The 54167-nt window shown below is 40.6% G+C and overlaps 2 long non-coding RNA genes across 2 annotated transcripts; both read right to left on the bottom strand.

Moving 5' to 3' along the window:
- Positions 1-580: 580 nt before the first annotated feature.
- On the bottom strand, positions 581-19936 carry LOC124175614. Its single transcript, XR_006869204.1, has 3 exons — positions 19908-19936; positions 12629-12634; positions 581-734 (listed from the first exon to the last, which is right to left on the bottom strand). It is a non-coding gene; the product is annotated as an uncharacterized LOC124175614 (long non-coding RNA).
- LOC124175615 lies at positions 12026-12582 on the bottom strand. Its single transcript, XR_006869205.1, has 2 exons — positions 12488-12582; positions 12026-12124 (listed from the first exon to the last, which is right to left on the bottom strand). It is a non-coding gene; the product is annotated as an uncharacterized LOC124175615 (long non-coding RNA).
- Positions 19937-54167: the final 34231 nt, after the last annotated feature.

Genomic DNA, 54167 nt, shown 5'->3' on the forward strand with positions numbered 1-54167 from the left:
AACATCCATTTCATTTGGTTAATTACAGACCATGACCTTTATTAGGATCATTAGCTGTAATAATTCTACTTTTAGGTTCTATTAAATGATTCAATTTCAAATTAAAAAATATATTAATATTAGGGATTCTAATCACCATTTTAATTATAATTCAATGATGACGAGACATCATTCGAGAAAGAACCTATCAAGGATTACATACATCAAATGTAATAACAGGGATAAAATTAGGAATAATTTTATTCATTGTTTCGGAAATTTTTTTCTTTTTATCTTTTTTTTGAGCTTTTTTTCATAGATCCCTCTCACCTTCAATTGAAATTGGAAGAATATGACCTCCAAAAAATATTACACCATTTAACCCTTATGATATTCCTTTATTAAATACAATTATTTTAGTTTCTTCAGGGGCTACAATTACATGAGCCCATCATAGATTAATAAATAATATAAAAAAAGAAACACTAAAAAGAATATTATTAACAATCATTCTAGGTATTACTTTCTCAATACTACAATGATATGAATATTTAGAAGCACCATTTACAATAGCAGATTCAGTATATGGATCAACTTTTTTTATTGCTACAGGATTCCATGGAATTCATGTCCTAATTGGTACAACATTTATTACAATTAACTTATTTCGAGTATACTTAAATCATTATTCTAATTTTTATCACTTTGGGTTTGAAGCAGCCGCATGATACTGACATTTCGTAGATGTAATTTGACTTTTCCTTTATATTTCTATTTACTGATGAAGAACATACTAATATATTTATATAATATAACTTAAGTATAATTGATTTCCAATCAATAAGTCTAACAAAATTTAGTATAAATAATTAAATTAATACTTAATACCTTAATAATAATTATAATAATTACTATTATTATATTAACTATTTCAATAATCTTATCAAAAAAAACATTTTATGAATTAGAAAAAAATTCACCATTTGAATGTGGATTTGATCCAAAAGGATACCCACGTATATCATTTTCTATTCGTTTTTTTCTAATTGCAGTTATTTTTTTAATTTTCGATGTAGAAGTAACATTAATATTACCAATAATTATAACCTTAACAATTTCAAATATAAAAATTTGACTATTTATAGTATCATACTTTATTTTAATTTTATTACTAGGATTATATTATGAATGAAAATTTGGGGCACTAAACTGAATTTAAACCTACAAAGTTGAAATAAAATTTATATTCAGTTTCGGCCTGAAATTATAGTTATTTTTTAATAACTCTACTTTATAGGATAATAGTTAAATATAACATTTGATCTGCATTCAAAAATTATTAATATAAATTAATTTATCTTAAATAATTTATATTAAAATTAATTGAAGCCAAAAAGAGGCTTATTATTGTTAATAATAAAAATGAATAAAAATTCCAATTAAATAGAAATATAAAATAAAAAAGCTTCTAACTTTTTATTAAATGATTAAAATTCATTTATATTTCTAATTTATATAGTTTATAAAAACATTACATTTTCATTGTAAAAATAAATTATTTAATTTTATAAATTAAATGTTTAAAGATTTAAATAAATCATCATATTATCTTCAATAATATACTTTAAATTTTAAGCTATTTAAACATTTATAATATAAAAAAATAATAAAAAAATAAAAAAGCAAATAATAAAAATAAATTTAAAACATTATTAAAATGAAAAATTAATAAATCTATAAATATATAAAAATTTTTTATAAAAATTATAATTATTCTTCTTTTATAAAATTCTAATCAATTTTGGTTAAAATTTAAAGTTAATTCTTTGTTTATAAATATAATTCCTTTTTTTTTGACCAAAAAATTTTTCGTCTCAGAATTGATTCCTATGACGCTTGCCCGACCAATTGGACCCCAAGGAACTCAGAAAACGCAGCGAAAAGAGCGTGGGATCAACAGCAGAGAAATGGCGAAGGAAAAAGCACCTGCTGAAAAATGTCGAAAATTCAGGTTTTCGTTTTTAGGCCGTAACTTTCGATGCGTTGATCGCAGCGTATTGGGACTGTGCCCAATCGATTTTTCTCGCAAAATTACGTCGGAATAGAGCCTGAAAGAATTGATTACAGCACTTTTCAAAATCGCGAAAATTTTCGCCAAAAATACAAAGGGGTTAACCTTCCTTTTTTTTTGACCAAAAAATTTTTCGTCTCAGAATTGATTCCTATGACGCTTGCCCGACCAATTGGACCCCAAGGAACTCAGAAAACGCAGCGAAAAGAGCGTGGGATCAACAGCAGAGAAATGGCGAAGGAAAAAGCACCTGCTGAAAAATGTCGAAAATTCAGGTTTTCGTTTTTAGGCCGTAACTTTCGATGCGTTGATCGCAGCGTATTGGGACTGTGCCCAATCGATTTTTCTCGCAAAATTACGTCGGAATAGAGCCTGAAAGAATTGATTACAGCACTTTTCAAAATCGCGAAAATTTTCGCCAAAAATACAAAGGGGTTAACCTTCCTTTTTTTTGACCAAAAAATTTTTCGTCTCAGAATTGATTCCTATGACGCTTGCCCGACCAATTGGACCCCAAGGAACTCAGAAAACGCAGCGAAAAGAGCGTGGGATCAACAGCAGAGAAATGGCGAAGGAAAAAGCACCTGCTGAAAAATGTCGAAAATTCAGGTTTTCGTTTTTAGGCCGTAACTTTCGATGCGTTGATCGCAGCGTATTGGGACTGTGCCTAATCGATGTTTCTCGCAAAATTACGTCGGAATAGAGCCTGAAAGAATTGATTACAGCACTTTTCAAAATCGCGAAAATTTTCGCCAAAAATACAAAGGGGTTAACCTTCCTTTTTTTTTGACTAAAAAATTTTTCGTCTCAGAATTGATACCTATGACGCTTGCCCGACCAATTGGACCCCAAGGAACTCAGAAAACGCAGCGAAAAGAGCGTGGGATCAACAGCAGAGAAATGGCGAAGGAAAAAGCACCTGCTGAAAAATGTCGAAAATTCAGGTTTTCGTTTTTAGGCCGTAACTTTCGATGCGTTGATCGCAGCGTATTGGGACTGTGCCTAATCGATTTTTCTCGCAAAATTACGTCGGAATAGAGCCTGAAAGAATTGATTACAGCACTTTTCAAAATCGCGAAAATTTTCGCCAAAAATACAAAGGGGTTAACCTTCCTTTTTTTTTGACCAAAAAATTTTTCGTCTCAGAATTGATTCCCATGACGCTTGCCCGACCAATTGGACCCCAAGGAACTCAGAAAACGCAGCGAAAAGAGCGTGGGATCAACAGCAGAGAAATGGCGAAGGAAAAAGCACCTGCTGAAAAATGTCGAAAATTCAGGTTTTCGTTTTTAGGCCGTAACTTTCGATGCGTTGATCGCAGCGTATTGGGACTGTGCCCAATCGATTTTTCTCGCAAAATTACGTCGGAATAGAGCCTGAAAGAATTGATTACAGCACTTTTTAAAATCGCGAAAATTTTCGTTAAAAATACAAAGGGGTTAACCTTCCTTTTTTTTGACTAAAAAATTTTTCGTCTCAGAATTGATTCCTATGACGCTTGCCCGACCAATTGGACCCCAAGGAACTCGGAAAACGCAGCGAAAAGAGCGTGGGATCAACAGCAGAGAAATGGCGAAGGAAAAAGCACCTGCTGAAAAATGTCGAAAATTCAGGTTTTCGTTTTTAGGCCGTAACTTTCGATGCGTTGATCGCAGCGTATTGGGACTGTGCCCAATCGATTTTTCTCGCAAAATTACGTCGGAATAGAGCCTGAAAGAATTGATTACAGCACTTTTCAAAATCGCGAAAATTTTCGCCAAAAATACAAAGGGGTTAACCTTCCTTTTTTTTGACCAAAAAATTTTTCGTCTCAGAATTGATTCCTATGACGCTTGCCCGACCAATTGGACCCCAAGGAACTCAGAAAACGCAGCGAAAAGAGCGTGGGATCAACAGCAGAGAAATGGCGAAGGAAAAAGCACCTGCTGAAAAATGTCGAAAATTCAGGTTTTCGTTTTTAGGCCGTAACTTTCGATGCGTTGATCGCAGCGTATTGGGACTGTGCCTAATCGATTTTTCTCGCAAAATTACGTCGGAATAGAGCCTGAAAGAATTGATTACAGCACTCTTCAAAATCGCGAAAATTTTCGCCAAAAATACAAAGGGGTTAACCTTCCTTTTTTTTTGACTAAAAAATTTTTCGTCTCAGAATTGATTCCTATGACGCTTGCCTGACCAATTGGACCCCAAGGAACTCAGAAAACGCAGCGAAAAGAGCGTGGGATCAACAGCAGAGAAATGGCGAAGGAAAAAGCACCTGCTGAAAAATGTCGAAAATTCAGGTTTTCGTTTTTAGGCCGTAACTTTCGATGCGTTGATCGCATCGTATTGGGACTGTGCCCAATCGATTTTTCTCGCAAAATTACGTCGGAATAGAGCCTGAAAGAATTGATTACAGCACTTTTCAAAATCGCGAAAATTTTCGCCAAAAATACAAAGGGGTTAACCTTCCTTTTTTTTGACCAAAAAATTTTTCGTCTCAGAATTGATTCCTATGACGCTTGCCCGACCAATTGGACCCCAAGGAACTCAGAAAACGCAGCGAAAAGAGCGTGGGATCAACAGCAGAGAAATGGCGAAGGAAAAAGCACCTGCTGAAAAATGTCGAAAATTCAGGTTTTCGTTTTTAGGCCGTAACTTTCGATGCGTTGATCGCAGCGTATTGGGACTGTGCCCAATCGATTTTTCTCGCAAAATTACGTCGGAATAGAGCCTGAAAGAATTGATTACAGCACTTTTCAAAATCGCGAAAATTTTCGCCAAAAATACAAAGGGGTTAACCTTCCTTTTTTTTGACCAAAAAATTTTTCGTCTCAGAATTGATTCCTATGACGCTTGCCCGACCAATTGGACCCCAAGGAACTCAGAAAACGCAGCGAAAAGAGCGTGGGATCAACAGCAGAGAAATGGCGAAGGAAAAAGCACCTGCTGAAAAATGTCGAAAATTCAGGTTTTCGTTTTTAGGCCGTAACTTTCGATGCGTTGATCGCAGCGTATTGGGACTGTGCCCAATCGATTTTTCTCGCAAAATTACGTCGGAATAGAGCCTGAAAGAATTGATTACAGCACTTTTCAAAATCGCGAAAATTTTCGCCAAAAATACAAAGGGGTTAACCTTCCTTTTTTCTGACCAAAAAATTTTTCGTCTCAGAATTGATTCCTATGACGCTTGCCCGACCAATTGGACCCCAAGGAACTCAGAAAACGCAGCGAAAAGAGCGTGGGATCAACAGCAGAGAAATGGCGAAGGAAAAAGCACCTGCTGAAAAATGTCGAAAATTCAGGTTTTCGTTTTTAGGCCGTAACTTTCGATGCGTTGATCGCATCGTATTGGGACTGTGCCCAATCGATTTTTCTCGCAAAATTACGTCGGAATAGAGCCTGAAAGAATTGATTACAGCACTTTTCAAAATCGCGAAAATTTTCGCCAAAAATACAAAGGGGTTAACCTTCCTTTTTTTTGACCAAAAAATTTTTCGTCTCAGAATTGATTCCTATGACGCTTGCCCGACCAATTGGACCCCAAGGAACTCAGAAAACGCAGCGAAAAGAGCGTGGGATCAACAGCAGAGAAATGGCGAAGGAAAAAGCACCTGCTGAAAAATGTCGAAAATTCAGGTTTTCGTTTTTAGGCCGTAACTTTCGATGCGTTGATCGCAGCGTATTGGGACTGTGCCCAATCGATTTTTCTCGCAAAATTACGTCGGAATAGAGCCTGAAAGAATTGATTACAGCACTTTTCAAAATCGCGAAAATTTTCGCCAAAAATACAAAGGGGTTAACCTTCCTTTTTTTTGACCAAAAAATTTTTCGTCTCAGAATTGATTCCTATGACGCTTGCCCGACCAATTGGACCCCAAGGAACTCAGAAAACGCAGCGAAAAGAGCGTGGGATCAACAGCAGAGAAATGGCGAAGGAAAAAGCACCTGCTGAAAAATGTCGAAAATTCAGGTTTTCGTTTTTAGGCCGTAACTTTCGATGCGTTGATCGCAGCGTATTGGGACTACACCCAATCGATTTCTCTCGCAAAATCACGTCGGAATAGCGCATGAAAGGATTCATTCCGACACTTTTCAGAATTGGCAAAATTTTCGCAAATAATGCAAAGGGGTTCAATGGTGTAATGGTTTATTTTACATCTTTTTCATGGCAATGTTGGAAAACATTATTGCAACATTCAAAATAAACAAAGTCTCAATTCCTTAACCTTAGCCTAGTTCTCTATTACTATTTAAGAGCTAGGGATAAAAAATTAGAACAGAGAATAGAAAAGAGAAAGACGGCGACGACAATGTCAGAAAAAAAGTGAAAAAGAAAAGAAAGACAAGAAAGCAGAATAAAGCCGAAAGCAGAAGTGGAGAAGACTGATTGACGAGTCACCATCAAGAGCGGGTCTCTTCCGTCCGGAAGAGATGCTGAAATAGATCGCGTCTAAAAACAGCAAGCTTCGAGACAGACCTGAGTTTGGTAGGTAGAGAGTTCCAGTGTCGAGCGCCCCTGACCGTCAGGGAGTGACGAAAAGCTTCAGAATGCCTAAGGGGCAGCACAAGTTCACCTGGATTTCGCAACGTGGAGGTGGAAGCTGCAGGTGCACGAAGCGAGAATAATGCGGACAGCCTTAGTTTTTCTGCATTTTTGGAGCTAAAAATTTCTGGTCTCAGATTCGATTTGAACGACCCTTACCTGACTGATTGGTCCCTCAGGAACTTAGAAAACGCAGCAAATAGCGCGTAGGACCAACAGGAGAGAAATGGCGAGCGAAAAAGAACCTGCTGAAAAATGTCAAAAACCCAGGTTCTTGTTTTTTGCTGTAACTTTTTATGTGTTGATCGCAGCGTATTTGGACTGCGCCCAATCGATTTCTCTCGCAAAATTACGTCGGACGAGTTCATGAAAGAATTTTTTCCAGTACTTTCCAGAATCGCGAAAATTTTCACCAAAAATGCAAGGGGGTCCGCCTCACTCTTTCTCATTTCTATTCTCAATAATAATTTTGTGTATCGCCCATAAGCCAGTAAGTACACACATGCTAACTACTGCCTTAAGCATACCATTGCGAAGACTGTGTTACTGGGAAGGTGAATGCAGCCAACATCATGTCGAAATCGGTAACTCTCTGATGTTCTGTAATACGTTCTAATCTCTACGGTTGGAACATCTCAGGGGACGCAAGCGCACGACGATTTCCGGTTGTGACACCAGAGTCTTTATTTTCTCCAGTCATCGAGTCGGATCATCATCAGAAGCTAAGTGAACTGTATTGCGGTGAAAATTTTGAAATTCTTCCAAGTTCCCAATGAAAGTCTGCAACGGAAAAATTTTTTAGAAATCCACCCAGTACAGTACGTCAATCGTAGAATATATACGCATGTATATGGTTAATGGATATGCATTGGTGAAAACGGGTCTGGTCATAGATTGATAAGTCAGTTAACTCTAACAATAAGAGTACGTGGCCAGATTCGCTGTAATGCATTTCCACAAGAAATATGGTCGAAGCAAAGCCTTATTCTAGCATATTTCGCTGTATTCGAGTTGTGCTTATGTATTGCATTAAATTCAATGAGTTATAAATCAGAACATTGACAAAAATTTGTGGGGAACTTTAGTGACTGCATGAGTTATAACGTTTGCCTTTCACATAAGAGGGGGATTTTCATAGCCATCATTCAAATCCGTCAGTACCGTATGAAAGAGTTTCTTCTTTTATTATTGCACTATTTTTCTTCTGATCCTGATTAGGATTAAAATACAATTACGTATTTAACGATTGGTCTTCTATTCATTGTAACAATAGAATATCACTGAAACAGGAATTATTCACTTCTATATAATTCGAAACTCTTCCCAAAAGATAGAAAATATGTGTCTTTATGTGGACATAACGGTGTATTTGTCATGCATTTTATACAAGAAATGTGATGGGTTCGGAACGCTCAAAGTAGTATCGCTTTTCGACATTAATGCCTGGCTATGGGAAAGTGTGGGTAGTAAAAATGTTAGCGCGACACCCGACACGTCATTAGACAATCATCAGAAGCAAGAGTACTTAAAGATACTCCAACCCCAGCCGCAAGTCACGCAAGTTATTTAATGACAGTGTGCAATATTTAATATGTTACTTTTTCATGCTGTTCCAGTCACCTCAGGTGGATCGGGCCGGAGAAAGCATATAGATGGTGCCTCAGGTAGAGCTAAGCCATCTACAAAATTGAAAATAAAATATGCATCTGAAGCGTCTGTTTCGTTACATTACACGGCGATATATTTCTCTCCGTTATATGCATACAAGTACATCAACCTTTCCATACGGGTCTGTGGCTTGTGCAGAACCGTGACAAAGTATTTTCATGCCACGAACGAAGGAAAAAGTTGTTTACCCGTCCTTCTTTCTACAGCGATCAAGCTAATGTCGCATTCCGGCAAAAGGCAATCATCTTATCTGTAATATACACATATAATAAGCTAGATTAAAGAGTTTATAAGGCAATGATTGCACAACCAAAATCCAAGATGAATAACTACGAAAAATTTTTCACTTTACAAATCACTTTGAAAAGATAGTCGAACCCGTCGAACTTCTTCGCATGGAATTTGGCCGAATTTTAATAATGTTACAATTAATTCTTTGATGCACTATATGATGATTTTGCGATAAAAATCAATAGCGCGCAGTGCGAATACGCTGCGATTTACGAATCGAGAGTTACAGCAGAAAAACAAGGGATTTTTTTTGGTATTTTTTCGGTTGTTGATCTTTTGCTGTTTCAAGCGTCTATTTTGCCATTTTGGGGGTGAGATTTTTGGTGAAAGATCGCTATACACGTAAAGTTCACCCCATGAACTCGGATCAAAAGTTACGACCTAAATACATAAAATTTGCAACAGGTTCTCAAAAAGGTGAAGACGAGGAATTCCGAACTCACCGCTTGAAGTTTCAGTTTATTCAATACGCTTTGATTGATAGACAAGTGTTCGAGTGTCAGTGTGTAGTAATTCACCTGATTGACATGTAGAATTGAAGTAAGAGACGCAAAGATTTTTGATTACACATTACATAAGAAATCAAATTATTATGTAGCAATTACTAAGCAGTATACATATATTGTGTTGAGCAAAATATGAGAATTGGAATGTGAAAAAGATCTTATCATGGTTGAAGAATATAGTGTAGTATTCCGCGTGCGTACCAGTACTCCTCGCCTCTGCAGGAAGCAATGTATGATGTTTATTATTAACTTATCTACATTTTATGTAACCTGTGTGACAAATAAAGAATCGAATTGAACGCAAGATTTTTTTTTAATTCCTCAACTGGTGATCGTTTGCTGTTCAATATCTTGTTTTTGGACTTATGAGGATCCGATAATTCTAGCAAAAATCATAAAAGTCGATTGAAACACTAAAGATTATTTGGTAAAAAAAAATTAGGCTAACCCCTTTGTAGTTTTGGCGAAAATTTTTGCGATTTTCAAAAGTGCTGGAATAAATTCTTTGGTGGACTATATCGACTTAATTTTGCGAGAGAAATCGATTGGGCACAGCTTTGATTTTGATTTTTGATTACCGCAATCATCGCTTCAAAATTTACAGCTCAAAAACCAGACAATTCCGTTCTGATGATCCACCGACGGTCTCTTCGTTATGTTTCTAAATTATTGAGGGTGAATTTAGTTATCATATCAATATTTATCACGATCAATCACGACATAACTTCACATGGCAGACATTTTTTAAGTGTGCTATTCATATTATACAAATCCAGAGTAAGACCCTTTTCCCTCTACTGCCACTAATCAAAAATTGTCTGTGATCCATTGTCCAGCTATCATTGTACAAATTTCTTCACCCATCCATTTTTCATTCTCACTCTGTTTAGATTTTAATCGATTCACCCTCAAATTGCATCACCAGATCAGTAGTTCACACTTATTACAGGTGTGACTACATGCGGTTCGAAATTCAATTGCTGATAACGCCTAATAAGGTCGGTAATCGCAGACAATTCTCATTTTCTCATCATTATGTTTTTCTTCGTTTTCGACGCTACAGTATTCCAGTTACATGTGACAATTGTAGAACAGATACTCAGGACATTCATCCACGTCACTGAATCCCTGTCAAGTTACATTGTTTCATACTTCTGACCCATTCAAATCGGCGATACCTACATGTAGGAAAAACGTGAAACAACTCACGCACCCATTTGTACACTAGTTATCATCATTTATAATGCAGACTTCAGCCTATGCACACCTTTACCTTACGTCGTATAACATGTTTAGCTGGATTGTTCATTGAATACTGCACTAACTTTAGTACGTAGCCATACAACCACTGGCTGAAACTTCAGACTGAGTTCACTGTAGTGGGTTTCAGCCTTACGGTTCACCTTTCGTTCATCGTTATATTAATATAACTGCGCGATATATCAGTCACTGAAGATCGTAAATTGCTGCGAGAAAATGGCGAGAACAGCCGCTCTGAAAGTAAACACCAAGATGCTAAAAGTACTTTTCTCCATCTTGCACAGAATTCGAAACTGAAGGGCAATACAGTTTTTACTTTGGCATAATTTCTGAATATCGAACGAATTTTACGAGCTGAATTCTCAGCTTTAGATCATTTGCGGGAGATAAAGTCTCAACAGTTTAACATTCTACGGAAATCAATTTTTCGCTAGTAGGGAATTTATTCATCAAATATGTTTATCCGTCACTAATCTAACGCAGTTTTTAACTGACCTTTCGTTTTGATCGATACATCACGACAGGTTTGCTTCCAATGTTTCATTCCTGTAAATTCATTTTGATATCTGTGGACAAATTTTTAACATATTTTCGCTGATTTAAAAGAAAAAAATTACCCGACCTGCAGGGTAAATTTGCGTAATTTTTATAAAAATCAGTAACCCCACAAATACGGTATATAAAACATTGTTTGGCAAAAAGAAGAAACCGAAACGTTTTCAGATGTAGATCGAGGAACGGGATACCCATCTGTTTACTGAACCAAATCTTTTGTCAAATACGGTGGAACTACAGGGTACTTGTTTTAATATGCATCTATGTATACGCAGCAGTAAAAATAGGTGGATATATAGGAGTGCCCGACTCACTTTTATAGTTTGAATTCGAACTAGAGCGTAAGACTCTAGTATCCACGTGGCTATAAGTAGACGACGTAAGAACATACGTATGCCGTTTACTTATTCATCCACATTGTTTAAGTACGCGATATACGGAACTTTTGCGAGACCTACCCGTACAGTTTTGCAACCTACGAGTCACTTTATTTCACGATTTTCTCGCAGCATTGTTACCCGACGCTTTTTGAATACAAATTATTACGTTTTCTCAACCAGATCTCGGAGACCTTTATATCCACGCTGATCATTACTATTAATGACGACGCGATGTACCCGGCGCGTTCGTAATGCCCTTATGAATAAGTTGAAAACGTCGGAGGCTGCCGATTCACCTTCTGCCCCTTTGCTATTATGCGTCACGCAAAATACTACACTATAAATTCATCATATTCTCATCGTTTATTCATCGCTCAAATTGTAGTTCCTCGGTACGCTTTTTCCGCTCTTCACAGTGTCTAGTTTTTCAATTATTCAAGTGAACCGTATTCGTGGTAGAAGGACAAAATTGTCCCGATGTTTCGCTTGTTTTTCTCTCATTGGTTGACACCATTGTAATCCGTCAAAGTACGAACTACGATATCACATTCAAACTACGACGCTTTCCGCCTGAAGGATAGGCGTCAACAAGAACGTCGGTGTACGTTGGGTTGTCTGTCTACAGGCGTAATAGGATCCTGAATCTTTTAAGGGACAACACCACTGTGACCCCCTGTTTTTGTTGCCGTTTTTCAAGAATTTTTTTTTGTGGGAAAAAAAGAGATATTTCCAAAATTTTTTTTTGTTTTGTTCGTTGTTTATTAAAGATACATAACAAATTTTTTAAAAATTTTCACGCCCTATGGTGGCGCTGGGGAAGCTCCCGCGTCAGGTGCCGTTGCTTCTGCAGTGATTCGCGGCACGCAGCAGAACTGTCTTCAAAGTCGATCTGAAAAAAAATACCGAGTGTTTTCGTTAATAATATGATATTTTGAAGAGAAGTACATAGGGATTTGAAAAAATATTGATTTTTAAAAAATTGGGACGCTTTCGAAATTTAAAGTCGATTTTCGAGCAAAATTTCTCGTCGAAAAAAGCCTATAATTTATTTATCTATTGAGATATCGAAAAAATCCTATGTACTTCTTTAGATAATCTAGTTTTATTGATGCAGTCCAAATTTGAAGTCGATCGGATAAGAATTGCTCGAGTTCTACTGCGTGCCGCACTCAAAAAAGTGGTTTTGAGAAAAACGCGTTCAAAGTTTGAAGTTCGTTTTTATGCGATAAATTGAAAAAAAAAAATTTCTTACCTAGTCAGCGATTCCGGCACCATATAGCTGGCCTTCAAGAAGCAAATCACGGTCTCCAGCAACTTTTCTCGAACTTGTAGAGGCTCTCCTTGCCTCTTTTGCAGCATCCGTGAGCGAGAGCTCCGCCTGCTCGATCGTCACGGAGCGCTGCACCGCTCCACAAAATATTCAATATCTCCGAAAATAATTATTTTTTCGACCTGCAACCAACGGCATTCGATTCCTAAATGTATTCTAGATTTTCTTAGATGGTTTTAAAAAAATCGATTTTTTGAAGCTGTCACAGTGGTGTTGTCCCTTAAGTCTTACGAAGAATCTGTGGATTCATTTTTATGAATTGGTCGAAATATCATTCCATTATGACAACAGGGTTGTGGCGAGGTAATTCAATTTGTCTCTGGTATGTAAATTGTACCGACGCGAAAATTCCTTCATGACATCTCACGGTTATTTAGCACATGGTATATGATATATGCACACATGTATGCGGTATTCCGCTGCACGAGAGAGGTAATAAAAGTATCACAAAAATACGTCCATCACTGTACGAGTTTTTCGCTAATAGTTAAATCCCTGTGCGGCTTTGACCGCAGCTGCACTACTGCTGCTCTACCAACTATACACATCGAGTAACGAAACCAACGAAATTGTTTGCACATATGCATATTTCATCCCGGTCCGCGTTCTGCCTTCGACGGGGTTTTGCCTGTCAGCTGATGTAACGAGTCGAAGAGTTTTCATTATTCAAACTCGTCAGAATTAATTGACAAATTCAACGTAGGCGGACAAATCAATTCATATTTTTTATGCACTTTTTCGCAAAAGCGTACAAGCGAAAATACGGATTGGAATTTTTGTAACTTTAAAGCGAACAAGGCATCTTGGATTGTCCTGAAATCTACGAAAAAAGCAAATCACGCTGGCATCGAAAATTTAGACTTTTTTCAGGATTTCCGTCCGAAGAAACTTTGTTTCCATCTGCATAAGCATCACATTTATGGGTAAAAAATTGACGTTATACATCTCGCGAGGTGGCCGTGGGATGAATCTAGATTACACGTGGAACGCGGGAACGCGATTGCCGCACTACAGTGCAGCTTTGGCCGCTCGAGGGTCAATTTGACAAATTGCGGATCGCTTGCATTTAAAAGGAGATGACCATTTGATTTCGGAATTTGCACAAAACAGGTAAACCACCGACACACCTACGTACATACGATGACAGAACTCTGCAGTGCAGATATAAAATTAGACACGACATCGCTGTACATCATATACTATACCTCATAGGTGTGTACGTACATACCAATTTTTTACGACAAGGGATAAAAATCACGGATGAAGTTATACCCGCATCACAATTCGTATAAAACATAAAACCGATGTACTGTGGAAGAAGGCAGATGCTGGTGTATCTAAGGTTAAATAATAGATGAAGGAGGGATCGCACGGGCCGTTACAGCCGTATGAGCCAGCATGTAGCCGGCCAGGCCGCGGGGAGAGAGTTTGTATTCCGCATTTTTATGCGGGATTTTATGTTAGCAAGCATTTGTTTGCCGGAGATATATTTTATAGGCTGCATTCTCGTAATCCTCCCCCGTTCTGAGTTTCGGAATAGTTTTTCCACCCCACCTTACTCATCCCCCCCCCCCCAAGCTTCCCGCAACGCCGCGATGGCCTACTATCTCTCCTATTCTTCCCAATGCCTTGATCCCGATGGGAGAAGAATCCTGATAGCTATTTTATAAGACCCACTTTCAGAGCGGCACGGATAAGCTGTCATCTCTTATCATCCCTGCGCCTTTCGGCTATGCCTGTACATCCCATACATACCTTCGTACATCGATATGTTTTACCCCAAAGACCGTAACTTCGTCGCATGCCTACCAGGATCGTGTCTCCCTCTTATCTGGCTCATGTTATCATCTCACATTCTCCGAGCCTTAAACGTAGGAGCGAAGCTTCCGGGCCTTGAAGTATCGGAAGCCAACTTTTCCGCTTCTATTGCACCGCTGCAAATGCTTATTATCCACTTTGCGCTGTTGCGGTATTCTGCGCGACGATCGAAAATTTGATTCAGCGGTTTGCGCCGATCTGAAAACCGTAACGGAACGTCGGGGAATTTTAATGAAAATATGGAAACCGGATGATGCTACTGCAGATTTTTTTCTATTTTTCAACAGTGGCTCAAACACGGTTCATTCGTGCAGATCGTTTCGTACTTCGCTATGATTTCCGATACCATAGAATTCGAAGAATAATTACACAACTTCTTTATCGGCCCTAAACGTTATGTGCAAAGAACATTAGTTTACGGTCGAGAAGACCTTGGAAACGTCGAGAATTTTAGAAAATGAGAATTCGAAACGAGCTTGTCTTTGTCAAAGCTTCCGTGTCGCTCCTTTTCACCACTACGAACCCCTGAACGGTTGTTGTCAGTTGAACATATGCTCTCTCGATAAATTTGCGAAGACATACAACCTTTGCGTATATAAATTTAAGCATCGTTTGTTGGTTTCTTACATTTTGCAGGGCGTTCCTTCTCTTTAGAGTTGTGAAAAATAAAACTGAATATATAGGGTAGCCCTTTGATGCTCGAGGCGTTACAGACGGAAATACGTGATGTTAATCATGCGTGTTGACATTATCAGGCGTTAAAAAAAATGTCCAAGAATAATATTTACTTCATTAAAAAAAAAAACATCTGGAAAGAAAATAAACGATGCAAAAACAAGTCAACTTATTTTCCAGTCATCTTGCAAACCTCGATATCTCCTCGAGCCTGAAAGAGATGCCAGGGTTAAAGAGTTGAGCAGCTCCGATTTTTCCGCTTCTTATCGTCGCTGTCTCTTTCTCAGAACAGAATTACCCTCGACGCGTTTGCAAAGCCACTGAAAAGGCGGACGATATTTCCGAAGGTAAGAAGCGGAGCGTTTGAAAATCGAACTTCTCAAAGAGAATAAGCGCTGGCATGAAGCGAAAGAACTTCCGCGGAAAGTTATATAATCCTCTCAGCTGCAGGTCTGGGGTTTGGTGCAGGGTATGACGGTGGTCGTGATGACAACTATGGGCGTCGGGATGTCGACGCCGGTTCGTCGCAACGGCAGCAAATGCTTTCCGTGTGTAGTCATTCGCACTGCATGTACCCACTTTGGTATAAACTTAGAGGACTGGGCGAAATTCTCAATTGTTACAATGCGCTGCAAGTGTGGGATACGGTACAACGTCGTACAATGGCTGCGCGGTAATAATACGAAACTTTTTTTCTAAAAAGAATAGAAAGCGACGCCCGTGTTCTTTCATAATCGAATTTGCGAAAAGTATATTTCGTTTGTAGATCAAACCTCTGTCTAGGGGATATAATTCAAACCGAACCTCAATTGTGGATACTGTAATATTATGCAACGTTTCGGCGTTGCATGCTTGCTCCTGTTACAGCATCAATTATTCTCCATTATTCCGCACTTTGCAAAACGTGTAACAATCGGTACATGTACGCACTGAAATTTTCCGGATCCACGAAAGCTGATTCAGGATCGGCGAATCCATCCGTGACCGTCGATAAATTTAGCTGGAATATGGATGGCCACATTTGTTTTGAGCACACGCGGTGCTAGAGGTGAAATCTAAAATATCTCGCGTTCGTGATTCCGCCAACAATTGACCGGTCGTTATCTGGGAGAAATGAAGTGTGCAGCGTAATCAGACGGCCGGGAACTGCAGTCTGTTGTCCATCCGCAATACGTTTCAGCGAAGACCTTGTTCCGAGGCAACAATTCGCGAGAACTCCCGGCCCTTCATTAAGCCCGGGTTCCAAGTTCACCGTTATCGATCATCGTGAAGGGAACGAATAAATCGCGGTATCTGCAAAGTGTCTGTTGAGACGGTTGTTACCGGGGGAGGAAAAAAGAATTAAGGAAAGCCGGAGCAGCTACAATCCGACAAATCGTAAATGTGAAACTGGCGTATTGGCGTGAGCGCTGGGCTGTTATAAGGTGAAGGTGGGTTTAAAAGTGTCGAGATTCCGGGGCGAAATTCAAACCGGTGAGGACAGCCAGAGCGGAATAAAGTATGAACTGCTTTTAACGGCTTCCCGAAGAATGGAGGCCACGAAGTGTGGAGTCTGCCGGGCTGCAGAGAGCAGACAAAGACGGACAGACTTTGGTGTCTCCGGACTCCAAGTTCGAGGCGAAAAGAATTGGAGCTGCGATATATAGACGGGAAACTCGGCAGCGATTACGACTAGGTAGGACTGCATGCAGGGCTCAGCGCAGCGAAAGACTCGCTGCGAAAAATGCACTTTCATAAAAATTTCATTCGCTGTTACGTAGTTGTTTGGGATTGCAACCGCCGATATTGAATTGGCCGTTACGTCCGGCACAAAGGATGCCATCCACCGGCTGGAAAGGCACTTGTATTTTATCCTTCCTTCGATCAGTGCCCGCAGAGTCGTCTATCCGTGGTCTAGGAAGTGCTTCGCGTGAATAGCAAGTTTTACGCGCCGACGTGGAGTCGTCTTTAAGAAGCTGGTTCAACGTTCGATTGAATTACGGAGATTCTCAATTTTCGACACATACTTCCGAGGGATCTTCGTACCCATAAATATGACGGTGATAATAATGGGGTATAAAATACTCACAGGACACTGCGGATGCAAGGAAAAAGCTCGTGAGCTACAGAAATAAAGCGGCATCAATGTGCCAAACGTATGGACATTTGGCGCGCGATAAGGTTCTAGTGTCGGTTCAGAAATGTTTATTATACCGCCGAGTCACCCCGGGTTTGTCAGAAAGCGTCTTACGTGCGCCAGTGGAGGCGTTTGAATCCTTTTGACGATACGCTACGGCAGACATTGCGAATACATATGGGGCATTCTGCGCCTCCTCCTTTTGGACCTACGAAAATTGTTCTTTCACGTGATACGTACTTTGAGAGAAGAAAGCAAAGAGAAAATTTTCATCAACTCGGAGGGTGTTCTTTTTCCGAAAAAACGGTAGAGGAGCGAAGTACGGTCCGAAAATATTACCGCAATTTTGAAACCTGAGCTGCGTTTTCTTTTGTGGAAGCGTTCTTGCCGCTGCTCCTCTTGTGCTCGATGTTCGATGGCGAAGAAAAAAGAATAAATAAAAATGGCGTGACTGGAGGAGCGAGATAATCGTAGTTGAAGCGTATATCATCATACCCATTGTCAGTAATATTATTTCGTTATTATTTTAATGGATTTGGCTCTCACCCAACGTTAATCCACCGCGCCTTCGCGATATGCGGACAATGCACGAGAAAGTTTCTAGGTCAACGGAAGCCGGAGATAAAACCTGCATAATACGTACCAGCTATGAACCTTCGCTGGGGGTAATTTTCACTATTTTAAACGATCCAAAAGCCTCGACATATTTCACACCGAGACAGACGTATATGCAACTCGATCTGCGGTCGACATATTTCTTCACGACTCACCGACGCCGATATCGGTGGTCGCGTATTTATCGAGTGCCAACTTCCGGAAGTGTCGTTATGTCGCCTGAATCGCGCTATCAAAAGTTGAATAAAAATAACAAATTCGAAAATTTCTATCCCCCATTTTATTTTCTACGTCCTATAGATACGTAAAACATGTTTCCTTAACTGAATATGGTCCGAGCGCTTGTTCGCCCTAAGGAACTCAATTTTCAAGGAGCCGTATTAAATTTGGCCAAATTGTGACTCTGAGATATCCAGTAGAGGGAGCCAAGAGATATCATTTACTTGTAAAACAGATGCAAAGTATTATTAGCAGCCCTTTCAGGAATGGGATAAAATTCCCTCCGCTATTCTGCGTCGCTTCGTTGCAAAGACAAGTTACGTTTCTATGTAATCCCTCTCAAAGAATTGAACGTCAGACGGTTCGTGCAATTTTCGCATCAGAAGACACTGCTTGGTAAGATAATAAAATGATGCAAGCTTATTGTTAGCGAGTAAGTCGAACGGAAGATTTATTCTTCGTTTCAAACGATTCGCTGAATTTTATTTTACAGTTAAATTGGCAAGTTAAAAAAAAATATATATACCTACTCACGACGCCGTGTGAATTTAATTCGAAAACTTTTGTGAACCTTACGAGAGATCAAGGTTTCTCACCGCATGGCGCACTTTCCGCAGATTGATACGTACATGGAACGCCTGAATACGTAAGACGCAACGCGATACCCTGCAGAGGTGAAATTTTCCATGTCAGAGAAGTGCCGTAAAAGAAAGGTCTTGCGATTTTTAATTCCAACGCCAGGTCGTTGCGTTACCGTTCTCTCTTATTTATTATTTCGTTTTATTAGACGCGTTGCTATACACAGGCGTTCGCTATTTCCCGGGTAATTTACCCCACCCCTTCCCTTTCTTCGCCCCGCCGTTTCCTTATGCTTTCTTCGTACTACAGCGAAGCTATTTAAAGAGAAAGCTATTTTTTAACGACAATCATGAAATAGTCTAGCAGGAATTTCCCTGTTTCATATTTTCCACGAGAAATTCCCCGCGTTGTAATCTCATCGTTGTAATATGTATGGCGTAAAATTTCTTACCTTTGAAACGTTTCAGGTATTCCACAGTGTCTCAACCGACTATTTACTATCACAATGCTATCAAATTCTTATTACAAAGTTGATTAAATCTCGTGAAACGAAGCCGAGCTAACTAAGTTGAGAACGATACCGCTGTCACCTCACCGCCGGTCTATTAATCCATAAACGAATGACTCGATCAACGCTACTGACCTTCCATCATCGTCGCTACTCCAGTAGCCGCTGTCGGCGTTGATTCGATTACACGAAAATTACTCTCGCGCCGATATTCGGAACAGCGTTTCGAAGCTCTTGGCACGGTGGTCAGCGATCGTTTCTTTGCTCAACGATTCAATTAGAAACCGGTGACAAATTATATTCATTTTCCCTGCCATCAACGCTAATGGGCAACCGCACGGTCCTGAACTGGCCGAGCCACATCTGGTGCAACATACGGAATGATTGCTGCCACGGCGGGCCTATACTGTTCTCCAAAATGAATGGCATTAAATTTAACAATGTCAATTTACCGAGGCGGTTACACCGACCGGCGCCCTGAGCTAACGCAGCGATGTTCGATCGCACCTTGACCCAAATACCTGTAACGCCACATTTTTCTCGATGATTGGTAACCAGGCTTGCAGACTGCGTAGCTGCACCTTGTATTTGTGTTATTCGTCGATTTCAACCCGCGGAAAGAATCCTTTGGCGAAAACCGGGCAGGTCTGATCCTGGTCTGCGGATGAAAGCGGAATTCTCGAAGCGCTCGGAGGTGAGCCGTGACCTGTTATAACTATGCGCATCGTGCATAGAAATGGCCTTAAATTAACTCGGAACATTGCGAGGAGCCGGGGGCGTGACGCGTAGGTAGGTGTAACGTTATATTACACGCGTGTAGGGACGAATTTACGGTCCAGGTATCATTCGACGCCGAGGCCGTGACGCGATGCATAATATATGTATACCGAACTCCGGCGGGACCGACGCTTATTGTTAGGCTGCGCGGCGTAATTGATTGTAGCCCGGCAGAGCCCGGGTTCAATTGTGTCAATTACACGTCTTTGCACGCCTCGCACGACACGCGCGTGCGCCGAGACTCGCCGCGGCGCAAGATGATAATTTCAGTCTGCCTGCAACGCGTATAACAAATTTATTCAAAGACCCGTCGCCGTAATGAAAGCGAAAAAAGCTCGTCAACCCTGAACGGGGTCGGAAGGGCTTCGGGCGAAGGGGTTGGACCGTCACAAAACAAGCCTCAATTTTACCTGACAAGATCACCTCGGCACGAGGCTGGCTGTGCGGGTCATCCGTAGGTGTGCTGCAGGTTTAACGCTGCGTTTGCTACATTCTATACCACCCCACGCAATTTCCCTGCCCGAACGTGATGCGACGAACTTTACCCAAAGTAAGCTAAGCTCGAAGCCACGAGCTTAAAGCTTAGCCGAACTAGATCCCCGCTAGAAACGACCGACTAACCGGATTTACGTCCTTCCCATTTTTACACACACACACACACGCGCGCGCGCGCGATGCAGAGGCACTTGTACCATGTTCGCTACCTGTTCCGTCCTCTTGGCCCGCAACGTCGCCTCCCGATCCTCTCAAAGGAGAACGTTGTATTTTCAACGCAATTCCAAAGAATCCGCTACAGCGGTTCAAGTGGCCTTTTCATTCAGAGCTTTGTGTACGAAGAATCGAATCCGTAACATCGACGTGCCCCTCAACCTTCTTCCTCCTCTCGTAACCGGGGTTGGAAATTTCTGACGGAATTCTGATTTGCCCCGGTGAGTTTTGCGCCCTGACACAATGCGCGGGGGTCGAGTTGGCAGGTCGCTTCATCATTGTTTGACTCCACGAGGTGTGAAAACATCGGTGGTGCTCCGGTTACGCCGCAGCTTCCAAACTACAGGTGCAGACCTCGTACCCGCGGAAGTCACCGGGAACGAGGAGGAGGTTGTATTGTTTCGAACCGCCAACCCGTGGCCCTGTAACTCGACGGTTTCTGCGCTGCTTTCTGCTCGCCTTGTCTCGTTCGGAGGTCCACCCCTTCCGCACAATGCTCCTTCCCGGCGCCGCGACGCGTCCCTTCTTTGAGCGCTCGCTCTCCGTTATCACCGCAACTCGTTGCTCCGCTGACGTCCCGAACTTTAAACAAATCTTTCGCCACTCCCGGCCCCGTATCTGTGCGTGATAGATGAATTTTGTCTTGTTATTTATGATTTTTTATCATCCTCCCGGAATTAATTCTCGACATTCTGCGCGGAAGAACTTTTCCTCTTTCCTTGCATCCTTTCGGTTGATGATTTATACGCAAAGGTAACCGAGTGACTGTCGCTTATCCTTGCGAGCATCGTTAATCACGAATTGTGCATCGTGTCAAAGTAAATCCTGAAAAATAATTTACACATTTTCTAAAACGTTAAGAAAACTTCGCAACGAGATTAAAAGTGTCTGAATAACCCTCGGAAATTGATTTTTAAACGTCGGAGAAAGTTTCAAGAAAAAATCAGATACTTGTGTGACGAGTAAATTCTTGTAAGGCTGAAAGTTTTTCTCTAAAATCTGCAATTTACGTTCTTGCTTCTTATGGCCATTTCTCTGAAATTTGCAGTAGGAAAATCAATGCGCACCGAAGCCTTCGATATTAAATTGCAAGTTCCCTGAGCAGAAAATCTTCCCTCAAACAGCGCGGACTTTTCGGTTTAATTTCAGTAACGGAATCCTAGCTAACAGATAAACCCGAAGTCGACTCCCAAAAATATGAAAAATTCGTTGTTTCTATAACCTGCGATATGAGGGAAGAAAAGAAAAAGTAACAAAAAAAAAAAAAAACAAAAAAGTAGAAACAAAAATGAGATATCGAGGAAAGTCGTTTCACGCAAGGTTGCCAAATTTTCAAACAATGCCGACGAGTTTCAACTCCGTTCCCGCAGCGTTGCGGAGCAATTAGGTAAATTTTTCCGCGATCGCTTCAGCGGCTTCGGATCCTCGTCCCAGAATGCGCGGGACGCGTGAAAGGGTAATTCGTCTACGCGTTCATCCCCCGTTCATCCCCGCGAACGCGATTCCTGCCCGTCTCATCTCTCGCTCCTGGCGCGCATCCCCCGAGCCCCGTTTCCGCCGAGTTCCTCGCAATAATTACACCTTTGACAATGGGACTCGACGCGCTTTGATAATGCCGTCCGTCCTCCTCTCCCTGACCCGCGACTCGACTCCCGGCTCATCCCGCGTCGTCTCGTCTCTGCGCGACGCGAACGCCTTCGCCTAATCTTCCGAAAGAAATTAATTAAGCACCTCCGCTCTCGCGCCTACCTACTCCACCCTTAACGATCAAACGGAAAGTTGATTGCGCTCGTTATTGTTCGCCATACTCGACACGATCACCTCACGTTATCATTAGCGATGACGTGCTCGTTGTTACGGTATCGTCGCCGCCTTCCTGCCTTTCGCTTATTTCAACTTTAACCCGATCTTTAAAATATCAATCTGCTATTTTCTGCTCGTGACGTAACGAACCGATCGAGAGAAGCTAATCGCTTTTTGACATCGTAAAAGAAATTACCGCGAAACCCAATTTGTTGCCACGTCATCTGTATATACGGATACTGCGAGGTATATTGACGCTTTTTGCACAAAATCTATTTTGCTTCGTTTCTTTTCGTTCTTATATTGCTTTGTGCTTGAATATTGGTCAAGCGTTTTTTCATTCCCTTCCATTTTTATCGCGGAGTAGTAAAAAAAACTTTTACATTTTGTACCTCTGTTTTATGGTGCGGGTATATTTCAATAATAAAATTTTCAACGACCATCGATGCGCGCGTAGAGGGCTCTAAAAACGCGCTTAAAATCCAAAAATAAAATTCTCTTCTAGTATTATATATTACTGCACAAGGCGTCGAACACTTCGCGGACGAAGCTGCAAAACTCTGCGTACTGTTTCAATCTGACATTACAACTGCAACCGCTCGTTGTTATAGATTTAGAAAACAAAACTGATCTCGCCATCGTCGACGGAATCAGAGAAAAATTTCCTACTTTAACAATATTTTCCCTTATGTTTTTTCCCCGATTAAAAATCATGGAAAATATTCGGTACCGAATGCGCGTGGCTGAGGGCTTCTGCATTTGGCGTAAATATAATTTTTAAATTCAGTTTGTCCCCTACTTGTATGCGTTTCTCGGGGCGTGTAGCAAGTAAATATTTTCCGGGACTGCATGCAAGCGACGGGCTGCGTACATCTCCGATTCCGCGCTGTTTTCGTTCAGCTTTTATTGCTGTCTGGGTAAAACGACAGGTTTGACCGGCTCGGGACGTGAATTATTAGCGCTGCTCCGAAAATAATTAACCGCAATTTATCAATTTCTGCTCGTATAACCGCGTCCCGCTCGAAAATCAAATCGAAATCAGAATCGAAATTTTTTCAGCGAATCACTCGTCAGTTACGGACACTTCGCGGTCTCGTCTACTTACCCGATACATTCGATAATCTCGTATCGGGCCTGAGCTCAGCACCCTACGAAGGGTAAAAGACAGCCGGAAGGTCGTTAGTTCACGGGATAGGTGTATTTATGAGTTATGGCCGACACTTATACGGCTTACTTTATCGGTTAGTTAAACCCTGCTTTGCGCGAAGGTTCGATGCACTGGCTTCGACTTTTTCTCCGTATAGCAGTAGGTACCTCTACCATTCGCGGAAAAGTAAATATGATGAAAAGCTGCTCGAATCTACTTCCGATGTTCGAATAGTATAAATATTTTTCCACTTCAATTTAGAGAGAATAGAAAATTATCTGATCAGCAAAAGTGTCGGGCCGCGGCGATATCGGCCTTTTCTCGATTCCTTGCAGTATTGACAACGTACGGAGCTAGGATGGCTTACGGGAGATGCGAAAATGAAAGGCGTCTCTCTCGTTCTCAGGAGTTTCATAACGCGCGGCGCAATACTTGAGCGTAGAATTTCGAGGGCATTACTTCGATACATCTGAGGGACGCGGACGGTCCTCTCTGATCCCTCGGATGCTTCCCCGATTTTCTCTGGCAATAAAGTACAGTTGACCGCACCGGGTCTTAACTTCAATACCCAACATGATTACATCCGGAGCGCTTCGGCCGAATCAGCCAACTGTACCCATCGCCCTTTATTATTTCATAAAACAACATCTCTCTCTCTCTCTCTCTCTCTCTCTCTCTCTCTCTCTCTCTCTCTCTCTCTCTCTCTCTCTCTCTCTCTCTCTCTCTCTCTCTCTCTCTCTCTCTCTCTCTCTCTCTCTCTCTCTCTCTCTCTCTCTCTCTCTCTCTCTCTCTCTCTCTCTCTCTCTCTCTCTCGCTTGTGTCCTCTCGAACTTATTGCCTACCTCGATTCGCGAATCATCTTTCGTAAATGTCTTTAGGCTAAAACTTAGGGAATATTTGGCCAGCAATACTGTTTAATTGCTAACTGATATCACCCTTGCCTAATTTAATTTAATATGTTGATACTTGATGCACAACTAATACATATATATATATATGTGTATAAGTATATGCTTTGTAGGATTAGCTTTTAGCTGACTAGTTTTGGTAAGGTTCCTCTGATTAGCGTATTCTATTTAATAAGCGCAGATTTAATTTAAATATTGTTTATATATTGTTATATGTTTATTTTTTATTTTTATTTCATTTTATTTTACTTTATTTTATTTCATTTTATTCTATTTTTATTTTATTTTATTTTGTTTTATTTTATTTATTTTTTTTCTTTCACCGAGAGCTGTACATGGTCAGCGCATTTGTGTTGTCTTTAGGGGGCATATTGCTCCAGGACATTTTTTAATAAACGCTTTTCTCTCTCTCTCTTCCTCTATCTCGGTCTCCACTTTTGTCTCGATTATTATTGCCCAATATTGGCATCAAGATGAATAAACAGTTCCATACTGTCACTGAATTCTATACATTTGCTTTTTGCTTCCTGTAATTTTGTTTCTTTGATACCCGATCGATAATAATATCTGTACACAAGCATGACTTATTAATTTTAAGTCGTTCCGTGTACAAGGGCGTCAAAATTGGTCGAAATTAAAAACAGGTGATTTGTTTGACAGACCAGAATTAGCTAGTCTACGAACTCACGGCACAAATTTGTTTCGAATGCACAGAACGTTGTCAAATGTAATCGTTTTTTGGAATACGCATATGATTGAAAATAATTGAATCTGCAACGTCCAGAATCCAATCAGTTCTCAATTGAGCAAATCTGCCTTGGTTGAGACTCAAATGATCAAAATCTGATGATCAATTTTCGAAAAACTGACTCACAAAAACCTTGTCTTCAATCTGCAGAAATTAAAATGGTTGCGATGATAAATAAAATTCAACGCTAATTCACTTTACGATATGAAAAATGTCGTCCACGTATGCAGGGCAAATATAATTAAAACGAAAATTAAAAAATTAAAACAATCGTTTGCAAAACTGACTACTCGCGTGTACGTACGTGCGTTTTATGTGGCCCGTAACAATTTCTGTCGAAAAATTATACGTACAAATTATTACCAAATTTACCCCACAGAGTGCAATTTCAATCACGTATTCTGCAATCAGGTAATCATTGTCGTTATTATTATTTTTCGCCCACAGACCCTATTTGGTTGAAAATTTTTCAGCGAATATGAGATTTATGAAACGTTATTCGAGCCACGAGGGAATACAAATAGTGCTGACAAAAATGAGAAATATGAGATATTATTCCAACTAGAAGGCAATACGAGTCGGTTTGACGAACTGTGTAGGCGACATATTATATAGCGACGAAGAAAAATCACCGCAGGCACCTTAAACGATCAATCGAACAGCAGCGAAAGTTCGTCCGGCAACCGATTCCCAATACACAACAGCAACCGCGGCTCTGTACTACACTATACCGTATGTACATATAGCACGAAGTACAGATTGACCCCGTTCATTTTATAGTTCGACCTTTCGCCCCGTCCCCTCATACATATACCCGCTGCCGGCGGAAGTTATAGGATCGGTTTTACGACGGTCCTGAAGGCTAAGCTTCCAGATGACTCTGTCGTCACCCAAAAATATTAAGCCCACCGCCCCTCAGGCTTTCCCGTCCTCCGGTTCCCGGATTCCGGAAAAGTACCGCAGGAGGTGCGCGGTCTTCCCGAGGACGTCTCAATCCTGCGGGGCGTTCTCCGTTTCATCTACCTCGGACGGCTTGCGGCGAAAAGCCGCGACCCCGCTTCTTTCGATTCTCAAACCCCGGTCGAAGAGGCCTATTGCCCCATTTTGCAACTTGCCGAATAGCGTAGGTCGTCTCGTTGGATTCCGCACGATTCTTCGGGGAGAATTGCCCCCGCGACTTATGTGCTTCACCCTTTTTTCACCGCGGAGCAGTAATTTTATAGAAAGGTCGGATGATCAGAATCCCGCGGTCGCATTGACGGCCGGAAATTGAATTTCTCACGTGTCTGAACGAGCAGTCGGAGAAATTTTTAAATTACCACGTTTTTAGTTTTTGCCATTTTTTGCAAAAAAATTTTTGTTATGGATATAAAATGAAAGTCAGTTTCTTATTTTTAGCTTCAATCACAGGAAAAAAGTAATAGTTGCGTTACTGTACATTCTTTCTGACTATGGCTATATTTTCTTATGACTGCTCCGGATAATTTGACGTAGATGCAACGATAAATTGATGTTAATGAAGCCTCGTTTAACTGGAAAAAATGTAGTACGCTAATTAAATATATCTATATTGTTTTTGTAACTAAAAAATGTCGTATTAACAACTATAATTATCGCTACTAAGCATAGCTAGTTGTAAAGCGTACTATCTTGTAATTTCAAAAATGATTGAATCGTACCGTTAGAACGATACAAATTTTTCTAGAATTTCCTATTATAACAACATCGTATAAAATTTTTCTCACAATCAGTCCGATTCCCGTAATTCGATAATAACGCACGACGATGTATACTAGCCGCGAATAGAATGGAAACCGCCGCGTGGTTTTCAACCGCTAAAATAATAAAAACGAAGCATCCTGATATCGCCTGCAAGCTCCAAGAGGCCGAAACTGATTAAAAATTCTTGTATCGGGGATCTTGGAAAGGGGCGAGCGGGGGATAGAGCGAATTAATTGGAGACATTGCCGGGATTCTTTGAGGGTTAGAATAGCTCAGAAAGTAACCGTGGCTGCATTCCAAATTCTCCCCGATGCTGCAGCCCTGCGGTACCGAGTGCTGCGGCACGTAAAGAAACAGTCCGTCATTACGGTAGTAAAACCGTTGCGTGTACTCCATGGCAAAGGTAATAAACGGACATACCCGAAGGTGGACAAGGATCGCGGGTCGCGGAAACGCGAGCACAAACACGTTGACGAAAATGCGGGGGAGAGAAATTATTCGAGCGGATATTGATCGAAGGAAGATTGAAAAAATGTCGTTTAACTTTCTTTTTTTTTCATATATATACGTTCAGAGAAAAGTGGAAGAATTCATTTGCAAATATTATACAACTATTCGCGGTACTTTGTAAGAAAAAATAAAATAAATAAAAAACACAGCAACAGAAAACGAAACGAGGAAATCGAAAGCTTCTGCTGGTGTGATTTCAATGTTCGCGGGTATGATATTAAAGACAAACAAGTACATAGACATAATGTGCAATATCGCAAGAGAATTTCCCTTTTTCGTATCAAGTACATATTAATACACTTGCTCAAGGCATGTGAATCCCATCGTACATTCCCATAGACGCTCATATATATTCACCCATATTTACCTACCATGAACAAACAAGAAAAATCCACTGGAATTTTTTCGCAGGGGGAAAAACCTCCAGCCGCGTATATAGGTATATATGTATGTATATACATACATACATATACATTCACTTATACTATATATTCCACAGTTTCCTCTGAATATTGATAAAAATTCCACCCGCTGTAGTCTCTGATACGTTATTTTCTCTGGCCTCGTGCTTCCTGTAGCTACCTCGAAATTAATTCACCCTGATTCCTGCTGTACGGTCAATCCGAAGTATAATTTCACACTGAAATTATAATATGCAGATTTAAGGCAGTTTTTACCGTGAGCGTAATTTATTTCCGATAGACTTTAATCACTCGTATTTGATTTCCATGGTGTTGAAACGAAGAGAGAAAGAGAGAGAGAGAGAGAGAGAGCAAAAAGTATTTAAAAAATAGGTTGTGAAACAAGACACAACTTGCGACAGAGAGCTGCAAACTGTCGTTGCGTTTTGCAGTGCTTATAACGGGATTAACTAGCTGCAGTTTTACACGTGTCCACCATCGCATTCAATTACACAACTTGTACGCGGTCCGTTCGCAGTGAAATGTTAGCCCTCCTCTCGTATAACGATTGTAGGCAATGTCGTGCACTAAAAAAGCGCTAAAAGAGCGCTAAAAGGTCGCTAAACGACGACACGCTCGACGCTCACAGGCGTGACGAGAATACGAAAGATTTTTTTTCTCGCGATTCTACGCGGATGCTTCCGCGGAATAAAAGGTACATTCTAATCGTCCTTAATTCTAACCTCCCTCTCACAAATACCTTTCAACAAAATAGAACACGTGAAAAATCCAGGAGACCGAATTTGGATTTATTTTTATCCCCCCCCCCGGTTTCCACCCTCATTCAAATACCCTGCAAAGCTGTGGATCAACGGTTGCTTCGCCGTTTTCATCAGGTAATTGTAAGCGCCGAAAGCCCCGACAGCCAAGATACGATTTTACGCGCCGGCGAATCAATCGATCGTCACATGCTAACTGCTTGGCGAGAGGTGAGAGGATTGTTATTAATTGATCGAGGGTCAGGAACCGATAATGGGTCAACCTTTCTGCCAACACGATATCTGTGAAATTTAGAACCGTTTTGCGAAATGGGTCAAGGTCTGAGACGGAGAATGAGAAGATGAATAAAAAATTCGAGAAACACTCTTCGCTCAGCAGAATAGAAGAAGACTTTTTTTTATCTCGAAGAGTAGAGGCTCGGCGTTGGAGAAGTAACAACGCGGAGAACCATTTTTTATTTTTTATTCTTTTTTTTTTTTCTTTTCTTTCTTTTACTCCAAACGCGCGATATCAGCCGCAGCAGCAGCAGCAGCAGGTTTTCATTATCATTATCGCCCCTAAACGCGGCAGTCAAGTGTTGAATCAGCGGGGCGTCGAGCAGCGTCCATCGTCGAATGTCTTTTACAGCTTATAAATAGTCGCAATTAACTTTCGAAACGTCGAGGATATCTTCGCAGTGCAGGCAGTGTTTTCTTTTCATTTGTTTGAAATTTATCGGCTCCCAGCCGCGGTTCTCTCAGTCCCGCGGCCGCCGTTTCCACCCTTTGCTTTCTCTCTCTCGTAATTCGTCGTCGAGTTCCGCTTTCCACGCGACTCTCACAATCAGCTCGACGCCCGGCTGTTCCCCTTCCTTTTTTCTCCTCCCATTTTATTTCCTCTTCTAACTCTATTTTTTCTGCGCTCCCTCCACCCCTCCCAGCGCCGGACGTCGTCGGCGCTGCTTGAGGTCCGACCGCAAATCCCCAATTCCCCTGAAACTCTTTTTTCTTTTTTCCTTTCTTTTTCCACCAATTCATCTCCGCCAATTTTTAATCGGGGGCGTGTCGGCCAAACTGCTCGACGTCGCCACCGCAGCCGAATTCTATCGCCTATCGACGCGACGCCCTGAGAACGTTTCAAATTCCACCTAGGTGTGTGTACGTTTATATTATATATATACCTATACATACACACGCACACATACACACACGCGCACATATATATATATATACATATACACCCGTGCGTGTATAAATTTTATCGGGTGAATTCGGCCAAGCCTCTCCGACAAACGTTGGCCCAGTCATTGAATCCGTGACGTATCCCCTGGCAACCCTATACCGGAACCGTTAAATCCTCTATAATCTCCCGCCGGAGAGACCAAGCCACGTGCTAAAGGATCCTGCAGGAAACAAGCCGAAAAAAATTTCACCTATCCTTGTCTTTGTGTGTGTGTGTGTGTGTGTGTGTTTTTTTTTTTACTTTCTCCCCGGAAATCGTTAACGATTTTCGATACTACCGTAGCTACGCACTGCCAAAAAGTCACATTAAACGAACGTCAAACCTGGATCCGAAAGGATAAGAGCTTTTTTAAAAGTTTGAAAAAGATAAAAAAAAAAAAAGAAGGGAGGGGGGCGAGGGGGAGTTCGAAGGGATTTTGAGAGAACCGTTTCCTCCGAAGTCGATTTCGTCAAAGTATTAGGTACCTTAAAACACGGGACGCTTTCCTCTCCTCAGCCTGTTTCGAATTCCCGGCCAAAGTACAGCCGAGGGACAAATTCTCCGACCGGATTTTGAGATCGACGTGTATAACTGTATAGGTATGTATTTAGGCGTACATATATACCTGCCACGCGTCGTTTCGCGTCATTCTCTCGTTACCGCGATCGTCCCCCTCATCAGATTTTCGACATGTTGCGCGTCAACCGGCTGCGACGCGAGGCGGGTACCATTAGCGTTTTTGTCGAGGTTTAAAACCACTTCGGCACCCTCGAAGCCTGGCTGGCTGGCTTCCGTCTATCACCCACACGCGTTACACACATACATGCATACATACCGCGATGTAACGCTAAGCAGATAAGCAATCACGGCCCAATATTAGTGCCGTGCGATGCCTACATAGGCACCGATGTATATACAACATATGTACAAGCATCTCGTACGTACGTAGTTGTGCGTGTTACATACATTGTAGGCGGCAAACCGCGGTCGGTATAAATTTCTCCCGTGTTGATGATGTGCCTATGAGTATGAACAGGCGTCACCCTTTACATCCCCGGCTCCGCGCAACTTCTTACTTATATACCCACCCCCGACATGCACAACCCTCCGCACCGCGAGTACGTACACCAGACGGTTGTGTGTGCCTACTTGTTCCGGCTTACGTGTTTGACACTTGGGGAAATTATATTACCCAACTGTCATTTCAGTTTACCAGGAGCACGGAGTAGGGTCCTCCTCGGGTCCTCTCGTTCCTCCGCGTATCGATGCGATGCTTGGGCGCGTGGCGCTTCGCCCCGTGTCGCAAAGTTCAACAGCTGAGGGGACCCGACCCCTCCTCGCCTCAAAAACCGAACCGTATGATACGAGAAATTTGACATACCTCTCAAGCGCCGCGTGTCTATCTGGGCGCGATATACGCGCACGGATATAATGGATTTGTCATGTAAAATCCCTCGCGTTTTCTACAGATTGGCGGAAATTTTCGCAAGATCGAATCAGTGCAGCTTCGCTTTGAACTTTCAGTCTGTTTGGAGTTGGCTTAGATTTGACATCAAGGGTGCGTGGCAAAGAGAACTCTCGAACGAAGTGCTATAAATCGGTTAAACCTTTTTTCGTCGCACGTTTGCACTCGCTAGTCGTTTTATACACACGCTTGCCGGAGTTTTTTTTTTTTTTTTTTTGAATACGTTTTTCTTGCAGCATACGAGTTTGCGGAAGGAATTGGCAAAGGCAATCCGCGGGGTGCAACTAATTTCACGTTTTTTTACCACGCGATTCAAACCGCGATGCGTGAAGAGAGTAATGAGACACGGAGATAAATATTTAGAAATAGCTTTCGAAAAACATCGGAATAACTTTTGGCCTATTTTTACTCCGCACTCTTTGTTCGGAGGATTTGCATTTTTTCGATACTGTTATTTACACACACAGATACATTTATACACGGGTTGGTAAATTTTGCGAAGTAATTTTTTTTTTATTCACGTTTGACCTGATTTTTAGACGATACGGTAGAAGATAAATGAAAAACAAAAAAGGAAATCAATAACTCGCCGTTTCTACGGCTTACTGTACCAGCAGCCGCGTATTCTCATATCACATGCAGGATAGAGATATTCCGCAGTATCAATTCCAGACGAAAGATTTTCCTCAGGTGAACAATCGCGCAGTGACTGCAGCCTCTGCGGAGGAAGGAGAAGAGATTTTTCTCGGATTCTTACACAGGGTGAAATCCTCGTCTACCCGGGGGCAAAATCTCGTGTATACGTGTATACGGATATATACGTTTAACCTTATATAGCTGTATGTATGTATATGTGGATACATGTATATACATGTATCCTAATATACGTATACAGGTCTCAGTGCGCGGTGAGAGTTGTTTGTTTTGTTACGATAAAACGTGAAATCCTTGCAACGTCAGTGCGGGATGAAGAAAAGTATGAAGTAAAAGGAGACGTATACGTACAACTATATCGAATGGGCGAAACTTTCCTATGCGGATGTAGTATCTTACGCCCACATATATACGTACCACATCTGCAAGCGTTAGGTATATGAGGCACGTGTGAGTAACTAAACAAGCATCGGATTCTCCTAGAGCTTTCCCGGTAGTTTTAGACCTCTCTAACTTTCAAGAAAACTTTTCCACCCCTTCGGGCTCCCGAATACCCGACAACATGAACTTGAGTTTCTCCGAAGGATTCCTTATACCCGAATTACGGGACAGGTTCTCTGCTTTACGATCGCAGAAACGGGCTGAGCCACGCGAAACTGCCGATGATTCTGTTTAATTTTTACAAATGTTAAATCTCATCCTTCGCTAGACGTAAAATCGAGGCTGCTACGCCGGCTATAAATCTTCCGCAAAGTGGTTATACCGAAAGCTCTAACGCCCGGCTGACGACGAGGTGTTCATTTTATTATCGGCAAGTAGGTGGGCTTGCGGCTTGAATTAAAACCCACGTGCCGTTCGTCGACGTCGAACCTTTAGCTTTTACTCCCACATCAAAACCTGCGTAAATTCCGAAGCGAGTTGTGTCTGAAAGCGGTAAGCTGAAAATTGGATGTTTGGAATTTTGGTCTTAGTTTCCCATCTCGTCGAAATAATCTCCAGTTTCACGACATGCGTTAACCGCTCGATTAATTGCCCCTCCTCTCTTATTACCGCAGGCAATTATTCAACAGTCGTCCAAATCAACATCATCACGTAATATGGTTACATCAGGTGTCGGACTCGCAACTATGTGTCGAGATATCAGCTATAGCGACGATATTAGTGATACGTATAGTAAAATTCGCCTTGAAAAATAAATTGTTGATTAATTTTCAATATTCCATCCGCTGTTTAAGTTTAAGGTTTTTTTTCTAAAAAAATCGCCACGCGTTAAGCGACATTGGGGATCTGAAAAAAGGGTCTGGTGAGAAAATTCGACAGATGCGATGGAAGAAAATTTAGAAGGGTTGCATACCTGTCCGCGGTACACGTATAGTCCAAAGTAAAATCAGGATAACAAAAAAAAAAAAAAAGTATATACAGAAAAGAAAAACAAAAACCGGCGAAATGATAGGAGAGTAAATTTTCAGCGCCTGCACGTACATTATAGGTATAGAAACCCGCACTCAGAGAATTATTTCCCTCCGACTGCGCTTCCGCCCCCGTCTTTTTCTCCCCTTGTATTCATCCGGTTCCTCTTTATACTTATATCTGCTCCTATCCACTTTCAGCGGTCCAACATTCGCGTATAGTATACGTTATACGTATACATATATCGTGCGGCACGGCCAGTAAATTTCACCCCTGGAAATTTCCTAAATAAACACCGCGCGACTCAGGCTCTGCAGCAGCAGCGGCCGGAGTGGCGACACAACGAGCGACGTAGTATCGCGGCAAAAAGTAACGAAAAAAAAAGAAAAAACAAAAATAAAAAAAAAGAAAACAGAAAAAGTGCAACGAAAAAACAAAAAAAAAAAAAAAAAAAAACGGAAAAGGAAAACTGGTGAACTGTGAAATGAAAACGGAAAACGAGAGAGTAATCCTAAAAACTGCGGTAAGCGTAATATGCGGAAAATGCTGTTGCTGACAGATACTCCCTCGCGAAAATGGCTACCCATTTATTTTTATACTTGTTGTACTCGTACACCGTAAGTGATAAATTGCACGCGTGCGTATATGCATGGAGAACGTACCGTATTTGTGGGAGGTGTCAAAGCGCGATTTCGCCAAATCAGGTTTGCAGGTCTCGGTGTTTCAAATTACTTTGAAAGAGTCGTCGAGGCTGCGCTGAGAAATTATGAAACGCTCGCCTAATCAAATCCGTAAGTTTCACTCCAGGGATTCATCGATGTAGAATAATTCACCCCGGATCGAAACTGGTGCAGTATGTTAAACGCGGCGTGATTGTTATACATACGCGTTGTCTCCGGTATGGTTGTAGTGGTTCATCGAGAGAAAATTACCTCTCTGAATCCTAGTCTTTGGATAATAATTGACGTAATTATCACGTGCAGCGTGCAAACTTCGGTGAAATAAATCGACTTTCTCAAGCATTCCGCCGCATTTCGTCGGACTGTAAACGGCCTCGCGTGACCGCCGTCAAAGTTTGCAAACATTCCTTACCCAAGACCTGAGTAGACGTGAATTCTTTCGGGTCACGGTGTTTTAACGATCAAGTGATTTTCGACCATCGCGTACGATCGTTCGCGGTAAAAAATCAAACGGCTAACTTACTTGTGTTGTATAGGCCTCAACATTCGACGCAGCGAATGTTCTGCCCAGTTCGCTAATTGTCTTTTTTTTTTCACCTTAATCGCTACCTACGCCGCTGCTTTCGTGTCTAATAGCTTTCTAACTATCAGAATTTGCGGATAAAAGAATGGAAAAAATTATGGTGGTTTACGTGGTTGCCGAACCGGACGAAATAGCTCAAAAACACTGGTCGGTTTCGTCCTTGATGTTTTACTTCGAGAGAAAAAGTTCACGGGTCCCATTTCTTCGCAGGCGATTGTTTCTACTATACATACATTATTTCTTTTCTTTTCTTTCCCCCGAATGTTATAAAAATTATCAAAGAACCTACTTTTAATGAATATGCAAATGGTTTGTTATTTTGCTTTACCATTTCTGATATCTGCCGCACGGAGAGCCTCGAATCAAAATTTAATTATGTTTCGTTAGGGTAGAACTTGAATCACGTAATGGAAATTCAAACCTGCACAATGTACAACAGGCGCAAATTGTTTACATGTTTCCTTTTCTTTTTTATACATTCTTATTTGCAACCGGTTCAAAACGAGGGAGGAGAAGCAAAGAACCGTGCTCTGCGAAACTGCGAGAGAAATATAATTCTAAGAAAAAAAAAAACGTCAACAAAAGAAACTCTCCGTTCGTTATTTGCAATTAATTTAATTAATTCCTAAGCTAATGAATTTTCATTTCAATTAATGAAATGCAGCCGTTCGTTATGACCCGAGTAAAAGTATGCAATAACATTCAACAACCTCTACGGAGCGTAGAATCTTTTTTTCTTATGATTTTTAATTACATTTTCCCTTAATCGTAAGTGAAGAAAAGCTGAAAAATGGAGAAAAACTTGAAAATTAGGAAGAATATTTAATCAGCCAAATTCCACGAAGCTTTCATCGATGCGAGTATATTTTTAATCCCTGATTTACGTTCGAAGATATTTTTAATGAAAGGATTTTCTTCTTTGTTTCGCTTCTGTTATTTATTGTACGTAAGGTTACTTTGGAAATGAGATGGGATCTGTCTTTCGAAAAATCTCACAACTTTGCCCGAGCATAAAGGTGTAGCGTCAGCTATCTCGGCTGATAATGAGAAAGATAATAATAAATGCGACGAAGCTTGAAGCGACACGCGCGGCTGAGACAAAGTTCCCTTTTCCCTTCGCTCTTCAACCCTACATATCTTTCATTATTTGTCCTTTATCCCTAGGTGGATGAGATAACGTTCGCTACCCGTGGTCCTGAAACAAGCGAGCGCCAGAGACGGGTCCTGAAAATGGTAAATGGCAGGGGCAAAAATGTCCCCCCTGGGGCTGCAGAAACCGTACGGGTGAGAAAAAAAGATGCCATGTATTATGTACAGATGACGGGCCGAAACTTTTAGACCAACATTTCCGGAGTTTCATATATACGGACGATTTTTTTACTAGGTATAAAAATACGATATCTTCCGAAACGAACCCGCTGCAGGAAGCAAACAAAAAATGAGCAAAATTTTTACAGGTACGACTAGAAAGACGTGACGTCGAGTTAAGGTGACGGGCAGGAATTTTCACCGCTGCTGTCCGCGTAAAAATGTGCGCAGATACGTACAAGGGAGAGAAATGGCCGAGCTATAATTACGTAATAACCTGCCCCAATCTGGCGGGGTTGACAGTGCGTGCCGCGACTCTATTTTTCACGAGAAAGTCTCGTTATTACCGTCTCTCTCTCCAGTTTCGCACCAACAGAAACGCGACGTCCTTTCGCCAATAGAGCTGCACGGAGTGACGGGGTTGTTGCCACGTTTGGGGCTGATTGAAAAGACCGTTTCGCAGAAAATCTGTACTTTACATCGATTTCGTTGCGAAATAGTCGTTCGTCGAGTATTTATCATATATTATTTTTGTAAGCTACAAGGATCTCTTCAAACGTCTAAAGATAGAAAATATTTTATTTATAGACGAGAGCTTGGCCAGAGATGCTCTGCTTCAAGGCGGTTGAAAATTGTTAATGGTAAGAAATGGTAATTTTCTGCACATCGTTAATGTTTAATTTTGCAGCATTGCACGGATATCGATTGTTATCAACGAGTAGCGGTAGTCAAAAAAAGAAAATAAAAAAAGAAAAAAACTGCGAGGTGGAATTGTCCTTTCAATCAAGTATTGACTTTTCCCGACTTTTTGAAACTCAACGTTTGCAGCTTCGCTCGGCGGTTGTCGGGAGGTTTATGGCGCCTTGTGGGGGGTATTGAGACCCCCTGATGCCCCTGGCATGAGAATAAACGGTAGCTGGATTTTAACGGCGACCGTTAAAACGACGGGCGAAAAGAAACGGTAGGCAGAGACCAACGGTTTGCACGGGTGATTCTTATACTGCGGGCAAGCCAAAACGAGGATTTTGGAAGTACGCTTTTAGCTTTTACGGGTCACTTAACGATCTCGACTCGGCTCTGCACCTGCTGGCAGTGAGATTACCCTCGGTTCACTATTAAAACTATCATTCGGAGTAGATTCCTCGAGTCATTTATCTCGTACTCGTTTTTCCAGTCTTTTTGTCACCGCATTATGGTGGAATTATTTCGCAGTCGACGGAAACAGAAAAGTGGGGAAGAATAAAAAATTAGAAATTTATGTCTTCCAATATTTCATTCCCGTGGATCAAATTATAGTAATAATATAATCATTCACCGTAATTAGTAAACGTTAACAGGAGAAATAATTATAGGCATCGATCAGTTTTACCGGAGTTCATTTACGAAATCAGATTTATAACGCGCGTCAAGGTACACGCGAAGCTTGGTCTAGTTCTAGGATTAACCTAATGAGACAATTAATTTTCACAAATAGCAGACCCTGCAAGCTCTGCAGCGTGTTTCCTTTCTGTTACTCTGACATTTCTTATTATTTCCACCGGAAGGATATTAATTAGCAAAAGTTTAAACGTAGAAATGCATCGTTTACGTAAAGTTACAAATGGTTCGACTGATACTTCATCCGTCGACGTGATCAATTACAATGCTGTTTGAATTTCCTTGAAGAATGAAACACGCGTGGGGAAAATTGATCAAAACTCAACGTCTCGCCATTTTCGTTCTCAACATTTAAGTTGCAACGGTATTTGCTCTCTCCAATTGTTGGTTTACCACTTCGCAAAGTAAGCGTCAGTCCTAATGGAAGACTGACGCAGGAGATTGCCAGTCAGAAACTTTGCCGCTTTACTCGAGTTCTAAAACCAGAATCTTCTAGCAGTAACGCCACTCGTGAAATCAATCCGATATCCATGCTCTGGAATATTGGAGAGCCTTGAAGTGGTTCGCTCCTGGAAAAAAGATTGACCCTTCATACTTACGAAAAAATTCCCGATTTGCAGTTATTTCGGTTATCGTACGACAGAATTTACTCTGAAAAAGGATCAAGAAACTTGAAGGGATCGTGTTAAGAACAACTGCTCGGTGTTGAAATTTCCGTTTTATTCGAGGATTCACTCCCATCGTAGCTTACAAGATACATAAGCTCACTCAAGAGATTTCACCTGACTGCGATGTTATTGCAGTTAGATGTTACAACGATTCCGTTATATTTCGGTGTAACATCGCCGTTCGGACTCCGATTCGCTGCTTTCGTCGTTGCCGCTTCGACGCGACGTGGACAATTTCAGGGCCCGGCTATTAGCGTCATTCCGCTAGAATCGACCCTTTCGCATTCCCAAACGCGAATCGCATTTGTTCAGTTAATATCTCTGCAAGTACGCGGACAGTTCGCGAAACGGAACGTCGTGCGAAACCCTGCACGCGTGGTTTGAAACGTGGGTAATTACGAGGGAGTAATTACATCCATGCAAAGTGATAAATTACAACGACGAGCTTCGCCGAGCATCTTGCATAATCTCGCGATTAATTAATTAGCCCGATCGCGTTCGCTCTCTTTTATATCGCTGGTTCAGTCGCCCGCTAAGCGACTTATCGTTAGAGTAGCTGGCTTTACGGGGATACTAATGAACGGGATTTACAGGTGCGATGAACTCCAATCTTTTAAGTTTCAGTTTCCCAGGCTGATCACGGATGTCGGATCAATTTCAACCCCCGCGTCTCGGGAGGATTTTTATAATTACTCCACTCCCACGCTTCCGTCGCACTCGCCGTCCATCCAGATTCCCAAATCTGTGGAGTTGGCAGGAATAAGAATGAACAAAAGTAAAGTAAAAAAATAACTTCGGCGACCAAAGGCGTTTGTTCTTTCTTTTCCTCCCACACATTCGTAAGGTATGAATATCAGCCGCATTCGCAGTGGATTTACCTGACGGCTCTTGAAATTATTTACCGCATTCGAGACGTATAATCGTCAAAGAAACGAAAATTGAGTTTTGCTGCTTCGGATTCCCTCTTTCATGGCTTTTTCAATTCATAGGGTAAAAATTAACCGTTCGAAATGTTAAATTAGTTTAATACATATAAACACAGACAGTTTACTATTTGTGAAAAAAATTTAATTCCCCTTCAATTGTCGTACGAAAATTTCATTCGCAATTACAGATATCATTTCGTTCTCATTTTATTCAAAGTGTTTCAAGCGATTAACGTGCAGTTGAAAATAAACTACGTTGTGTTTCGTGAGAAAATTATATCAGACGTTACATTGACACAACGAAGAGTAGCGCATTATAATTCATACAAACCAAATTTCTCCCGCGCTTTTGTCCATTTTGTAAAAGGCTTTCATCGTCATATCGTTCGTTTTATTCTCTTTCTACTTTTTACTCTCTCACTCGCTCTTTCTCTTTCTCTCTTTACATCTTCACTTTTATTTTTATTTTATCACATCCAATGGAGCCTTGTAGTTTTTAGACACAATCTCGCGCGCGGCATAAAATCCGTTACGGATTAATTGTCGTTGGGTGGTAGATAAGAAAATAGAACAAAAGAAAAAAAAAATTAAAAAAAGGACGTCCTCTTTTACCTTCAGATCAAGTTTTACCGTCCTGATAGACTGCGGAATCGTTTTAAAAAAAATGTCCGAAAATGCAGAGCATTGCGAGATAAATACGAGTAAAATTGCAAGAGCAAGTATCGTATATATTTCGATGAATTTGAATCAAATTACAGGCAAAAAAAACTGATCGTTCTTTGTCATTTTGAACGAAGAGCAACGAAATTCTTTGCTGATCTTCGCGTCTTCCCGCACTCGTCAAAAATCAAATCATGCACCCGCAACTTTAAGGTGATGGAAAAAAAAATATATATATATCCACGATATTTCGCGATGCAGAGAACGTTTTTCCGTACGTATCTGCTCTGCAGTTTCCACAACGGCGCAGGCATTATATCAGCTGAATTAATGAAAAATACCGAGGGTCATGCATGGAGCAGTAAAAGCGGGACATATTGTGTGGGTCTGTTTGCGGTCGTTGCGTCAATTAGTATTCCGCGTCGACGTCGACGTCGGCCTCTGCCTCTGGCTCTGGCTCTGGCTCTGGCTACGGATAGCACCATGTAGGCAGAGGGCTATCTCAGGAATATAATACCGCAGCTTCGTATTTATTGCTAACGCTAGCCGCTGAAATATTCATGAAATATACTCGCAGTCTGCGTCCGTGCGGTCCTTGGATCACAGCGGTGGTCCCTATAATGTATTTAATATCTACCCTGTCTTGCGCGCTTTTTTTATTTTTTTATTTATTTTTTTTTAATCATCTATTCCTCTATTTATTTGTCTATTTATACTTGTTCAATTTCTCATCCTTATCTTCCCTCAGATGCACAAGTTTTTTATTTTTATTTTCACCAATCAATTATTCTCCATCGCGTTCTTATACGATTTAGAAAATTTATTCATTTATCCGCGACTAATAACGATCATTAATCGAAAACAACGAGTTTCATTTTCTCCAAGTTATTTGACTCAATTACTTATGTATGGATCAGCTGTATATGTATACCTGCGGCGATTATACGGTCGTTGTTCAACTTAGAATTAATCGACATTCAAAGTAATATCTCCTTTCTGCACAACGACAATATAAACTTGTATTAACGATACTATTGTGCAATGCGTATTTAACTCTGTCACTGCGGCAGCTATGCGGTATATTTTGTCATGCGGTAGGTATAATCAATTCACGAACGTAATAAATGTATCATGTGTAAGTTATTATAAATATTCAGCTTGTCGCGTGTTTAGCATATTTACAAAACGATACTATCTCCTCTGTCCCTTTAATATACATATACATACAATATGTATGTATACATAGTTGAATCTCTCTTTTCTTCGAACTTCAATCTACATACCAATACATATGAATATAGATTATATCCTCGATACTTCAATATACATAATGTGTTCGGTATAACAATTATAATGTAAAAAGTTACTCGCTAATTATACATGAATAGACAAAGTTATGGCATATATTATACATGTATATGTTTATTTTATTCACTGTTCAATTGCACATGGTATAACACTTCATGCGTTATTCAGCTTCGTCGTCAGATCAACTCGACAACCGGCACGATACAATAACCCGTGAATCAGACGAACGGTTCACTAATTTTGAAAAAAAAAAATTTTGTTTTTCGTTTCCGCAGTATCGCCGTGATAACAAAGATTTCCGCAAACGTTCCGGACTTGATCGAAGTCCGGTTTCTGTTTTTCTCTATTTTCTTTACAACGATCAATTTTTTCAACAGGGAAAATAAAATTTTTGATCTTTGTAACGATGGTTTAATTCCATTACGTGTTTTACGAGTACTAATGAAAACAAAAGAGATTTTGACGCTCCTCATTGCGATAGTGATATTTAAATTGTCCGGTGTTCCTGCAGGACTTCGATATTTTGGATATAAATTTTCAAATCGTACCACATTTCATAATTGCAAATCAATCGCAACTCATAAATTGCTCGCAGCTGACAATAAAATTAAATTTCCTGCCACATTGAACAATGTTAAATACCATATTCGCCAACGCTTTCACACATTTACTACCCCAAGAGGGAGAATTGCCGCATCGGCGATTACATGATTACATATTATGTACGTAATTATTGATCGTGAAAAAGAAAGACGATACCAAGAGAGACGATTTCTATTTCTTACATTTTATTCTCGTTCAGTAGGTGAATTCATTCGATTTCTTGGGATGAATGTACCAGGACGATTTTTATTGCAATGTATTTCTACCTATGGGGGATGATTAATCATTAGGGGATATCGATGCCAAGCTTGACGAGAGACAGTGCAGTGTTCTTTTCTCAGAACTCTGAACATGCAAAGCGCATTTCCTTCGTTCTCGTAAATACACCCACCCATCAATATTATCGCGTGTCAGATGTTGGTTCTCAGTGCATATCAACGGCTCGGACAAAGCTCCTTGCAGTTATCGCTGGAATACAATTGAAGATAGTCGGATACGTCGAATGCATTACAGAGCTTCGTTCGTTGCCTAAAGAAAGAGTAAAGTACATATGGTGCTATTTTATCGCATCTTTTTACACGGTGAGTTTTTATTGTCGCCCTAGAAAAATCGTCGCATTAGAGAATTTAGTTTTTCCGATAGTCTCACGTCACTGTATGCGGTAATTGATGCAACTGCATCGTTAGGATTCGATTACTCCACGGTATTAGAAACAACGTGACAAAGACGTAAGGCCACCGCGTTTTTCTTGGACCGTCGAGAGTTTCTAATTCTTTCGGCACGAATAATTCTCGCTCTGCCGGGCAAAATTCTTCGAGAACGCTTCAATTCCAGTCCGTTCCATAACTCATCGAACGACATTCCGATGACTCCGGCTAGGTCGCCAGATTCTGAAACCAAAAAACAGCAACGTGTTAGAATGAGGATATTAAATGAAGCGAAAATGGCATCGAAATTTCCTTCGAGATGTCGGATATTCCTCAATTTTTTTTATAAAGTTGGCTAAACATATGGTTAAAAAAAATCTTGGCCTAGAACATTGTACATGATTTTACGTAATACCGAAGACTCCGTAACTGGCGTGTATTTTCATATTTTTCATTTGCTTTTTTCAATTACCGTTCAACGGTGGGTAAATTCAATAACGTAATTGTTACGCCTATAATTTTTGCGGTAATTACGTCGACGCGATATTATTTATTACAATACAACACGTTACTTTTACTATCCGCACCGCCGCGGTAATTAGGTGAACGCGGTGTAATGGATGGTGGGAAAATTGGAGAGGCACGTATACGATCAGCAGAAATTACCTATCTGCAGTACTAGAGGTGTATGTAGGTAGAGGTACAGGCCGAATAAGCAGTTGCAGCGGAGCTTTCGGCACTGCAACTTCGTTGACAGGAACGAAAAAAGGAAAGGCAAAACAACAGCTTGCAAAACTACGAGAAACAATTGGAGCGAGGTTGAAGTCCAGAATTTGAATTTGATTTGGATTTGAATTTGAATTTGAATTTGAATTTGAAGACACCCGAAAGCGCCTGATTCCGAATTATTTGGTGGCGAAACTTGAACAAAAAATAAAATTCTGAAGAAACAACAAAGTTTCGAAATTCAGGGCTCCGAAAATTCAAGTTACGGTAGAGCAAAATTCCGAAAAATGAAATATGCTCACACAGCATAGTTTGCTCAACGAGTGGGTGTAAAAAATTAGAATAAACAAAAATCAGAATTACCAGAATTCCTTACGAACAAATATCGAATATCCGTGAAATCAACGTGATGAAATTCCACCAAGCCAGAAACTCACAGAACTGAGAATCTTCGATCATATTCCGAATTTTAGATTTTTTCATTTTCTCATTTTCCCACGTTCCGAACTTTAACTTGTCCGAATTTTGAGGGTTGAGTTTTGTACCGTTCGAAACTTTGACGTTTCGTCGACGTTTGATTTCTTTACTTCAAGTTTCGCCACCAAAAAATTCGTAATTTCGCGCTTTCGTAACTTTTCAAATTCGTAATTACACCCCCGCCTCAAACAATTATTAATACCGCAGCAGCAGCAGCAGCAGAGAACCGGCCAATGCAAAAAATTGATCCGAACATGTTTGCAGGAAATTCGCGAGAAGATCAGGGAGCCTCGATAATTTCTGGTTTAAATTACCGAATCGAGCGTGCACATTGACGCGATTTAATCGCCGTGCGCCTGAAGGCATCGATGATTTTTGAGGTCGAGTGTACGCAATCAGCTGCTAATTGGGAAATGATTGGAGGCGCCTTTGCCGATAGTATCAGCTCTCGGTCTATAACTACCCCTCAGCCTACATAACTCCAGCGTAATATTAATGCCGCCGTAAATGCCGCAGCACGCACATACCGCTGATACATAGGTACCTACGCTTATGCGCAAGGTGAGCATGATAGGGGATCTGGTGTACGTACCCTTACGGTAGGTGTACGTAAATATAATGCATTCGCGATGTGGGCCATCAGATTTTTTATCGCCCTTACTCACCCTGAAATAAACCGAAGTGAAACGAGCCGAATTATCGGCCGAGACATCGCACGGTTGTAATTTTTGCGCAATAAAAAATTGGATGAGAAAACGAAGCAAAATTAAATTTCGATACTGATAGTAGAGCGGTTTTATTTTTATTTTCATTATTCATTCTGCACCTGCATCAATTGAAGTTGCATAATACACTGAATATGTATTTACATACTGAACGTATATATATATATATATGTAATGCCGTTGCGAAGAATCGCACAATCGGAAAAAACGTGACCTGAATTTATGTACAGCTCTTACGGTGTTCGGTGCCAAAATAGTACTTAGTGTGCTTGCAAAAGTCGGTAAAATTAATATCTTAAGTTTTTGTGGGAGCGAGTATGATTGAACGCAAAGTCTTATCACGTACCTACAGTACAAAAAATTAATAATCCTTCGATATTTCAAATCTTTTTCAAGTAAATTCAACGTTACTAGGATTGAACCGAAAGTATAAAATTATAGTACAAAAAAATTTCAATCAAATATCGATTTATTACCAGCGTTTCTAAGGACTGCACGACGTTCTTGAGGGGTGCTAAAAGCTCGCTGGCAGAAGTTAGTTCGTTATTAAACATTTAATTACATTAACGATAACCGAGTTAACAAGTGCGCGTCGCTTATAAAGCCTGGTGGTACCTGACACAGAAGAGCTTTGCATGTTTGTTCGGAAATACGAGTACGGATTACAGTTTTTGAACCAAAAACTTCTCTACACAATTGGAGAAAATGATAACCAAAGCTGAGCGATCGATATTTCATTTAATTTACATTTAATCGCCGGAGATAATTTTCAGGGTATAAAATACGTCTAACAGAGACAAATTTTGTACAAAATTATATGCAAAAAGTATGATAAACATTGTCAGGGATCACTTGCTTATACGATATCTTGAAACTTTTCAACAAGCTCAATATTTCATTTACCCGAAATCGCCCTGCAGTTTCTGTATTAATATAATTAATATCCGTAATTCTAAAAGAACAACAGCAGTTCAGGGGCATCAAATAACCGTTGAAGAACATTACAACACACATCTACGTAGGTATACATGACGTTGAAAAGTTTGTTCAACAACTTTAAAATCGTGTCACGAATTTAAGGTAAGTAATCGAGTTGTCGGCTCTTTTCCTTCCGGGGTTTATGATATGGAGAGAGCTAGCAGAGTTTCCTTCGCGTGTCTCTCTGCTCTCTCTCTATAATCTCTAACCTCATGCACCTTAATACCTCACGAAGCCACTCGCAATACTCGCACCCAAATAATCACGAGTTGAAAAGGTCTCGGTATACCCCCTATAGAATCTGAAAGATAGGTATTAAAAAATTCTGTTTCACAAAGTATCGCAATCAGCCATCTACTGAAATACTCATCGAAAGTGATGGCTGGAAACAATATCGATTCTATCCTTAGCGTCGTTTCAGGGGACCAATTACGGTCATGAGTTAGTGTTTTCAAATGCTTGTAAAAATGATTGGAATAAAGTTGCGTAGTACTGCGATTATGCGAAAATGAAAGGTGGAATAAAAATAGGGTAATGTTAGGGTGAAAAATAAATAACGGTGCATTGATCAATGTACGATTTCCTACAAAGTCGCTGAAACGGATTTTCTTTAATTTCTTGGGTAGTCAGTTCGATACAGCAATTTCTTGATCACGATCAATATCGACGCAATGTTGTAAAATTAAATATTACACTGTGATAGAAAAAAAAGAGAAGAAAAAATCGACTGCTTCAGTAAATTTGTACAAAATATTCTCCTGAATAAAATGTGTCACGAGTAAATTATCAAAACCGAATGAATGTAACAGATTTTTAATAACTTGAAAGCGATCTTTCCCAACTGGTCTTTCCAAAGCGAATCCATTTTCGTATAAATATTTTAGCTTCGTACTGTTAAACAATTAATTATAAAAATTCTCGACGCACGACTATCCGTTAATAAAATCATTGAAACTTGGCAATTTTTAGCGAAACTTGCGTGCTGCTAGCTTGCGTCTTGAGCGCAGAGCAGACCTTGTATAAATACATAGTTATACATATACAGACAGCAATGTACACGGAAGCGTGTGAGGTTCTCTCGCAATCAGGAGCGATATGAGACTGCGGGTGCCAACTGTGCTTGTTCACCCTTAACAAGGATTTCCGTGGCTGATAGCGGGGCGTGTTGGCGGAGTCGCCGTCTGCTGCAGGGCTGAAACGACGAAGGGGTGCTTTTGGGGTCGCTCCTTGACGTGGGGGGGGGGGGGGGGGGGGGAGATGGAGATAACGCGTTTAGCCTTAGCTGTAGATTGGCAGCATTTAATTGCCGAAATTGATATCGTGCTCGTGTAAACGGGAAGCGGCGAGAGTTCGTCGCCGGTTTCAGCTCACCTTCTAACCACAGCTCGTGTATACGAGTATATCGTCCGCAGGGATCAACTGCACCTAAACTCGATGCTCGTTGCCCTCCCGTCATGTTCGCAATCAGTTGTATTCGCCACTTGTTTACAATCAACGGTAGTCAGTCTTCATTATTATCGGGTGTTGGGAGATTAGGGAAATCAGGTAGGTGTTTAACGTTTAATCGCGTTAAACAGAGGGTATAAAAAATTCAATTCCCGGACAGAGAAATATTTAATGTAGATTTTACATCTGTGCAGCTGTGTGGTGAATATATGTATGGATAGCGTTTGTTTTTTTTTAGTGAAAAAATATGTCAATTGTGGCAGATCTACCAAAGCTTATTGTAATTCTTACTATTGGTTTTTTAACTCTCGTTACCGGATTTGTAAATCTTGCCACAAGTTACGAAATAGATTACGCTTTGATGTCGCGAATCCACCAAGCTTTTGCAAAAATTTCAATCTAATTGTAACAATTTGCGTACGATTGAAATCGGTTTTCAAAGGGAGAGATAAAAATCACTATATTTATGACCGTTGTAAATGCAATGTGGTAATATTGCATGTATAAATGAAAGTGGCGCGCTGAACTGCAAGTGCAACGTACGATATAAAAGATTGGAATTTTTCGAGCACCGTTTATGTGTCACCGCGTCACGTAGCTTGCCTATCCGCCATCAGCCTCGCTTATATCTCTGCTTTCATGCACGGATGCGTCGCGACGTTGGGCGTCGGAATATTTCTGACTCCCAATCGCGTTTCATCACGCCTTCGGTATACCGGATCACCGAGCGATACGTTCCATAGGTATTACACATGCCTACGTATATTCACGGCAAAGGTTGGGTAGGTGTTTAAATCATTCTCGCGACTAAAACCTCGCCCTGCGTTCAGCACGAGAACTAAAATGGTAAATCAGATTCCAACTTATTGTCATTTACAACTGTATCGTTCGACAATTTCAAATATTTGATCTCAGTGACAGCTTGTAGAGTTCTTACATGTCTATGTTATGTTTATATAAGCCCCTGATGTTCGACAGTAGAAAAATCGATCAACACTTATCTGCAATATATTGAAAATACGATAAACTTTCCAGACAAACAACACTTGAAGAATAATAAAATATGTCACACTCAGCTTTCGGTGGCGTCTGGATTAGGATGACGAGATGTTAGCTGCGGTTGTTCAATAAAACAGCATCGCAAAAGCTTCGCAACTATTCTAAATTATGATATTTCTCTTAAAGTTTTTCATAACCCTCGTCACAAGACGATCGGGATTCATCTAACGCAGATTATTGATTAGACATTACAGTATTCGTAAAGTATGAGCAAGTTTCCCATCCCTTTGAATAAGCAAACCAAAGTAAAAAAAAATTCGATACATCGAGTAACTATTTATTTTCACGTTCCAATCACGAACAAGACAAAAACCGTTCGACAGAATTTGAAATTATTCTATGTAAGAAGAAAAAAACAAATAATTACGTAACATAAAGCACAATATATTAAAATGCACAGCAAGGTAGTGATTTTAAACTGTTGCGCCAAAAAAAAAAAAAAAAAAAAAAAATAACGGAATAACTTTCTTTTTCACGTAAGAAAAAAAATAAAAAACGGTACACCCTATACGCGCATAATTACGCGATGCGTACCTGCGATACGATAAGCGTGTACAATATTTATTCGCGTGCACGCAAGTGGTCAGCAGTTATATTCGTTACCCGAATGAGGAAAGTGCATTATATTTTACGTATGTATACATGCTATACCTGCACCATACCATTAATATTTGAACAACCTCAGTCAGATTTTCGATATCGCGAAGGTATAAAAGGTGATGAAGCACTTTCGCACTAACGATAAGATTTACGAGCGATAAAATATGTCGAGGTAGGGTAAAGCGTGTGATTTTTAACACGTGATTCCGCTTCGCTCTGCTGCAGCACGACACAATCGTTGCGTCTGCAAACTTTTACATTTTCTATTTTTCTTCTTTTTTTTCCTCTCGTGTACAGCTGCTGATACACGCGAAAGAGTTTCACATTTCAACATTTTTATTCCAAGACGTTGAATTCTTCGGCACGTTGAAGCGATGTTACTTCCAACGATTCCCCGATCAAATAAAAATCGAAAAACTACGATAGTTGAAAGAAGAAAGAAAAAAAAAGAATAACTAAAATGCCTGTGTAATCCCGAAAAAGATTACAAACGGTCGTTAAAAAGTGACTGAATATTTAAGAAAGCTTTCAAGTGTTTCCCCCGCAGCTGGAATAACAAGAGAGAAAGAAAAGAAAAAATCCGGATGTCAAATAAATACTCCAGAATTCCTGCAGTACCATAAATGTTTCTCATTTTTCTATGCAAATTCTTCCTTGCGTAACGGTTAATCCCTCGAGTCCGTAACTGCATGTGTAGGATAAAAAAAAAAAAGAAAAAAAAAACACTACGTTCTACTGCTTTTTTTCCATGTGTAAAAGATTGTAAAATACAAGTGCACGTACATTATATACATACGCATATATGTATACGTGCGATACGCGTGCACGTTTACGGATGAGACGTAGCTTTTTCCCGCGGAATGATCAAAGCCTGAAAAGAGCAACGAGTGTACGAAACGGGGGACGGACGTTATTGTAAGAATCTTGCTCCCAGCGAAATGCGATGAGGGAGGGCCGAGATACGCGCGTGGTGCACATCACCGTTGGGAACAAAGGATGACGGAAGTCATCACCAAGGATTCGCCCCCGAGCGACTGATTTTTACCGTGTACTCGCATCCGCAATGAAAATCCGAACTCTCGACCAAGATCCTGCATCCTTGAGCTGCAGGGTGATTAATCCGAGATATAAAACATCGATGTTCGTTCGAAGAAAATTACTCGAATTGTGTCTCTCCGGTTTTCTTCAGTCTTCGATACGTTGTAGTGCGTCAAAAAAAGACCAGACATGTTCTTTTGTACGCGCAAATACGGCCGTTCGACAAGTAGAAACCACACCCCTAAAATTTACTTCCGAAATTCGATTCTTCAGGATTTCTCGACAAGGACGTAAGATTCTTTGTTAAAAAAAATTTCGTGTTACTGACTATCGACAGATGATAATATGTGCAGTGATTCGACCCTCGGGGTTTGCTGCACCAATTATTTCTGAGGGAGTAAACTGTGGGGATGCTTTTAGCCTCATCAACGGCCAAATTATAACACTATAAAAAATATCTACGTGTCCGATGTTTCTCGATGTATCGTAACGTGTCACTGCAGAGTAGGGTGCTTCATTTTTTAACTTTTTTTTTTTCATGGTGCCACTAGAAAAATTTGCGACAAATGCAGAAATAAAAATTGTAAAACCTGGAGGTAGTACGAAGATATTTAGATATCGCTACCAATTGTTGTAATTTTTTTAATTCTTTTTTCTATGTATATATACAACTTACGGACTTATATACATATGTATTTTAGTTTATTTTTATCGTATGGCGGTCTAATTAATCATTGTTTATAAAAATGAGTACTGAAAACGAAATGGGGGCATTAAGCTGATGCGATACTCCTATTTCGGTAACAAAAACTGTTATCCAAATTTCTCCGAGACGATTAATCTTTCGCATAAAAGACGAGACCAGCCAACTGCGAGATTGTTAGGCGCAGTTTGCTCTTGATTGTTCAACGATTAATTGGACCACGATACAAAAAAACAATAAACTAATATATATATATAAGTACGTAAGGTGTGCACGTAAAAATGAATAAAAAATATTACAATAATCGGTAGCGATCTCCAAATAGTTTTCTACCTCGTCCAATTTTTTCTCGTCGCATATGTCGCAACTTTTTCGAATGGCACCTTGAAAGAAAAAGTTTAAAAAATGATCCACCCTAACGAAGAGTGAAATATATGCGCGTATATATAATGCACGTGAAACTGTCGCGTCGGCGTTTAAAGATGATTCGTAAAACGGACGAATAAATGATTATCCGCATTTCGCCGAGTTTCCCGAGAGCAACATATGCATCGTCCTGCGAGTTGGCAGGATTCTATCGACGTGGTCGGACTTAACGTTCCAGCTCTGGAGGACGTAGGAGGACGGGGATAAAAAAAATCTGATCTGCCGTGTCATGTTCCGGCTGCGTTCACTGTTCCGTAATAACGTTAAGCTACGGGGTGCCGAAGCATACACGCGATAGAGACATGACCTGGTGGCAGAGCCGGCGTAAACCGGAGCGATATATCGCCAATGCTCCGAAGCACCCCGGCGTTGCTGCAATAGACAACAAAATGACGAGATGAGATCGGATGAGATCACCACGGACGGTGCGGTGAAAATAGGCATCGTAGGAAAATCGACGGTCCCGTATAATTGAAGTCAAGCTTTGAAATGTAAGTAAAAAGAATCCGGAACCGGGATTGGAGGATCGAAAATATTGACCGTACCAGCGAGAATTATTCGGGTGAAAATGACACGGTACTTAAATAGGACGCAGGTAAACCGTAAAGGGTCAACACCCTAGATTTTAACGGCAAAATCTATGCCGTATATGCTTAGATCGAAAATGAGGATTGACCCTTGAGTGAAATGATTTTGCAACAGCGGAGATTTCAAGTTTAACATATAGAGCCATATTCGCGATGCAGACGTAGAAACGATTCGCGTCACTCTGTGCGTTCGGTCAATAGTAAAGTTGATCTTTTTTTTTCTTTCTTTCCTTCTTCGTTCGTTCCGTGAAATATTGAGGACCTCTTCGCGTTGATCGAGAGAACTTGCCGTCGTTCTCAAGTGTACGGAAAGTCGATCGTTAATTGACGTGTTCCTTCCGCTGACCGACTTCTGGCTAAACATGGTATACGTAACGCAATAAGGAAGCGAGGAAAGGAAAAATGAATAAAAGTGACGAGAGATCGAGATTAAATTTACGCTACATCGAAATGATTGTATTCATAGATTATTTTAATTCCAGAATTAAGGCTGCGCTTTATCTTGTTTAATCAAGATTCTGTTCGATTGTACGCTGTTTATAGTTACATACATAAATTATTCATAGACACGTTACATGAATGTTTCAGCGGTATCGCAAGGGTGGAAAATTTTCTATTGTACCGCAGCTACGCCGAGTTTCCGCATGATAATAATAATGATGATAATTTGTCTGAAACTTTAGTAAATTCTGTTCTCTAGAAATAATAATAATTTTCCCATTTACATGTATTAAATGGATTATCATTTTTCAAGAGGTTTTTTATTCGTTGGAATATTATACGTATTATTACTTGTTTCATACATGCGCCTGACATAAATGTGAATGTGATGAATTTTCATTGACAAAATAGAAAGAAAATATCCGTCAATATTTCTGGACTTCTTCAACATATATTGGCAAAAATTGAATTTGACTCGTTTAAAATGAATCATATTTCTGATCAAACTTTCAACGCTTCGCTCCTTCTTTCCTATTTTCTTTCTTTACTCCCATTGACTTGAGCTTTATAAGTATTCAGTATGAAATCTGGCGAATTCACGCCAATAATTCTACTCAAATGACGACATTTTTCTTCACCCCTAAAATTTCTACCCCGAATATTTACGAATACATGTAACCTAAGATTGATGTCTCGTATGTTGTGCGAATGACGAATCGATTATTCCTCGTGTATGGAAATTGAAAACGTTCTCACCGAATCGGGATGTAAAAAAAAAGATAGAAAAAAACACGCGAAATAAAAATAAAAAGAATTTTTTTTTTTGACATGGTTCAAGTCGTTACGATCGCGTACGTCTGTTCTCTCCTTTTCGGCCTTCTTTCTCTACTCCTGCAAGATTGCGTTCTTGATCCGCACTCGAATGGGAATCTCTATTGGCGAAGGTTATAAAACCGTCGATATATGGGATGAGAACGGGGGTGAAACAAAGAGCGGAGATCAATATATAACCTGTTATCAGCCTCCTCCTCCTCCTCCTCCTCCTCCTCCTCATCCTCCTCCTCATCCTCGTCCTCCTCGTCCTCGCACGTCGCAGCCACGTAACCCAACAGATCAGGGTACACCTAAGTCTGCGCTAGTGTGTCGCCTGGCTGATGTGGCAGTGTGGACATCATGCTTATATCCACACCCGCAAGCTCTGCTCAGTGTCGCATCGTCAAGCGAAACACGTGCGCGGGTTATCACTCCCGAGCTTTATGCTAGTCTGCATGTTTCGGGAGCACATGATCCACGGTACCTACGTGCAGGAAGAGCACAGTTTACCTCGGCAACGTCATCCGTCGAGCTTCGAGCCCTCCGCGCGTCGATTCACCCTCGTTGTCAGTCCCTCAACCGCCTTGCAATATTGGCCACGAAGTGGGTAAGAAAGAAGAGACCCGGAAGCACGTCGCACGCCTGTTCGCCTAAGATTTCTACTTCCGGAAAGGTTGTGTAAACAATTTAAAAAGGAACGGAAATTCCTGTCCGAATTGCGTTCGAAAATGTACTGCAGTGGTGAGTTTATTAGCTTTGAAAAATTGATGTTAAAAATCTAAATCAACGCTCGTGGAAAGTTCGTGGCCAGGGAACGAATGGCAGCTTTCCGTCAGTCGATACCTGGCTGGTTATCGAGGATGCTGCAGCGATCGGATCGGTACGGCAAAAAGTACGAGTCGCGAAACTAATTAGAACCGACGATCAGATATCCACAAGGAAGATTATAGATATACGTATAATCGACAGGAAATTAATAATCTATATTCCGGTTTCGAAGCTGTAACCACTATGCATAAACTGTAATTACAGCTGAAACTATGTACGTATGTCCGTTATACAAGCTATAGGTATAAATGCAACCAATTACTACGAGCAAAGTTGTAGAGGAAGAGTTGCAAAATTGTTTTAGCTGCACGTGTGTATATATGTGCAATTGTATATGTATGCGAAACTTTGAAAGGGAGAGAGAGAAGTTCAATTTCGCAGCCCGTCGTATAATTAAGTAACGCAATTGTGATTCGCTTGGGCGACATGCGGTTCGGAAAGAGAGAAAATCGCGACGTCGCGCGTCGTTTCCATCGAATCGCTAATTTTACAAGACTTCTCAATTCATTGATACGAAGTAGAAAAAGTACGAGTGAAAACCTCTTTTACTTGCTTGGCATCGGATGTTCTTCTCGGAAAAAGGAGAGAATATATAAAAAGAAATGCTTGAGGAATAAAATTACCGTGCAGCGATGAAAGTCAAAGAAATTATTAATAAAATATTGGAAATTGTTTGGCGAAAAAGTTTGATGTAATTTTTTCACGACCGTCTCTCGTTCCTCGTGTATTTTTTCATTACCCGCTCACCGGGATATTCGTTTCCTCCGCAAATTTCACGACACGCGTGTACGCAGCTCTCGAAAACGGTTCAAATTCTAAACAACGTAGGTACAAGCTATCCAATTTATCAGCAAATTACCCCCGGGCAAGTCGAAAATTACCAATGAACCGGAGGCCGACTGCTCTTTGTTTTCATGAAAATGGAGAGCGAATGAAAAAAGGACAAACTGGGTGCGAAAGAACCGAGACCAAACAAATCTCACTCCCTCGGTTTTCAATGTAGAATATAACAACATTTCAAAACGGTGGAACGTGAACTGAAATATGCGGTAACATGAGCATGAAATTAACGTTGCAGTTTTTCGCTCCAAATTCCCCAATGAGTTTGTTCACCATTCGCCGTGAACGAAATTAGTTTTTTTCTGTTTGTCTGTTTGTTTGTTTGTTTAGGCGGCCGTGTAAGCCCAGCCGTCGGAATATCGTGTTTGACGCAAGAACGGGTCCCATGTTTG

Source organism: Neodiprion fabricii, chromosome 2 (assembly GCF_021155785.1).
Source record: "Neodiprion fabricii isolate iyNeoFabr1 chromosome 2, iyNeoFabr1.1, whole genome shotgun sequence".
Classification (NCBI taxonomy): domain Eukaryota; kingdom Metazoa; phylum Arthropoda; class Insecta; order Hymenoptera; family Diprionidae; genus Neodiprion; species Neodiprion fabricii.